General features: G+C 43.8%; 3 protein-coding genes across 6 annotated transcripts; 1 reads left to right on the forward strand and 2 right to left on the reverse strand.

Annotated features, from left to right (window-relative positions):
• Window positions 1–572: 572 nt before the first annotated feature.
• On the reverse strand, window positions 573–13,710 carry LOC121492749 (translation initiation factor IF-2-like). The gene is made up of 4 exons (XM_041757902.1): window positions 12,825–13,710; window positions 5,217–5,331; window positions 4,478–4,648; window positions 573–2,830 (listed from the first exon to the last, which is right to left on the reverse strand). The coding sequence occupies exons 1-4, from the start codon at window positions 13,708–13,710 to the stop codon at window positions 2,821–2,823; spliced, it is 1,182 nt and encodes a 393-aa protein (XP_041613836.1). The 3' UTR covers window positions 573–2,820.
• On the forward strand, window positions 13,026–39,063 carry ELMOD2 (ELMO domain containing 2). 4 transcript variants are annotated; one of them, XM_041759391.1, is made up of 11 exons: window positions 13,026–13,136; window positions 13,895–14,059; window positions 16,582–16,610; window positions 24,666–24,763; window positions 25,016–25,145; window positions 27,532–27,665; window positions 31,548–31,616; window positions 32,431–32,564; window positions 35,468–35,584; window positions 37,298–37,354; window positions 38,414–39,063. In XM_041759391.1, the coding sequence occupies exons 2-10, from the start codon at window positions 13,918–13,920 to the stop codon at window positions 37,333–37,335; spliced, it is 891 nt and encodes a 296-aa protein (XP_041615325.1). In that variant the 5' UTR covers window positions 13,026–13,136; window positions 13,895–13,917; the 3' UTR covers window positions 37,336–37,354; window positions 38,414–39,063. The 4 variants fall into 4 exon arrangements, with proteins under 4 accessions (XP_041615325.1, XP_041615324.1, XP_041615327.1 ...); XM_041759390.1 differs by lacking the exon at window positions 37,298–37,354; XM_041759393.1 differs by lacking the exons at window positions 35,468–35,584; window positions 37,298–37,354.
• A 3,213-nt stretch (window positions 39,064–42,276) lies between these two features.
• Window positions 42,277–50,487, reverse strand: UCP1 (uncoupling protein 1). Its single transcript, XM_041757918.1, has 6 exons — window positions 50,321–50,487; window positions 49,878–50,082; window positions 46,093–46,293; window positions 45,892–45,993; window positions 44,743–44,923; window positions 42,277–42,919 (listed from the first exon to the last, which is right to left on the reverse strand). Exons 1-6 carry the CDS (start codon window positions 50,444–50,446, stop codon window positions 42,805–42,807), a joined length of 930 nt encoding a protein of 309 aa, XP_041613852.1. The 5' UTR covers window positions 50,447–50,487; the 3' UTR covers window positions 42,277–42,804.
• Window positions 50,488–70,715: the final 20,228 nt, after the last annotated feature.

Below are 70,715 nucleotides of genomic sequence, written 5' to 3' on the forward strand. Positions count from 1 at the left end.
GACCCCGCCCCCTGCGCCCCTCCACGCGCGCCCGGAGCCCGCCCCCTGCGCCCCCGCACGCGCGCCCCGGACCCCGCCACCTGCTCCCCTGCACGTCCCGTCCCCTGCGCCCCCGCACGCGCGCTCCCGACCCCGCCACCTGCTCCCCTGCACGTCCCGCCCCCTGCGCCCCTGCACGCGCGCCCCCGACCCCGCCCCCTGAGCCCCCTGCACGCGCGCCCCCGATCCCCGGCTCCCACGCCCCGGCCCCCCCGTGGCCCCGTCTCTTGGGGCCCGCAGCTCCCCGGGCCTTCGGGAGTCCCCTTCCGGGGCTCCGCACCGAGCATCTCCCAACCGCGGAGTCGGGCGCTGGTAGTTAAATGCCATAAACTACGGGCGAGCTCTGCCGTGTCCAGCATGTGGCGGGGCTCAGGATCTCCGTTTCATCTTCCTGCAGCTGTGACCTCTGTGCCAGACCCTGGGCTAAGTAGTTTGCATATATTACCCCAGTAAATCCTCACAACATCCCAATTTTTTTTTTAAGATTTTATTTATTTATCCATGAGAGACAGCGAGAGGGAGAGGGAGAGACCCAGGCAGAGGGAGAAGCAGGCTCCATGCAGGGAGCCCGACGCGGGACTCGATCCCGGGTCTCCAGGATCACACCCTGGGCTGAAGGCAGGCGCTAAACCCCTGGCCACCGGGGCTGCCCACATCCCAAATTTTTAAAGGCAAGGTAACAATAGTTCTAACAGGCTTTCGTTTTATCTTTAAAAAAAAAAAAAATGAAAAAGAGCCATTGTGAGATGGAGCGATTTGCTACAGGACACACAGGTGCAAGCGGTTCCTTACAAAGATAACAAGTCCATGATAACCTAGATAACAAGCTTATGAATAAAATGTGTTAAGTTCCTAGGTAAAATATGCATCTTTAGCTTTAAACGAAAGCCATCAAATGCCCAAATAACTTAGCGGGCTTAGATGTTTGTGCGAGAAAGGGCCAAGGCCAGAGACTCAGCTCCATCCCTCTATCTTTTATCTTTTGGCACCTCCCGCCGCAGGGAAGGGCAGGGAAGGAGCCAGGATTCAATTTCTGTGAAAGGAAGAAGTTACCTGGACGTTGAGCAACGCAAGGGAGACCTGCTAAGCTCTGCCAGGTTCAAGGCATCATCAGTTTCTCAGCCCCTTAAAAACAAAGACCGGGAAACACGGGAGAAACCCAGGGGGGAGAGACTGTGGGCTCCTCGAGCTGTGGTTTGATTCGTGGGTTCTCCACGCTGATCAATCTCCCTGGCGGCGCCTGCCAAGAAGGGTCCTGCTTCAGAGCAGCGCGTCGCCACTGGCCGGGCCAGCTCCAGGCAGCTTGAAAGAGATGCGAACACCTGCCAGCCTGAGGATGCGCTGCAAGCTGTATTTTCTCAAGTGCTCTTGGCCCGGAGTTGTCACTGGGGAGTGGGGCCTGACCCAGCCAGATCCCAGGATTGGGAGCCAGCAGGACACCTCAGCTCCATTCTTCTTCATCCCTTTGGTCTCTCGCCAGTGCCTCCCGTTGGCCAAGCTCTCCTGGAAGCCAGAAGGCAAGGAAGTTCCGTGGGGTGCACTAGATCCCGAGCACCGCCTCCTGGGCTCTGCGGCTGGGCCCGGGAAGGGCCCACTGGCCTGGGGGAAGGAGCTACGCAGACAGGATCTCCCCGAGCCGAACATCTCACAGTCCTCTTGCTTGGTCTCCAGCTTCACACTTTTCAGCTTTTCACTGAATAGCACACGATGTTACAATCCACTAGCAGCATGTTGGGAAAGTTTCTAATCCTCTCTAGGCGAGGGTTCCTCCACCAAAAGGTGGCATGAATGAGGTCTGCTCAAGGTTGCTGGGTTAAATAACGGGCAAAACCAATTAGCATATCCCTTGTCATCGTGGAATGCTCCATGCATTCTGGTTCTCTGGTTGCTCATCAGAAGCACTATTAATTTTCTCACTAATTCTTAATATATTTTTTTTAATATTTATTTCAGAGAGAGTGTGTGCACAAGGTGGGAGGGGCAGGGGGAGACAAGCAAGCAGACACCTTGCTGAGCAGGGAGCCCAATGCAGGGCTCGATCCCAGGACCGCCCATCATGACCTGAGCGGAAGGCAGACACTTAACCAACTGAGCCACTCAGGTGCCCCTAACTATTCTTTTCCCCACACGCAGATTACCTGCTCAAAGATCCTTCGGCAGCTCTGTTAAAAGTGTTGTTAGCCTGGAATCCAGGGCCGTACCCAATCTGGTTGTATCTACCTTTCCAGCTATGTAAATACCTCTAATGTAGCCCTCAAAAGTTCTACTCCACTCAAATTCACCAAATACCGTGTTTTCAAGACTCAAAAAAGCACTTTGCTCTCACATCTTAATGCTTTTGAAATCAGCATGTGTCTTCTGATTCTTACATTTTATATAGTTATTTCTTTTTCCTTGGTCTTTTTCCCAAAGGAAAAAAAACCGCAAAACTTGACACATCACTTAACGGTTTGTCTATGGGTCGGAATACATGATATTTCCTGAACATCTACTGTGTGCCAGTCACTGGTCTAGGTACTAGGGACATAAATGGTCCCCTGCTGGTTCTTGGCGCCACCTTCTTCATGCTCAAACATGGATTGCAGTGTGCACACACTCACATCCCTACCTTTCAAAAATATTCAAGACTCAGCTGAAATGCCACTTCACGAAGCCTTCATTGATCACCCACGTATGAAGAAATCTCGATCTTCTTTGAAATCCTGTGGCACTGGGGTCCTCTCTCAGGACAATGTGCATCATATTTATTTGCTATGCACATATTTCATTTCCTTTACCATGTTACAAATTCCTATGAGAGAAAGATGATGCCTTACATATTTCCATACCATATTCCCCACTGTGCATTCCAGGGTGTTTTACAGATCAAAGTGTTGATTGAAACACAAGCCTGTAGCACGACTGAGCTATATTTTCAACTAGCCACCTGCACTTACTACCTGCTATCACTTAAGCCAACAATAAGCATCACTCCAGGAAATCCAGTGGATAAAGAATGCCAAAAATAAGTTTGTATGTAGCACTTTCTTTTCTTTTTTAAAAAAAGATTTTATTTATTTGAAAGAGTAAGAGAGAGAGAGAGAGAGAGAGAGAACAGGGGTAGGGTTAGAGAGAGAGGGAGAAGCAGGCTCGCTGCTGAGCAGAGAGACTGACTTGGGGGCTCCATCTCAGGACCCCGTGATCACGACCTGAGCTGAAGGCAGATGCTACACTGACTGAGCCACCTCGGCACGCACCCCTGCAGCAGCCTTTTCAAAGACCTTCAGACTTCCCTTTTGTGATTTGTTTTCTAAAATTAGTGCACAGACCATGGGAAATAGAGAATTGCCAGACCAAATAATTGCTAACTATGTATAGGAATATTTGTAGGAATGATAAAAGGGATGGGAAGAGTATCCTCTAGGCATATTACCAGCAGGATAGTCATCCGGGCTTCTTGAGTTAACTTCAGTCTCAATGGTGGTCTCAAGACCGTTAGTAGCACAGAAAAAATAAACTTAATAGGAACAGATTTTTCTAGTCTCACATATATGTAGGATCTTGAAGGTGAAAACAATCTGAAAGATAATAACTTAATAAAATGCCAGTTGTCCTGGCCCTATTTTCTGTTTCAAGTTATTTAGAAAGAAGTCATCTGTACCCAGTGTGAGTGCCATCTGTTCAGTGCAATTCAGCGCAAAATGACAGTACCGAAAGGAACTTTTACAGATCATCTATGACAGTTGTTCTTAAATAAGAATGACCTGGAAACCTTGTTAGACAGATCTCTGGGCCCATTTTCAGTTTCTGACTCAGTAGGGTAAGGCTGGGACTCCAAAATTTGCATTTCTAACAAGTCCCAGATGATACGCATGCTACTGGTCCAAGGGATGACACTCTGAGAATCACTGCACAATCACTGCACTTCATAGGATCACAGGTTGGACTTAGAAAAAGGTACAGATTACCGAGTTTATATTCTCTTTGCTCAAACCATACCAAAATACACATTTAATAAAGACATCACATTCTCTGCCACCAGTGAGGGGGATTCCATTATGTATCCTGGTCTTTATATTCTAGAAGTTAACGATGTCTATAAAAATTCGTCTCTGGTCACCCGGATGGCTCAGTGGTTGAGCATCTGCCTTTGTCTCAGGTCGTGACCCCAGGGTCCTGGGATCGAGTCCCACATCGGGCTCCCTGCAGGGAGCCTGCTTCTCTCTCTGCCCGTGTCTCTGCTTCTCTCTGTGTGTCTCTCATGAATAAATAAATAAGATCTTAAAAATAAATAAAAATAAAAATTTGTCTTATATCCCTGAATATACCAAGACAGGCCTGATTTGGGGAGGGGGGAGCTTAAAAAAAAAAAAGTTTCAAGTTTCTAGAATTATCTCCTGAATTGAAAGGCTGTAATCCTACCAAAGAGGCCTGCCTAGGTGAAGGCTGAAATCAGTACCTGTTCCACCTGTACTCTGGTGCAGGATTGTGTTTGTTCAGAGCAAGGAATGCATCTTCTATTAATTCACATGAAAGCATCAAGTAGGCTGAATGAAGCCTTAGCATCCTCGGAAAGGGTTGGAACAAGGACGAGGCATTGTGTTGGTCCCAACAAAAACTAGGAAGCCACCTAGATTACCACATAAGATACCAGAATAGCAGCTGAAAAACAAATCTTATAAATCACAACCCAAGTGACAGTGCCAGTCTGCTCCCATTGAGGCAGGGGCTCAGGGGTCCTGTGTCCTGGTTTTCTCCAGATTATCCTGGCAAAGTTTTCAAGCCAAACACGTAAATCAACTTCAATCTAGTTTTCAGAGAGAACAGACAGACCTGAGGGCTTATCCCATCATCAATCATTACGTGGCTTTACATCTGAGAGAGATCACAGTCATAAGTGGTATTGTCTTACTATCATTCTTTTTTTTTAAAGATTTTATTTATTAGAGAGAGAGAGAGCACAAGGCGGGGGAGAGGGAGAAGTAAACTCCCCGTTGAGCAGGGAGCCTGACATGGGGCTCAGTTCCAGGACCCTGGGGTCATGACCTGAGCTGAAGACAGACGCTTAACCAACTGAGCCACCCAGGGGCCCCTACTATCAGACACCCTTGAGGACTGAGAATAACAGTCTCCTTCCCCAGCATCATCATTTACTTATTTTCCTTTGTTTAAAATTTCATCTTTTTCCCATTTATCACCTGTCAGAATAGACCTGGTCTCCGCAGGCCAGGGCCTCTGGTTCAGCCACACTCTCAATCCACAAAGACAGCAGCGGTGGTTGGAAACTTGCCAGGGCCTCCCCTTTGTCCATTCCTAGGAAGAAGTCATAGAGTTGCCTTGGTCAAGTGCCACATAGCTATATTCCCACCCTCGGGGGTGACTGGGAAAAGTAGAATGAAACACATAGCCAGTCTTTGTTTGGCCACGTGATATGAAGTCACTACCCAACAAGGGGCAGGGGGTTCCCTAAAAATACATGACGTCAAAAATATGTCAAAAGGAATGGAAATTGTGTCTCGGGCAGCAATCCCCTCTTCCACTGGGTCTTCCAAGCGTAATATTATTGATCCCCTAAACATAGGATCCAATAAAATAAGTTTGTATGGTGGGAAAAAGAGAGTTCTACCAGAACACCATCCTCCACCTCTTTATTCTCATTGCCATATTGTCACTTATAATAAGAAATATATATTATGTATTCAGCGGGTCCTGGCATGGAGCTCCTAAAACCCTAGGAATTTCCTGAGAGGGAGTGGTAAACGTGGTATTTGTTATATTAATGAAGCCACTTTTGGAAAGCATCTAAGCAGGGGTGAGGGGGGTGAGTGTCGGAACATTCAATCCCATCCCCCAACCTCTGGGGATGGGAGAGGGGTAGGAGATTGAGTAAAATCCCCAAGGGGGCCAAAGATTTAATCCATCGTGCCTATGTGATAAAGCCTCCATAAAAACCAAAATGGACGGAATTTGGAGAGCTTCTGGGTTGAGGAACACGTGGCGATCAGGGGGGAAGTGGAGCGCGCACACACTGTCCAATGCATCTCTTCCATTTGACTCTTCCTGAGTTATATTCCCTTATCATAAACCAGTCATCTAGTAAGTAAAATGTTTCTCTGAGTGCTGTGAGCTGCTCTAGCCAATTAATCCAACCCAATGACGGGGTCTTTGGAACCTTTGATCCATGAGGGTGGGTCAGAAGCAGTTGACAACCTGCAGTTGGTGTCTGAAGTAGTGGGGTGGAGGAGCCCCTACCCTGTAGGATCTGACACTATCTCCTGGTAGATTGTGTCCGAACTGGATGGAACTGGAAGTCACCCAGCTGGTGTCTGAGCCTGGCTCCGTGGTGTGGGAAAAACCCTTACGCTGGACTTGGCGGCCAGAACTGGACCCATCGCCAGCACCCAGAAACCTGGGTAAAGCCTCCTTGACTACCCCTATATTCGGACAAAACGCACATTCACCTAACTGATCCAGCCAGCCCTCCGCGTCTTCATGTTGTATTTTCAATAATGTTTCAATTACTGGCTGTGGGATCAACTTAACAACTACTTTACAGATGCCAAAGAGCTTGATGTGTCCATATCGTGTTAGGATTTGGGGGCCTATTTCTGCACCTTGGAATACAGGATGCATTTTTGGTCCAGAACGTAGAGTGAGGTAAAAGGGCCCACAGCAACCATCTACCAGTGAGCCAACTGTAAACAGGCTATGCAAACAGCATACCCACCCCAAAAACAGCCATCGGCCCTACATGGCCAATTAAACAAGGAGGCACAGTGCCTAAGATTACCAGAAAAGGGAAAATTCTACACTCAGCCCTACCTGTAGCTGTGGCCCCTCACCACCGCCTCGTCCCCTCCTCCTTTGCTGTCCTGCCTGCTGCTCCCTTGCTGTGCATTCATAAATTTTTCTCTCTTCTGTTCTGCCTCGGGTGAACCCTTTCGCTGGCCCTGCCGCCGGCCTCCACCCTATCAGAGCACCCCACATTTGGGCCCCCCCATACGATCGGGACACCTCACACTAAGAGATGTATGACGGGAACCAAATAGCACTCGACAGTGTTTAGGCTTTAATCCAGGACAGAATAAATGTCAAACTCATGTGGATCCTGTAGACACTGCTAATAGTAACCCTGTATAGCTCCCTGGCTTTTATGCTCGGATTCTTTAACACAGGAGATTTTTCTGAATGCCATCTTTATTTTTTTTAAAGATTTTATTTATTTATTCATGAGAGACACAGAGAGAGAGAAAGAGAGAGAGAGAGAGAGAGAGGCAGAGACACAGGCCCCACGCAGGGAGTCTGACATGGGACTTGATCCCGGGTCTCCAGGATCACACCCCGGGCCGAAGGCAGCACTAAACCGCTGGGCCACCGGGGCTGCCCTGAATGCCATCTTTAAATGGCTAATTTTGTCGTTGTTATTAGCATTCAGCAGTCTCTTACCACATTAGTGGCACAGCTAAGAGACAAGTGGAATATATCATTATTCCACCCACTACCACATGGCTTTGGCACCACTGTACCCATATACAGTACCCACATGGCTACTTCTAGAAGGTGGCAGGGTACCGCCTTGGCATTCCATTCCCCTCTTGAACCAGCTCAATTCTTGTTGTGGGCATTTCTATGATCCACTATAATCCTCCTTGGGAAGCCCCATTGCATCTTCCACAATTTTATCACCTACACTGTAAGAATTCTTATGTTCATTCTCATTTGATTATTGGCCCATGACTGTCTAAACATGCAAACATTGCCCTGACATAAGTAAAAATGAAGTTCTTCCTCCACTGTCAAGCACTGCCTTCAGCTTGGCCCCTTGCATGAACTTACCTTGGCATTGTTTCAGTTTTTACTGTCCCTACAGCAAATGGTAGCTGACTTTTCTTTTTTCTTTTTTTTGGTAGCTGACTTTTCTATTGGAGTTTTTACTATGCAGGACCTCTCCTGGAGAAAGCAAGAAACTTGTTTTATTTTGGTGAAAGGAAAGCCATGAGGTTTAGACTGTCCGGCAAGAGAAGTGGACTGTCCTTTAGTCCTCACGCAGAGATGCTACTTGGTCACAGGTGTGTTACAGCTCCTCGGAGAGCCCTCTCATGACATAAAATCCATTTCACTCGAAAATTTGTGCAGCTTCCTCTTTCTCACAACTTCTTTCTGGTGTCACCCACATCATATCATAGGTAGTTCAGATCTTAATATAATTTGCTCCTCTTAAGTTATGGGGGCTGCTGTTTCCTTCGCAAACCTGCTCTCTAGCTCCATCATCGGAAACTTCTGGAATTAAAAAAAAAAAAACAAACCCAGTGGTCACCACAAGGCGTCAGTATTATACCTTAGTCAAAGCCTCCAATCTGCTTGTGTTCTGGTGTCAGAGACTTCTAAAATTACGTGTGAATGTATTAGAATCAGAGGGTCTCGGAGCACACTTAGGCCACTGCCCATTATGTATTCTTCATAGCTTTCCAAATAGTTCATAAAGGTATTGTTCCTTCTTTTTATTGGCAGCGTCCTGGAGGGAGAGTTATTTACTATTTTACTGTTCATAGAATACCTCTGGTAGCCCAAAGTTATATCTAGAAATTTCAAGGATTACAAAAGAAAAAAAAAAAAGAAAAAGAAAGGAAGAAAAGAAAAAAAGAAGAAAAAGAAATTTCAAGGATTGCAATAAGTTCTAAATCATATCTGGATTGACGAACCATTTGGCTAGTCATATTTGCCACTACATATCTCAAATCTTTTGAGTTTCTTCCTTCAAGGGCAAAATGATCACAATGTCATCAATAAAATGAATTAATAGGGCACCTGGGTGGCTCAGGGGTTGACCATCTTCCTTCGGCCCAGGGCTTGACCCCGGGGTCCCGGAATTGAGTCCCGCATCGGGCTCCCTACAGGGAGCCTGCTTCTCTCTCTGTGTCTCTGCCTCTCTCTCTGTGTCTCTCGTGGACAAATAAAATCTTTTTTAAAAAGTGAATTAATAATTTTGATGGTCATCATCTCCAAACCCAATCTCACCAATCGTGGCAGTCAGTTGGAGAGGTCAGGTATCTTGGGGATGGACCATAAACATATATTACATTCCTTCTCATATACAAGAAAATTGTGCTTGACTTCTGAGAGTGGATCAAGAAGACAGCATTCGCTGAAATGATCACCAAAAAATCCCAGTCCCAGTCAGCATATGGAACCTCTTATAGTTTTTACAATGCCTAGCACAACAGACACTTGTTTAAAATCATGGAAAGTACCTTGGTTAAATCATAATACTTAACACGTGACTTTCAAGAGCCTTTTTTTAGTCCTGGGCCACAGAGGATTCATACAAAGCATTAATGGAGATTAGCTCTTCTGCTCCCATCGTTTCCTTAATGAAAGGTGAGATTTTCTGTGTCCTTCCAGAATCTGACACTGCCTGATATTTACTACAAAGGAAGCCTTGGGAAGTTCTCAGGACTTCCATTTTGTGAGTCCAATTAAAACGACACGAAGGGCAGACTTCTCTGTCTCTTAAAAACATTTGGCCTTAATCTGGTAGTAACAAGGACCATCATCACATCCATTCTAATTATATATTCAGGTAAAGTCGAGAACTGGATAGTTCTTTCCTATTTCTTCATCTTCAGCTTCATGGTGACTTCGGTGCTACCCACCCTACATTTTCATATGCTCCAAACTTTAATTTTCATACCTTAATATTGTCTTTCCAGTCCCCTGCTGGTATTATGCTACATTTTATATCAGTAATCCCCAAAAGGTGTTCCACTACCCTCTGTCACTCAACCTTAACTCTATTAAACCATCTTGGACCTCCTACCAGGGGTGAAATGAAGACTCTTTGACCCTCAAGTTAAATGTCCTTTTCTCCCACAACCTTAATGGATGAATTAAAATCACTATTCTGTGCTAAACACTCTTTACTTCCCTATTTCCCTTTAGCATCATTGGCTTTAAACTCTCCCAGGTTGGGATCATTGGAACAGATCATTGGTTCAGCTTAGGTGAGGTGGATGTAGGAGCCAGAGTAGGTTTCCCTCCTCTCAGCCACCGTTACCAAATGTGCTACCAAAACCCTTGTAGGCAGTCCAATTTCCAGCCTCTCTGTACTCTCTCACCACCCCCTTCTTTTTTTAAACAATCATATAAATCATTTAACCTGACTCAACGTTTATTTCCTTTGTTCTGGTTACCATTTTCACCCTAGTCCAATAACTTAATTATGAATAGTCTAAACTTTCTTTTCATCAGTGAAGCTCAGTACTGGTAACTTTGAGAAACAGTCTGCTTTGGTATTCTCTGTATTTCCTATTCTTCCACTAAAGGAATCATACGGGGAACCATATACGTATGAGGTAGTCCCCCTAATTACAGTGTCTAATAGAGCATTTAAAATAGTTTTAGGGAAGTACAACCCAAATCATCATAAAAATAATCAGGGTTGCCACTCTCCTTAATATTTTTTTCATCCTTAATATTTTTAATGCTTCCACAGAGATAATCCACTTTGCTGTTAGTGAAAGTATGCAATTTTCCTTCTCACTATAAATTTGCTGCATTCCAGACCTTACACACTCCAAAAGGGGGCACTGATATTTAATTTGTGTCCTCTATGGGTCACGTGCTGAACGCTGCAACAAGCTGTTGATTAACGTCATGGCAAACAACCTTTCTATTAGCCAATTTCTAAAATCAACAGTGCTGGATTGTTTAGTGTGAGAATCTAAGAAAACAGGGATTCTTGAGTACTACTCAAAAATATAAGCAAACACCATTACACTGTAGCCTTTGTTTTCCACATAGGTGATCTGATAGGGCCAGGTAAAAATTCACAGATTAGTTCAGAGACCTAAGTAGGTTCCACGTTCTCCCTGAAGTCAGAATTCTAATCCAAACTTAGCCACCATTGAGCCAGCCATATGGAAGAAGAAAACCAGAGTGGATAAGAGAGAAAGAGAAAAGGCCAATCTTCCCCAGCAGACAAGAAGGGCTTAATATACCTGCCCGTTACATGCAAATGAGTTAGTGGAAAACAGAAGCAATCATATGCACGTGACATTTTAATGTAAAGTGATCTTGCTTCCAATGAATGCAGTTCGATCAACTTTTCAGGATCTGACCAGTTACCATTATTTTTCTCTTGGAGAAAAACATGGATACAAGTGGGCCAACAGGCAGCATGGAGACAAGGAGACAGTTCCTCTTTATCCTCCCTACGCTCAGCATAGCAAATTTAAAAGGTAAAAGGATTATATAATTGTACCACAGGATCATCTCATTTTCAATTATATAAAGATCTTGTGTCATAATTGAGAGACCTTTGAAATAGAAGTTTGTTTCTACTTCTTAACTTGCCAAATTGGTTGTGTACTTTGCCTTTCTGAGTCTTTTTGTGTACAATAAAAAAGTATTCAAGGAGATGATCTTTAAGTTCCCTTCAAGGTCTAAGATTCTATGATTTTATTATTATAGTACATGTCTAGGTTTTATTACCAAGTTGAGGGATTGGTTGCTTCTATGGGGCTTCCCCTGCCTGTTTTACAATTAGCACTTTAAAAATAAAAAAAAAAAAAAAAAAAAAAGGAGGGGCAGCCCTGGTGGTGCAGCAGTTTAGTGCCGCCTGCAGCCTGGGGTGTGATCCTGGAAACCTGGGATCGAGTCCTACGTCGGGTTCCCTGCATGGAGCCTGCTTCTCCCTCTGCCTCTGTCTGCCTCTGTGTGTGTGTGTCTCTCATTAATAAATAAATAAAATCTTAAAAAAAATAAATAAATTTTTTAAAAAAGGATTTTCTTTATTCATGAGAGACACACAGAGAGAGGCAGAGACAGAAGCAGAGTCCTTATGGGGAGCCAGATGTGTTTCTTGAACCCAGGACCCCAGGGTTCAAGACCTGAGCAAAAGGCAGCAGCTCAACCACTGAGCCATCCAGGTGCTCCACAATTAGCATCTTTTTAAAAAAAATGTTGGGCAGCCGGGGTGGCTCAGCGGTTTAGCGCCCGCCTTCAGCGCAAGGCATGATCCTGGAGTACTGGGATCGAGTCCCATGTTGGGCTCCCTGCATGGAGCCTGCTTCTCCCTCTGCCTGGGTCTCTCCTTCTGTGTCTCTCATGAATAAATAAATTAAATCTTAAAAAAGAAAAATGCTTAAGTGTGGAAAAGTGTGTATTGCTGCTTCGATGTGTGTTAGCAAAGCGATGCAGGGAATATACAGATACACACTTGCATAAAACATTCCTGGAGGTATAAACAAGAAGCTAATACTGGTTGCTTTTGAAAAAAGGGGTTGAGGGATCTGGAGCTGTGGGGTGGCTAGCAGTAAGTTGTTTCTCAATGGAGGTTGTCCTTTGGACTTACATTGCACTCTCCGCTTGTTCTTTCTCCTCCAGTCACACTGGCCTCGCTATTTCTCCCACTGATGAAATATGCTCTTGATTCAAGGCCTTTGCACTCGCAGGTCTGGAATACTCTCCCTCCAGATACTCTTAAATTTAAGACAAAGCCCAAACTTCTTTACTCAACATTACTCAACATATAGAGCTCTCCCCCCGCCCTTTTTTTTTGGGGGGGGGGGGCAGGGATAGCATGGGTAAATCATTAAACCTAAATCCCGATTCTTCATCCTTAAGGTAGGACTATTAGAATCACTTTGCAGGATTAAGATTAATTGCAGGTCAAAGTGCTTTTGCACAATCGGTGCTACGAAAGTTCCCGAAAGCACGCTGTTTCTCCCGAGCGGGGAGCGTAGGAGGAGCTCACAGCTCCCATCAGCGCACACCCCCGGGGTTCAAGGGGACTAAGGTGTCGGTACCTGGAGAGGCCGACGGGGTGGCCGTTGCCAGGCAACCGCCGGGCGTCCCAGGACGCCGAGCACGCGCGCCCGCGTCTCCGCGCGCCCTCCTCCGGGCGCCGGCGATTGGCGGAGCTCCGGCCAATCGGCGTGGCGGGAGCGGCGCGGGGGCGTGGCCTCGGGGCCGGCCCTCCCTCCCCGACTTCCGGGTCGCGGTGCTTGCAGGGAGCGCCCCGCGAGCGGCGTCGTTTCCGCGGCCGGCCGTCTGCAGTTGGGGAAACCGAGGCAGCTCCAGCTCCCCCCGTTCCCCCGTAGCTCTTCCGCTGCTGTGAGGTGGCTGCTGTTTCTCTTCCTCTCGCGCCGCGCTGCTGCGGTGCGGCCGCGCCCGGCGGCGTCCCGAGGAAGCCCGCGGGGCCGCCCGGGGCCGGCGAGGCTTTGTGCGAGTCCGCGCGTCCCCCGCCCCGCCCCCCGCCGGCAGCGCGCCTGCGCGCCCTGGGCTCGGCCGGGGCCCCGGAAGGGGGGGCTCCGCGCCGCGGCTCCCCGGGGCCCCCGCTGCCTTTGTCCCGGTGCCTTCGCGCTGGAGCCGCCGGGAGCGGGGAGGGCGGGGGGGGGGGGACGAGCCGCCGCGCTCTCCTGCGCGGGACGGAGGCGATGGAAGGAGCCCCGGGCTCCCAGGAGCTGCGGCGGGGCGGGCCCCTCGCAGGTGTCGGCGCGCTCGCTGGGGCCCCTCCGCCCCGCTCTTCTGCGAGATGCGCTCGTAGGGGACGGAGCGGAGCGGCCGCGTCGTGGGGTTTCTGCAGCCAGTTCCTGGATGCGGCGACGCGTCGGGGCCTGCACTGCCTAACGCCTCGCAGCGCTGCTTGCTGCCCCGACGCCCGACCTCTTTCCCGCCTCCCGCCTCCTGCATCCCGCATCCCGCATCCCGCATCCTGCATCCCGCCTCCTGCATCCCGCTGCGCGGCCAGCCCAGCGCCGCGACCTGAGATGCGCAGTCCGGGAGTTGAGCAGTCGGATCACCTGCATCTCTCTCTTTTTTGTCTTTTAAGATCTAATTTAAGGTCATTAAATCTGTCGTATATTTCCTTCTCCAGGAAAACAAACAAACAAACACACCATGTTTATTTCTTTGTGGGAGTTCTTCTATGGGCACTTTTTTCGGTTTTGGATGAAATGGCTCTTACGACACATGACTGGCAAGTGTGAACTGCAACGGATTTTTGACACCTATGTAGGTGCACAAAGGACGCACAGGATAGGTAATGTCATCTGAAAAAGAATACATCGATTTTAACTCTGAATGAATCTTTTTTTTCTCCCCTCCCCCCTCCACCTCCATATTCACAGTGACAGACGTACTCGTTTGTGTATCCTGATCAAGAAACAGTGATTTTATTTTATTTATTTTTATATTTTATATTTTATTTATTTTATTTTATTTCATTTTTTATTTTATTTTTTATTTTTATTTAATTTTATTTTTGTACCTTTTAATTTTTATTTTTTAATTTTATTTTTAATTTTAATTTAATTTTATTTTATTTTTTTATTTTATTTTATTTTTTTATTTTATGTTATTTTTTATTTTATTTTTGTACCTTTTATTTAATTTTTATTTTTTAATTTTATTTTTTATTTTTATTTTATTTTATTTTTTTATTTTATGTTATTTTTTATTTTATTTTTATTTTTTATTTTATTTTTATTCTATTTTATTTTTATTTTTTATTTATTTTATTTTTATTTTATTTCGTTGTTTATTTTATTTTTTATTTTTATTTTATTTTTTAATTTTATTTTATTTTTTATTTCTTTATTTTATTTTATTTTTTATTTTTTACTTTATTTTGTTTTTATTTTATTTTTATTTATTTTATTTACTTTTTATTTTATTTATTTTATTTTTATTATTTTATTTTATTTTTTTATATTTTATTTCATTTTGTTTTATTTTTAGACCTTTGAAATCTAGCTTCGAATGATTCCAGTTCTAAAACGATGATTTTGTAGAGAGAGAAACATGACTCCATTCCACTTCTGTGCAAAGAATGATCTTCTCTGGCACCCCCAAAATTCGTCAGTCGTACCTTACATTATGGCTTCGACCTATTTCCCAGAAGAAAAACCTCTCCCATTTCTAGGCCCTTGGAAATCTTCCTTTGAAATGATGGGGGAAGAGGGAGTATCTGAAATCTAGATCCATTTTTATATTCAGCACCTTTCATCAGTCTCTTAGTCTTTAATGTAATTCGTGGACGAAAAGTAACAGGTATCCAGTGATCCCTGGTGGAGACTTACACTCAAAGTCTGCACTGACCAGTGTCATGGCCGGTTACCCACATGAGGCTGATGGGCCCTGGAGATGGGATTGATGTGGATTGAGATGTGTGGAAATATAAAATGCACCCTGGGTTTCAAAGACTAGATTTAAAAAGGAATGTAGAAATACCTCATTAGTAATTGTTTATATTCATTCTATGTTGAAATGGTAATATTTGGGATATACTGGGTTAAAATCTATAAAACTTCTGTGTTTCTTTTATTCCAATGGGGCTACTAGAAAGTTTTAAAAGTTACACACGTGGCTCACATCTTGGGTCGCGTCATATTTCTGCGGAAGAGTAGCATTCTCTTACCTTTCAAATTCATCAGCTCCCAATGCTTCGTTGAAAATATATCGCTTAAAATTAGAACACAGAGGAGTGAGAAATCTGGTAGAGGAGAGAGAGGACTCTTGGACCAGAGTAAGGAAGACCAGGGATTGGCCGCAGTTCACGTTCACGGTGTCACAGGGAAGATCATGACTTAACTAAATCTTTACTCTTTTGTGTCCAACAAGTGTACTTCAATTAAGAACTCCACCCCGGTGAGATCTGGGGAGTGGGTGTCTGTATCCAAGGCAACGTGGGAGGAATAAGAGAGAGAAGGAGGGAGTAAGCCTCAGGGCAGCTGGATGATTGAAGTTTAATTACTTCCCTAGTTTTTTCACAACTTTGTGGCCGACTTCATTTCCTGCCTGCTCTTTTGATTTGCCCTTTTGGCTGCCCTCAGAACAAAGTACCTCTTGATAAGAAATCTCTGCAGTAATGGTTTACCTTTTATACTATGGGGGAAGAACATAGGCATTGATTGGTGGTAAAACCATTTTTCTTGAATTTTTCAAATTGCTGAGAATAAAGAGACTTGGTAAATGTGCCAGAAAAAAAAAGTTTAAATAGTCTAAGAAAAAGCTCTAGTCCTTCTTGAAACAGAAGACAGGAGTGGAGAAGCTCTTTGTCTGGTTAGAAGATAGTTGGCCAATATAATCTAAGTCTCAACATTTTTGCCCCTTTGTTGTTGTATGATTCGGTCTCTGGCTCCTCAAATCTAAATGCTTACTCCAGAAGAGCTACAAGTGAAGAAAATGTTGTAGAGAGCACTTTCCTTATAAGGTCTTTAGATGAGTTTCTGGGGCCTAAGCTACCGGGAGGCACCCAGTGAATGAATTTGCAGTGATTAGTAGACCCTTGGGGATTCGCACAGAAACATGATCCTAGGAAAATTAGGAGGGTCTCACCTCTTTGGCTGTGGTGTGTTGAATTGAGTTGAGGGTCTTGGAATCATACCTAGCTCCCTATACTATGAGGATAACATTTAAAAATGTTTGGTATGTTACACATGAAGAAATTTTATCTTCTAGTGCTATTGATTTATTACTGGCTTGATATTTATACTCTTTGTATATCGAGTAATTTACAAACAATATTTAAGTGGTAACATTCTTTTTTTTTCTTTATTTCAGAAAATTCCTTGACATACTCCAAGAATAAGGTAGGATTATACCAAAGTGGTAATTCTAGAGAAACTTAACCTGGAGATATTTTTAAGAGAATGCCTCCATAGAATGAATTTATTATTATTATTATTATTATTTTATTTATTTATTCATGAGAGACAGAGAGAAAGGCAGAGACACAGGCAGAGGGAGAAGCAGGCTCCATGCAGGGAGCCTGATGTGGGATTCGATCCCGGGTCTGCAGGATCGCGCCCTGGGCCAAAGGCAGGCACCAAACTGCTGCGCCACCCAGGGATCCCCGAACGAATTATTTTTAATGTTCTACTAGAAGAGTCTTTGCTGTAAAGAGAATTACATGAAATTTCCCACTTTAAAGGTATTTTTTTTATTTTTGAAACATTTCCTGTGTGCGTGTTAGTGTGTCACTCATGCACAAAGACAGTATTTGAGTAATTTGTCCTTATCTGACATTTTGTTTGTTAAGTTTGCCTCAAAACTTGATAGCCTTTGGGAAATAGGTTCTTAGAAGGAAAACCTCAAAAACTTTGTGTCCTTTGGATAAATTCTTAGGTGAGAAAAAAGCATTTTGTTTAGTTATTAAAAAAAAAACAAAAAACCCTGAATCATGTGCCTTTGATCCAAAATATGTCATAACCTCATACTACTTATTAGTAGCTTTTGCAGTGTAACAAACAAAATCTCAGAGGCATATATAACAGTACATTGTTTATTTCTTGCTCATGATCTGTGGGCCAGCTAGACAGATTCTTCTTCAAGTAATTCAGGTCTGTTCTAGTTGTGTCATTATGGGACCCAGGTTGCAAATGTAGTGGGTACCTGGAGAATGTTCTTTTCACAGCAAATCATTGAATGTCCAATCACACAAACATGTCTGAAGTTTCCTTCTGTCATGTCCATTAACATTCTATTGGTTAAAGTAAGTTACGTGGCCAGCCTAAGTTAAGGAGTAGAGAAATACACTGTGCCCGCTATAAAGCCGTGGTAAACCTGTGAATATATAATTTAATTATAGGGAAGTTAAATATTGGGACCAATGATTCAATCTACTACATGCTGTACTTCTCTATAGTAGTTCACAATTTTACCTATATATGTATGGATTATTTGGCATGGCCAAGGTAGAGTATGGTAAACAATCATCTAGATCATTGTTTAAGATCCTATGGTAGATCACAGCCAGCATTAAACAACACAAAAGGAATAGAATAGAAAATAATCAGGGATGCCTGGGTGGTTCAGCGTTTGAGCATCTGCCTTCGGCTCAAGTCATGACCCCAGGGTCCCAGGATCGAGTCCCGCATTGGGCTCCCTGCATGGAGCCTGCTTCTCCCTCTGCCTGTGTCTCTGCCTCTCTCTGTGTGTCTCTCATGAATAAATAAATAAAATAAAATCTTAAAAATAATCAGAAAACACTGGTTATAAGGTTAAATATTGTTTTATAAAATTTTAATTTTAGTTATCTGTGTGTGTGAATCTATTTATATTTTAGATATCCATAGATATGTTTGTACTTGGTCAAGATGTACAATGTGGATAAAAAACAATCAAAAACTGTTGACTTGCCATTGTCTAGTGATAGTGATATGAGTTACTAATTCATGCCAGAAAGAAAATGGACATCGTTGAATGTTGCAAGCATATCAGTTATGTTCTGGGGAGTGGTCCATAAAATAAGTGCCTTATTGATTTAGTTAACAGTCTTCTTTTATGAATAGTCAAGGTAAGAATAACTCATATACTTGGATATATATCAGAGAACAGGAGTCTGGAGTCCTTTTGTTCAGAATCCTAGAGAATGATTAATATTTTTGTTTTGTTTTTTTTTTTAATAAGAATGTAGGGATCTAAAAAGTTAAATTTCTGGTTCTAAAGATTTATTCACCCATATTGTTCCTTTCATTAATTGAAACTCAGGATGTACTTTTGCAAAGTAACTATCATAAATTGTGGAAGAACTTCTAGAGAAGTTCTGAAGCTAGCAACTCAGAGTCACAGCTGTCTGTGTAACTGTTGTCACCACAACCGATTGTAACAACGGTTTTGGTCACAGATTTTACGAATAAGATTTTATGTGTGGCATAATTATGCCAAACTTAAGTGGGACCATACATAACATGTTGCTTCTTAAGAACTCTAGTGCCTTGGTCAAAACCCTTGACCAAAGATTTGAGTGGTGCCATATGTTCAGCATTTCACAGGGTCTTTGGGATCTACAAAAGAAATAAAGAACATTGTTGAAGGTAATTATGCATAGGCATTTAGAGAAGGTACAGGTAAACTTCATTGGGACCTTTAAGGTCATGGTAATGAGTTAAAGAAAAATAGAATGTTTATTCTTTTTTATCTGATTTACTGACTGAAAAACCCACTTGAAAAGTAAACATTAAAATTATATTGTTAAACAATTTTATTACTAAAAAGTATAGGTTGCTGATAATGTTATGTAGGGCATACTAAAAAAAGAGATGGTCAGCAGATGGGTAGTTACTTAATTAAATCACAGAAGCTTTGTTTTCATGAAGTTTTAGCTCTGAGGTGAACTTATCAATAAATAAATGGAGGGGTCCTCATCAATTTAAACATATCATTTCTGGTATGTATTGTATCTCACTTGTATATTTCCATTTGCTTTGTAGAGTAAAATCAAATTCTAATTTTGTGGTATTTCTGTTAATCCTGATCTTCTTTTTTATCTGTCTGAGAAAAGTCAGGGTTCAAATCCTGATTTTATCACTTGCTAGTAGTTTGACTTTTGTGCAGGTTACTTATTTTCTCATCATAAAAAGAAGCTTTAATACCCATGTATTTGTCAGGATCACAGATACTAATATGAAAGCAGTCTAAGAGAATGCCTAGTACATGACAGGTATCCAACAAATAGTTATTAGTAATATTGATGATAATGGGATTGAACCAATATATACTACAAGATTTTTAGAAGTTTAAAATATTCACAAAAACTTCTACGATATTTAAACACTTAACATTATTGATGATTGCTGTGAATAAAAGTGATTTTAATCTATCAAGGCCAGTTCTCTAAAGCAGTGATAGTATGGTCCTATTGGGTTGTGAACTATTTTATGGTGGAAATTCTTTGATTATTAAAAATTGAGTCTCATTTGCTTGTATTCTAGGCTAAGGACTACTTATTAATCGTATATTAAGGGTTACTGAACTTTAGGACTTATAAATGAAAATGAAAACCTTAATGGAATTTGAGCAATCTAATTCAGTATTGTGCTAACAAGTCTGGCTGCTGTGTAATATTTGGTAATGTTGCAAAGTTCCACTGTACTAATGCATATACAAGTGTTTGAAAATTTGAAATTTAGGGCAAGAACACTTTGTCAGTATAATAGTGTTTCTGACTGGCTGTGCTTTTCAATTGCAGCTGCTCTCTTAGCTTTTAAATAATAATATTCTAGCTGTTGAATAATAAATTAGTTTTATGGCATCAGTTTAGTTGTCTCTGAGTCGATGATATAGTGATGTACATTTTCATATTTCTTTGTCTTTAATTTTGCAAAAGCTAGACTTTAAGTACCTAACTTTAAGTATACAACCACATAGGTATTGTGGTTTACAAATGAAATGTTCATACTCTGTATGTATAATCTCCCCAAATTTGCTTGCATAGTGAAACCCACTGTTGATATTTGCTGCCCATGAATATGTGTCATCAAGTAACTTGTAACCTACTCTCAAAGTAGGTGTTATTTTACTTTTATGTTCATCAAATGTTGTTTTACATAAAAATCACATGCATAAGCATATATAAAATATATATTTTGAATATAAAATATGTACAATATAAAATTCAAACTATATGATAAATGATTCATATTTATTCTCTTATTCTTTATTATTACCTACTTTTTCTTTAGTGCTGACTTTGGCAGCACATATACCTCCTTTTGCTTTAGTATAAAGTAAATGATGCTGGGAAAACAGTTTTTGGGTGCATACGTGGTTTGAGGTTAAAAAGGAAAGTTTAAGAATTATTGACTTCAGAAATTCTTTAAGTACGATATATTCCAGTATTGAATATGCCTTCAAAATGAACTTAGAAAATGTTGTGATGGTTTATATGTTATCCTCCATCCAGGCTGCTATTTTATTTTTGTTGAGGAAGCAAAGACCTACCAAAAAGTTAGAGCATAAGCCAGAGATTGACAGATGGATAAAAAAGTAAGACCCAATGAACTGAATGTTGTTTCAAGACATATACTCTAAACATAAAGACACAAAGAAATAAAAAGCAAAAGGATACACCATGTAAACAAACATAAAAAAGCCTTTTTGACTCTGTTTCAGAAAACATAAACTTGGAATATGACCAGTGACTAAATCTTTTTTGTAATGATACAAGGATTTATTTATCAAGAAAATATAACAATATTAAAAGTATATGCACTTATTAACAATGCTGCCAAATAATTGAAGCAAAAATTGACTTAAGTAAAGGGAGTAATATATGAATCCACAATCGTAGTTAGAAATTTTGACATACTTCTGTCAATAATTGACAGTACAAAAAGACAAAAAAAAAAAATCAGAAGGAACATACACTATTTGAACAATACTTTAAACTGTCTTAAGCTAAATAACATTTATAGAATGCTACACCGAACTGACAGTGAAACACACATTCTCAAGTACATGTGGAACATTCATCTACATCATCAATATATGGGTCTTTAAATTAGTCTCAATACATTTCAAAGGCTTGAACTTATACGGAGTATATTTTCTGTCTCCATTGTACTTACTTAGAAATAAGAAAAGTGTGAGACCTCGAAAATCCCCAAATATATGGAAATTTAAAAATTTAACTCATGGATCAGAAAAGAACTCACAAGGGACATTTAAAAAAAAAAAATTGAACTAAGTTTTCAGGCCTCAAATCAATGATCTGTGCTTACACCTTAAACCAGAAGAGGGCAAATTATACCCAAAGTAAATAGAAGAAAGAATATAATAAAAACACAAAAGTTTAACAAAATGGTAAACAGACAAAAAATAGGAAATAACAAACTCAAAACTTGATTCTTTGGAAAGATTTGATTCTTAGTGATATTAATAACCCTCTAGCAACACTGATCAAGAAAGAGAAAACCCAAATTACCAATCTCAGGAATGATAGAGTAGGTATCAGACTACAATCATTAAAAGTATAAGGGGATTCTGTGAATAGTATTATGCCAATAAATTCTGTAGCTTAGATGAAAGAGGCAAAGTCTTTGAAAAAGACCATTTATCAAAACACAAAAAGAAATTTAAAAATATAAATAGCTATATACCTAACAAATGGAATTTGTAATTAAAAATTTTTGCACCAAAACCCTTCTTTTACTAGTGAATTCCTTTCAAACATTTAAGAAGAAATAATACCACTATTACCTAAACTCCTAGGAAAAAACACATTTTGCAAAGCCAGTATGACCCTCTTACTAAACCAGACAAGGACAGTCTGATAAATGAAAATTATAAAGCAGTATCCTTCATGAACGCAGATGCAAAAATTCTTCATTAACAAATTGATCTCAGTTATCTACAAAAAAGCTAATACATCACAATTGAGTTTTCAGAGTCAATGAATGTAACTCACCACATTAACAAAGTAAATGAGAAAAATAAGATCATTTCAGTAGACACTGAAGAACTATTTGGACAGAACTCAATACCTATTCATGATTAAAAACTCAGCTAGGAATAGAAAGAACTTCTTCATCCTAATAAAGACCACCTGTGAAAACTATGCAGCTGATGTGATGTATAATACCGAAATATTGAATGCTCCCACCATGAATTGGAAACAAGGCAAAGATGGTTCTTTGATTTTTTTTCAGCCTTAAGAAATCTAAAACATAATGGTTGGAAAAGAAAGAAAACTTTATTAACAGATGACATAGTTTGTGAGTACAGAGAACCCTGAGAAATCTACAAAAATGATTAGCATTATTAATATATGAATTTAGCAGTATCTCAGGACACAATCTGTTTCTGTAAGTTAACAACAAACTTTTGGAAAACAAAAGAATACTACTTATAGTAGCATTCAAAAACATAAAATATTCAGTGATTAGTGAAAGCTACACAAGACTTCTGTACTAGAACTCCTTTTCCTTAGGTTCAAGGGGGAAAAATACATGGTAGCCATCAATTGGAAGACAGTATTGCTAAGATGTTCATTCCCAAATTGATCTATGGATTCAGTGTAATTCCAGTCAGAATCCCAGCAGGCTATTTTTGAAGTGATAAGATCATTTTAAAGCTTATATAGAAATGTAAGGTATCTATTATAACCCAAGTAATCTACTAAAAGAACAAAGTTGGGGCACCTACCTGTCCGTTAAGTGTCTGCCTTTGGCTTGGGTCATGATTCAGGGTCCTGGGATGAGCCCTGCATTGGGCTCCCTGCTCAGGGAGGGGTCTCCTTCTTCCTCTGCCCCCCACTACCCTGCCCTGCTCATGTTCTCTCTTGTATGCTCTCTCTCTCTCTCAAATAAATAAAATCTTAAATAAAAAAAATTGAAAGTCACAGAATAGTGTCTTTAGGAAAAAAGTATTTGCCGAGAGACTAGACATTCCTAATCTGAATTCTGTCTCTAAGTTTATGTAGACTTGAGCAAGTTCATTCAATCGGTTATTTATTCATCCATAATGTAAGAGTAAATAAGACAAAGCCTGGTGGCGAATATGTAAAAGTAAGTAAATATAGTGTAGTAAGTGCTCGTTCACTGAGTATGAGCATAAAAGAGAGTAGCTAACTGCAGGGCCGAGGAAGGCTTCACAAAAGGAGGTGATATTTGACCAGGTTTTTCATGTTTTAGGAGACAAAAGGTTTCTATCCACAGTAAAGGTTACCTTTACCTCAGGATTTGACCAACTGGACCTTGTTGACCGTATGTGTATCCTTACTGACTGTTAGTCTTTGATGATTTTCCTTCTCACTTTTTAATTTACTTTGAGGAATCTTCTTTTTCTTTCCTTCCTTTTCTTCCTTCTTTTAAATCATCGTATGCATTACTGTACATGTCTTTTACTGAAACAGTTGCCTTAAGGTTTTTATCTATTAAATATCTCCGTTTAACAGTTGTCGATTATCTTTTACATGCAGGATATGAAAAGATGAATTAGATGCAATCTCTGTCCTCAAAAAATTTTCCACTTAATATATAACAGTAACTATAATACAGAAAGTAGAAAGGATCATCAAAAGGTTATAGATAAATTATTATGGGAATTCTAAGAGAGGAGAGGTTAATTCTATTTAAATAGAATCGGGGGGGGGGGGAATAGAATCAGAGAAAGCTTCTTGGACCTGGTATGTGAGCTAGCTTAAAAATGGGCAGCATTGATATGTTTAGTGATTGGGAGAGAACATTCCAGAAGAAAGACCCAGGATATGCAGAGGCATAACCCCAGGTATGATGAGATTATTTTGCCAGGAGTTATAAGAGATACCCGAGAGGATTTCAGTGGTAGTTTACAGAAGATGAAGAGTCAAAGAAATTTCTTAAGGGTAAGAAAAGCCTGAACTTGCTTTTTTGTTGGAAAAAAAAAAGGATCCAGGGGACATTTATAGGACATACGATATAAGAAATCTGTTTTATGTGCATAGAAAAAAGACTAAGGATATTGGTTACCAGTGGCTGTCCCTGGTGGTGGTAAATAATTACAATAATATTTGAGTTTTCTTCCTTTTGCTCTTCTGACTTTAAAAGTTTTTTGACTTCTGCATTAATATTTTTGTACACGTATATGTAATTTAAAAATTTTAGAGAAAGTATCTGCTCCATACACCCACTATGGTGATTTGTTAAGAACTTATCAGTTGAGAACCTGTTGCTTCTCAGTTGAGGAAGCCTTCATCTTGATACATCATGCTGTTTCTCTTGTATGGATGGATGGATGGGTGTATGATTTTAGCCCTAGTGAAACAAATTTGGTTTCATTTTGCATTTTAATATATGCATTGTAAAGTTGACTAAACACCCCCAAACTCATTGTTCTGTTTCAGCTATAAGAGATTTTTCTCATTCAGCTTTCTTTCACATAAATAGATTTTGCAGAAAGCGACACTTGTTGTCCAGACTGAAGTGGACAAATGCGTAGAAGATATAATGAAGGAAAAGAATATTAACCCTGAGAAGGATGCCAGGTATGCTCTTTTTATGGTGTTCTCTCTTATTGTACCCTTTTACTGTGAGGTGTGGGGATCGCACATCGTTGTAAAACATTGAAGCCGTGAAACAGTTATAGAGATCATCCAGTTCAACCCTTTCACTTCTACTGGATGAGGAATTGAGGAAATGCTTTCTAGATAGACATATGAACCACAAGCTATGGATGGCACTATTTTATTGTGATAAGAAGGTATGATTTTTAAAAATAATAACTTTCTCATTTTCAGCTTTAAAATTTGTATGAAGGCATGCTTGCTGCAGATATCCGGTTATAAACAGCTCTATTTGGATGTAGAAAGTGTCAGGAAAAGACCATATGATTCTGAAAACCTCCAACATGAAAAGCTGCTTCTTAAGGTAAATTTTTGTTTTCTGTATTTGGAGTTAGTAGACACTGGAAAAATAAATCAGACTTGAGCTAGTAAAGTCAGTGTGCCAATTCTAGAGGCTCTTCTACAGTCATCCAGTTTCTTTGCCCCTTACTATGTTGGTGAAAGATTTTGAGTTAACTATTTTTATGATTTTCTGATAAGCCTCATTGAAATATATACTCGTAGATTTTCTCTTAATGCTTTTACTTCTGAAATAAATTATAAACTTATTAACAGAGATCTTTTCAACTGATGAGTCCGCAAGCTTCAGAGATTCCCTTACTTTTTATGTAAACTGCTCGTATACGTCAGGCATTTTTTTTTCAGCTTACTTTCAAATTGTAAACATGGCTGTCGCTTTCCATATTATTAGATCAAGTATTTTGGGATTTACAGAGTATGAATTGCCAAGTAATGTCATGATAGATTTAAAGCTTAAGAAGGTACTAAAATTAAATTTGAATTTTCCTGTTTTTTATTTCTAAAGTATAAATACATAAGTTCAGTGAGAGGCCAAAACTAGAGATTATTGTAAGCTTTCTAGATCATCTAGTCTATCACCTTCATTTTAATTTAAGGGATGAGGATTCTGAGGCCAAGGGGAAATGAAATAATTTGCTTTTGAGCCAATTTTATTTTTAAATGGTTAAAATCAAAGAACATAGCACATTGGACTTGGAGTTAAGAGTTTGTTATATCTAAAAATGTTGTGGAAAGACATTGGTAATATCTAACAGTAAGAGACAGATAAGTTTTTTTTAAAAAAAAAAAACACCTTTTTTCTGAAAAAGTATAGATATACACCTCACCTAATTTTAAAATTAAAAATAAAACTTGATTTTGTAAAATGAGAATGAAAATACCTCAGGGGGCTGTTGGTGTGGACCGACCCTTTATATTTAAAGTTTTAGAATGGTGTCTGGCCCTCACTGGGGGTTGACCACCATTTATATCCTCATTGTTAACCATTATTCCCTTAACTTCTGACCCTTTCTGCACGATACCTTCCCTTTAGAAGGGGTAAGATATAAATCCTAACATTTCAGTCCAGGGAATTTTTATCTTGTTGATTCATTACGGGACTCAGTTTTAAAGGTAAAGAGTCATTTGCTGGGCGTGAATCACGCAGCCACTGCACATACTCCGCAGTCTCTGTGGGTAAAGCCTTAAGTAGGTCCGTGTTTCTCAAAGTGTAGTTTCTTAAATCCATAGGTAGTTTCTTAAAGCGTAACGACCTTCACTAAGTTAACCAGTGTCTTAATATTTAGAATTTAAGGTTCCACCTTTGCCTCATCAGAATCCCCAGGGGCGCAGAACCCAGAAATTCGATATGTATGTGTGTTAACCTTGACTATAGCTGGTCTTATTGTGTCTCTCCCCACATCACTGAGGCACTATCACTGGTATGATCCAACCTCTTGCCGAGAACTTAGGGAGAGACGCTAATGTGTTAGTAAAAAGAGAAGGGACCAGATAAAAACCCAGTCTAATGATTGGATTAGCTTCAGGGCCAGAATCCTGACCCTGTCTTAAAGTAAGGTCACAAGTCTTCACATTTTATTTTAGGTGACAGGATACTCCTTTCATTAGGAGTCCTTTACTCAACAATGCCTGAAATGGTAGTGAAATGGAAAAAAAAATGCAAGTATTTCTGTTCTGCAGATATTCACAAACTTTTTAATCAACTTTTGTAAGTCTGTTTTGTTCGATGACTTGTGGTGTTGAATTTAGAAAATGATTAAATTTTTTAAACTTTGTTTTGTATTGGTTAGTTTGTTGCTAATATTCAATTGCTGTTCTTAAACCCTCAGTCTTAAGGAACATACTTAAAACCAAGCCATATTATTTTCTTATTTTAAAATTATGAAAATTTGTAAAATAATCATATGGATTGAAATACTATCAGTCTTATTTCTTAATGATTCTTTCCATTTCCCTTCTTCTCTTTAGGGACTAATGACCCACCACTAGAGTGGAGCCTACTTATGTATGTAGTGTTTGAGCCAAGGGCCAAGTGCCTAACACTGTTTTTTGTTGTTCGTTTTTTTCCTTAAGGAGGCAGTTTACCACTCCTGGTATATATTACTTAGTAAACAAAGATTTCTCATTGTTTTAGATTTCTGTATACTTGTCACTTTTTCCAAATCCACTATTCTTTATATTAGCCTTTTAAATTGGAATAAGTGTGCTGCATTTTTTAGGGTAATTGAAAAAGTTCTCTACATATAGTCTGTGTTGAACCTCTGTTTTGTCTACTAAAGCTGTTTAATTGAAAGCATTCAACTTAGTTGTATGTTAGCTATGAGAAGAAAAATGTCTTAGGAAATTAAGAATACTACTATTATTTGTAATATGGAAGTATGTTTGTACAGCTTTGGAATCTTCTAATGCCTACGAAAAAGTTGAAGGCTAGAATCTCCAAGCAGTGGGCTGACATTGGTTTCCAGGGTGATGATCCCAAAACAGACTTCAGAGGCATGGGCATACTTGGATTAATCAATCTTGTGTAAGTGAAATAAACTTTTTCTTCTTCTCTAAATGAGATTACATGTAACCTCCAATATTAAATTCTAATAAGAATTGATTTAGGTGTTTCCTGCTATCTCTGAATTTTAGCAGTGCTTAAATGTGCTGGCACTAATGTGCTGGCAACAATATGAAGACATTGGAAACATAGTGTGTGTGTGTGTGTGTGTGTGTGTGTGATTTCTTTACTTACTGATATCTTTCTTCTTTCTGACCCCCTTTCTGATACCTCTTAAGGAATTATGTATACTCTTTTCTTAATTATTTTATCATCTTGCCTCTTCTCTCTAGGCTCTCTAATTCTGTTTTGGGAAATATAACTTGATACTAATAAAGTCTCTTCACACTTATTCTTCACCATCTGTGATAAATTATCTAAAGCCCTGAATTTTCAGAGCCTATATGAACTTCCTTTTTTTTTTTTCTCCTTCAATACTCATGCTTGGGCACATAAGTCATCCCAAAATATGTAATTAAAATCAGAATTGATGACCAAAACTATTCTAGAAAATAAACTGGAAGATTAGTAGGATGTGGATATGAAAATGAAAAGATTTCAGTTAGAGTCTGTCCATAAATTGATTTATAGACTATAAAATGCCTAGAATGGGAAACCTAACCATTAGCAAAGTTTGCATAATTGCTACTGTGAAAAAATTAGTCTTAAAACTGTTAAATTGTTATATTGAGAAAAAAAATGACTAGATCTGTATGGATAAAGCTATTTTGGGGGAAAATAGAAGACATAATAGGGTTTCAGTATCTACAGTTTTTTCCATTTACAAAAGTATTTAATTTTCTGTAATACCTAAATTTTATAAGTATAAAGATTCCTTGTAAGTATCGCCTAGGTGACTCAGTTGGTTAAGCATCCAGCTTTGGCTCAGGTCATGATCTCAGAACCTGGGATCAAGCTGTGCATTGGGCTCCCCACTCAGGGGAGTCTGATTCTCCCTCTCCCCTCCCCCTCATGTTCTCTCTCTTTCTCTCTCTCTCTGTCTGTCTCAAATAAATCTTAAAAAAAAATTAAAAATAATTACAAAAACTGAGATTCTACTTTGATAAACTTCCAGTTGGAATTGAATTAGAATATGGAATTGAAGTAGAATAAATGCAGTTTGTTTCCACTTGGAAAAATTATAAAATATTTTAAAACTCATTGTTTTTCAGAACACATAGATTCTTTGTTCTTAGCCTTTAAAGACCGTCTTTATTCTGGTACTTGCAATCACAGATATTGAACCTCAGTTTACTCTACACTATTCTGATGTTTCCTTTTTTTATTTTTTATTATTTTTTATTTTTTAAGAGAGAACGTGTGAGGGGTTGGACAGAGGGAGAGGGAGAGAGAATTGTAAGTAGGCTCCATGTGGAGCCCAGTCGTGGGGCTCAATCTCACAACCCTGATATCATGACCTGAGCTGAAATGAAGTGTTGGACCCTTAACTGACTGAGCCACCCAGTCACCCCATATTGTATCTTTTCTTTTATGAATAACCTTGCTTCTTACTCTTTTCTTAAGAAATTAAGATTTTTCAGCATTTGCCAGAGGAGAATTTAATGTAGCTTAAAATTTAAATAAGTTAGTAGGATTTGATTCAAGACTATGGTAAAGGATTCTAATAGACATTAAAATGATTTACAGATATTTTATTTAGCGTTAGTATCTACTAATTTGAAAAATGACCAAGACTCATATGTATTAGTAGTTACATTTTATTGCTGGTGATATACTAGAGATGGTTGAAAACATGAAAAACTGGCTCGGATTCCTCTATAATTATGTTTGTTGTCCTGTGTAGGGAGCTATGCATCTTCAGGGTCAAAGTAAAGATACAGTCGAGAAGCGGACAAGCTCTTCAGATTCCCTATGTGATTTATTTTTTAACTTTCGTGGCCTTTGTCATCTAATCTCTTGAGATATTTTGTTGCTTTGAAGAATAGCTGGTAGTTTGATAACGGTGCCCTAGGCACTGAATGTTGAGGCAGGTGTAGAAAAAAAAGGATATTGTACAGAAAATGAAATCAGGAGAGACAGAAGAAAGCTCAATAGATGAGGAAATAGAAGAGGTGAGTAGAAGAATATGCTAATTAAGCCCAAAAATGTATGTAGGAAGGGAAAAGGGATGGGAAGGAAGGAGAAAGATGGAAGGCAAGCAGGCGGTAAGGAAGGAGGGAACCCAGTATGGATTATTGTAAAGAATAGTTTGCCGTATTGCAAAGATGTTCGTTTTTCATAGGTGCTGTTAAGATAGGGTTTGATTAAGTTCATCAAGGAAATTAAAAATTGTTCGGTGTTACAGACAATATTTTAAGAGTAGCTTGATTATTGAAATATTAATGTAATACTAAATTGTATTAGGAGTATCATATATAAAAAAAGAAATACAAATAGTTTAGTAAGGATATCCTTAGAGCCAAACTAGGGATAAAGTAGAAAAATTAGTGTATGTAAGGAAAGCATTGTGCTAAAACAGGACTTTTTCTTGTTTAGGGAGTTACAGATCCCTTTGACAATCTAGTGAGAATTTTGTATGTTCTCTCCCCAGAAAATGTACACGCAGAAAAATTTATGTGTAATTTCAGGTAGTTCATGGATACCCCCTCATTCATGAATGAGTCTTCATTCATGGACTTCTAAATTAACAGCCCTTGTTTTAATGGTCTGAAAATCAGCCAGTAAAGAAAAATGGAAGCCTGTTGTGTTAATCTAGGGAAGGAAATCTGTAGGAAAATTTGGTTAGAAATTTCTATGCTTTATGAAAATTTCAACAATTGTGCCCTCTAAAATTTAAATGAGCCATGGAAATCCACTTTTTATTCTACTTATCTTCATATAAACATCCAGTCAGTCATCGTGTATGTATATGTGCATGAGTACGGTGTACTGAGGTGAAGAAGATTTAATCTCTATCTTTAAGAACTCAAAGAAGTTGCATTAGTATAAGCCAACGGGATGTATGAGCCTACAAATAGATTTATATATTCTTCTGTTGTACCTGCTAATCCTTCTGTTTTATGGCCAGCGTTTTAATTATACCACTGATCAAGTGAAAAAGAAAAGTTAGTGCAAAAGTTTAGTGTAAAAGAAAGGTTATGGAGTTTCCTCTCTGTGCACAGAAAATGGTGTTAAATAATATATATTTAAATTACAAAAGAAGGAATATACCAAGGGGAAAGGATGAATGTCCTAACAGGTACACATGGACTATTTTATAGAAAATTTAAAATAACAGCAAATTTGGTATCACTCATGTGGAGTTTAGGAAACAAAAACAGAGGATTATAAGGGAAGGGAGGGAAAAATAAAATAAGATGACATCAGAGAGGGAGAGAAACCATGAGAGGCTGTTAACTATGTAGGAAACAACCTGAGGGTTGCTGGACAGGAGGGAAGGGAGGTGGGGGGAGGGGGTAATTGGGTGATGGGCACTAAGGAGGGCACATGATGTGATGAGCACTGGGTGTTATATGCAACTGATGAATCACTGAACTCTACATCTGAAACTAATGATATGCTGCTATATGTTAACTGAATTTAAATAAAATAAGAAAAAGTAAGATAACAAAAAACTAGATTTTGTTTTAAAGGTAAGCAGAAAGTTTCTTGTTAAATCATTTATTTTTAAAATATTTTAAAGCATTGCCAAGGGCCCATGTCCTGTACTAACTAGATAGACCTGATCTCTCAGAATTAAATTTTGGTTCACAGCATTTCCAAGTCACTCAAGTGATTAGAGATGGAGATTGAGATGATTGTGTCAGTAGTGGGACTATCATCTTAATAGTAGCTTTTTAAATTTCTTCTGGATATCTTCAATTTGAATAACATATATTAATTTTATTATTAAACTTTTTCAAGGTATTTCAGTGAAAATTATACCAGTGAAGCTCACCAGATTCTTTCCCGTTCAAATCATCCAAAATTAGGGTAAGCTGGGTATATCAAAGAAACTTTAACTTCTTGAATTTTAAAAAATGTTGATTGGATTATCTAAATTTGAAAGTATTTCAAGGTATTTTTTAAATGAGATTATTTTTACTAATGACTTTGTAAAAGATATTACATGATACATTATTTTTAAAGCAAAATCTTATAAACCAATTTTGTATTATTTTAATATATATATATATATTTTTTTTAATATATTTTTGTCGCAAGATATAGTTTGTCTATAAAATGGAGGTAAGGAACTTTCATAAAGTTTCTTGAATAGATTTCAGAATAGGAAATAGCTTTGTGACATAGAAATAGGAAAATGAGAAATAGTTTTGAAAATTGTAAAATGAAATGCAATTGAAGGTCTATCGGCTTTATCATTATTATTCTATTTTTATATTCTAATGATACCTTCCTTTGAAAAAACATTATAACAATATTATCTCATAAAAATAAATACCCTGATAATGGAGGAGAAAATGTCAGATTACCAACTGTGTTTTAAAAACCAATGAGAGTGTACTCTTTTTCTTTTTTTTTTTTAAGGATTTTGGTTTTTGGTATTTGAACGACCAAAGCTTCATTATTCCCTCGTATATATATCCAGAAAATCAACAGCATCTAAAAGAACAAAAATCTTCTATCTATTCTGGTTTATTTTTTTTTAATAGGTAGAGATTATTGTTAAACGAATACTGTATTAGAAATGGATCAAAGTAGTTTTTCACTAATTTCTTGCAGGATTTTAAAGTTATTTTATGAGCTATTTGGCTAGCTGGTATAACTGGTAATGTTTCTGACATAGGTATTCTTATGCAATAGTTGGAATCAACCTTACCGAGATGGCTTATAGCTTGCTGAAGAGTGAAGCTCTGAAGTTTCATCTCTACAACTTTGTTCCTGGTATACCAACGATGGAACACTTTCATCAGTTTTATTGTGAGTATTAAAATGAGTTAAAACTAGATATTTCTAGATATAATGTCTCTATTAAATATATAATTTATGCTTGTCATTTTATTATTTAGAATCTTTGTAAAACAGGGAAATAATAATGGAGGTGCCTGGGTGGTTCAGTTGGTTAAGCATCTGACTCTTGGTTTCAGCTCAGGTCATGATCTCAGGGTTGTGAGATCAAGCCCCATATGTGGCTCCATGCTGGGCAGAGTCCACTTGAGGATTTTCTGTCCCCTTCTCTGCTCGTGCACTCTGTCTCTAATAAATAAATCGTAAAAAAAAAAAAAAAAAAAGGAAAAGAAAGAAAGAAAGAAACAGGGAAATAATGGAAGATGAGTCCCTAAGGGTGTTTTTATAAGCAGTTTATATATTTGTCCTTAAAAAATTTCAGCAAGACGGTTTTTTCACATATATGTAAATTTAGGATGTACGCAGTTTTTCCAGTCAATTGTAAAATGAATTTTACCTCTTGAATACTGGTTAGTGAATGCTACTGAGTCAAGGACAGACCATTCACAGGTTATTTTGTTAGTCTTGTAAGGAAATTTAATTTAAAGGAGCATCCCCACCCTACAACCACCTCCCCTTTTCAAGATGAGGTTTCCTTGTGTTAGGTCAGAGGTACTTAATAACTGTTCCTAATGCAGTCATTATTACCATTGTTCCATTAACTTCTCTTGTGGTGATATTTGTACACTGAAGGTTTAATTAAATGAACTTGTGAAGTTATTGCTCAGAAGCAAAAAATGTAAACCTAGCTTAGTTTCACATTCTTCTTTTCTTGATCTTTTTGTGTGTTCCGAATGCCATTTTGCATGTTGGCAGGATGCAGGAAACTAGCTAGGTAATAAATGGGCAAATCATAACTTCTTCATCTCCATCATTGAAGGTGTCGTCCAGGTCTCCCCTTCCTGCAACCTTCCCTGTCTTCACTTAACTCCTTGTTCCGGGTTGGTCACTTGCTGACTTGCTCTTGCCTTTGTCTACTCCCCCTCCCCCCCATTGTAATTGTGCAGGAGGAGACCTTTGATACTAGGTTACAGTAATAACTTTTTCATGAGTCTGTCTGTGATGACCTTCTTCCAGTTTCTTCTCCACATTGCAGATAGAAGGATTTAAAATGGAAATCGAATCATTTTGCTCCACTGCCTGCAGTTCTTCAAAAAGTTCCATTACAAGGCCTTTCGCATTCCCTACCTTGGTAACCTCTCCAGGTTCATTTTTCTGCCAAACACCAACTGCCCCTAGCCTGAAATGTGGGCACACTGGCCTTTTAGTTGTACAGATGTATTATGCTCCCTCTTGACTGGACCTTTCACTCTGCCTGGAACCCCCATCTGCTTCCTTCTTTCTGTCCAGGTCATAACTACTTGTCTTTCCAATCTCAATTTAGACATGACCTTCTTTGGGAAGTCTTACCAGAGATTTTGTTTCTTCAGTTGTCCATTTCATTATTCTTTCCTTCTCTTTTGGAGTATCCCTATCAGACTAGAGACCTGCTATTGGACCTCCCATTCATTCATTCATTCAGTCAGTCAGTCAGTTGTTGTTCTGGGCACTAGGGATAATAATAATCTGGGTAGTATGAAAAATAAGACATCTATCCAAACTTTATGGTACTTTTATATCAGTATTTTTGGCTATTCTGTTTTAGCTATTTACCATTCACGTAAGTCCTTTAAATTGCCCCTTTTTAAAAAAAAGTGGTTTCCATGGCTAGGCGTGGAGCCCAATGCAGGGCTTGAACTCATGACCATATCAAGACCTGAGCTGAGATCAAGAGTTGGACGCTTAACCAACTGAGCCACGTAAGCCCAAAACTGCTTTTCATTACTGCCTAAGCAAAGAATTAGATTTATAAATCAAGTAGAAAACAGCTTTCATGTACTTTATCCTTGTCTAATGTTTTCTCGTTACTTTCATATTTGTGTTTCAGAGGTCTCTGGGGATAGCTTTTTTTCCTATTCCCAAGGTATCTTTTGACAGTACTATACATACACCTCTTAACATTTGAGGGATTTTATTGATATTTGAGGCAAATAGTAAATATACTAAATATTTTATTGAAATTTCTTCTTATTTTGAACATACAAAAATATTTCTTATGAGGTTTTCCAGGTTTCTAGTAGTTTATTAATATAATTTGTGATTATTGTATCTCTTTTTAAATTTTTTTAATTTAAATTCAATTTAGTGAACATATAGTGTATTAATAGTTTCAGGGGTAGAATTTAGTGACTCATCAGTTGCATATAACCCCCAGTGCTCATCACATCACCTGCCCTCCTTAATGCCCATCACCCAGTTACCCTGTCCCCCCGCCCAAGTCCTGTCTAGCAGCCCTTCAGTTTTTTCCTGTGGTTAAGAGTCTCTTATGGTTTGTCTCCCTGTCTATTTTCATCTCACTTTATTTTTCCTTCCTTTCTCCTGTGTTCATCTGTTTTATTTCTTAAATTCCACATATGAGTGAAATCATATGGTATTTGTTTTTTTTCTCTGATTTATTTTGCTTAGCGTAACACCCTCTAGTTCCATCCATGTCATTGCAAAGGGCAAGATTTCATTCTTTTTGATGGCTGGGTAATATCCATTGTATATATGTACCACATCTTTATCCATTTGTCTGTCGATGGACATCTGAGCTCTTTCCATAGTTTGGCTATTGTGGACTTTGCTGCTGTAAATGTTGGGGTGCATGTGCCCCTTCAGATCACTATTTTTTTATCCTTTGGATAAATATCTAGTAGTGCAATTGCTGGGTCCTAGGGTCTGACTATTATAACTTAATGTGGAATTTAAAGGATGGTTCTGCACTATAAAATGAGATGTTTTCGTTGTGATTTCCTTGAGCACTGTATTTATGTTTTATTTTTCTTTAACTGCAGGTTACCTTGTCTATGAATTTGACAAGTTTTGGTTTGAAGAAAAGCCAGAAAGCATTATGTATTTCAACATGTATAGAGAGAAGTTTCATGAAAAGATTAAAGGACTCTTACTGGATTGTAATGTATCACTTACTTTAAAAATATGAATCATCCATAGTATCTTCTATTTCTACCACATTTTGCACACACAACAGAATTTATATGTTGTAATAGAAATTATCTGATCAATTACACTCCTTATATATAATTTCCTACAAAAATATTTCAGAAATTCTATTTAAGAAAGCTAGTGGACAATCAGTGTATGTTTACAGTCGTTTATACACTGTTCTCCAAAGGTACCTTATCCTTCCAAAGATCCTTCTGTAGAGGCCTGTGAACTACAGTTTGGAACTTGGGACTTAGCCCATTTAGTGTAAAAGTATAAATCAGGTATTTGTATTAAATTGGTCGATTAAAATGTGTAAAAATCGGTTTTCATTTTTATGTGTTGTAGCTATCAAGTCAGTCTCTTTACAGAACTCTGAAGTTTTCTTGTGTTTTAGTTTGGAAGTGATTGTCTATTTCCTTCGTCTTGTTTTCTTCCTCGGTTAATTAACAGGGAGAGTAGTTCTTCATGGCTTTCTTTGTTTGCATCTCAATCACATGTCCTAATGTTGCTTCATTAGTAGCAAAAAGCATAGATATGTCAGACAGGATAAAGAATCATGACCTCTTCCCCTTTGTTTTCTCTGATTATTTAGCATTATAGATAATGAAAGAATGACAGTATTGGTGACTACCTTTCTGTTGTTAAATACCACACTTGAAAATATCACAGTGGTATTTTAAAACTTAAAGGCATTTTGTCATCTTCAGTATTTGCTTTTCAATCAGTTGTACGAGGAAAAGGACTGTAGTTAGTGCTTGGTGTGGGGCCTTTTATGAGGCTTCTCTACCTGTGAGTGTTTATGAAAAAGAGGTGTGTTTGCTAAGAAAATCTTGACTGTATTCAAAGGACAGTGGCTATTCCAATAAAGCTGTCTTTGAACTTAAACAAAAGGAAAACTTAAAGCTTTTTAAAAAAACCCGTTAAACACTGTTGGTTTGTTTTACTTACTGTTAACTGATGCTTCTTTTTGCTTTGCCTCCATAGTGTTTCTAGATAATGGTGTGCGATTTTATGGGTATTCTTTGCGTTAATGGTCTGTGGGATTCTAAAGTAGCCTGAGGATGATGACTGTGCATTTCGTATAGCTTTATTCTCAAATCTCAGGAGGGCATCAAGTGCTATCAAGGATTATATAATGATGAGATTTTATTGGGAATAATTTCTTCCTTTTGTGTTTTAGAGATTTGTACTCTTAGCAAAACTAGAAAGGTTTAAAGATAATTTGTCTGATAACTAAGTTCTTCTTAAATCCTACAGAAACCAGCCTGTTAAAGACATTATTTAAACATAAGAGCACATCTTTTAACATGGTATATATATCAAGTGTTTAAGGACTGACTCACATGGTATAACACAGCCCGAGACTTGCAGTATTTGTTCATGTCTATTGACAGACTTCTCTCTGCAAACTTGCCAAAGAGAAGAGTGATAAAAAAGATATCCGAGTGGAAAAATACAGAAGCAGTGCTGTTTAGCACGTACATTGAAAGCCCAGCATTAAAACTGTTATTTTCTCAACAGGATAAAACTTTTAAAAATTGGGTTCATTTCATTATAAACATGGTGGTTTAGTGTCTGAGTATCACAGGAATTTAAAAATTGGTTTCTTATAGGAGACCTCTCAATCTTGGGATTATCTTTTTTTTTTTTTTTTTTTTTTTTTTTTTTTTTTTTTTTAGTGTTTTCAATGCTTTATTATCCAGCTCTAGAGTTATAGGAAATGTAGCAAAATCCTGGTAAGGATCAGGTGCTAACCATTAAAGTTCGTTTTCTATAGAAGTGTTTACTCTTACATGGAAAGCAATTCTGTTAGTTTTTTAATTTTCATGCTGAAAATACTCATATTTTAATTTTTCAAAGCTGAGGTCTTGAACTGATGTAAACCTTTATCAGTATGCCTCATAAAGAATGATCCAACTGTGGAAGGGGACATTTTTTAAGTAAATTTTTCCCCTTCTAGGGAGGAAAAAAAACTTTAAGAATGTCATTAGACAGTTTGGTCAATAATATGTTCTTTAAATCATCTCTGTTTGTACAATATAGATATTGTCCTGTTTTTGCTTAAAATAATCAGTAACCATTTCAGAAGTCCTGTAGTGAATTGGTCTAAAAGCTACCAATAAATTCTAATGTTTGATAGTCTGGAAGCCAAGCTAAGTGTCCCCACTTGTAGATTAGAATGTAACATAGTGACATACATGAAAAGAAAAACATAATTGTGTGTACCTTCCTACTTTTCCTTGCTTTCAACTTATGTATGTTAGAATTTTATGTAGTCTTAAAAATCCATATTTAGAATCTTACCTGTTTCTATAATAATGAATAAAATACCAAAGTAGTGATAGGTTTGAAGTAGCAGGAAAATTATGTTTGCTTTAGCATCAGAAAAGTGAATCGATACCGAAAAGAATTTTTGTATGTGCCAGGTCGAAGAGAGTGTGCCAGTGACAAGAATAGTGTAAGAAAATAATTACACTGGTTGTGGTTCAAATATGTTCTGAAAGACAATCTTTAAGGAAATAAGAGAAATCAGGGGATACCGGGATACCAGTGACCCTAGACCAGCCTCTCTTTGTATATAAATATGGTGGGATAGTTAGATATAAAATCAGTGTCTTACTGGCACCAGTTGAGAAAACAAGATCTTTTCCTTCAAAATGCCCATCCTGCTTTTTTTCTACTTTAACAACTACTTGGATTTGTATGTATTTTTCTATGTGAAAAACATATGTAGTCTCCATTTTTATTCCAGTATTAATAACTGTTTATGTACTGTTTCTCCCCTTTGTATTCAGTGAAATTGAACTTGGTCAAAGATTTGCTCAAAGGAGCAGGATTACATGAGTGAAAAGCGGAATGCTCATTGCCAGAGCAGGAAAGATCACACACTGTGATGGCTCAGAACAGAAGAGGTTTGGCTTGGAGAGCAATAATGTTTATTATCCTCCTTGAATTAACGATTGGGGTCCAGCAGCTATTTTCTCAGGATAAATGGTCCACCCAGCTTCTCTGTGAACAAGTCTGGAGAGGCTTACTTTCCTTTTTCACATTTATGAACCTCTCCACACAAGCAGATTATTAACAAAGATTAATGGACTTAAACATCTGAGAGAAATCATGAATGAGCTTGTTTTGTTTTGTTTTGTCTTTTTCTGGCTTCAGCTTTTGACAAGAAAAAAATTTAAATGTAGTTCAGGTAAGACCCAACTATTATAGGGCGATTTTTTTTTTTTTAATTATAGGGCAAATCTATGTTTCTGTTAATGTATTCAAAAAATAAGCAGTGGCTTTCCCTGGGGGAAAAAGTGCTGGTTGGCAACTTAAAGAAATAGATTTTTGTCTACTTTGGATAAAACAATTAACTTCTTATGTAAAAGCAATAGTCGAAATGTGATGTCATTTTGTTCGGAATGTTGTGAACAAATAAAAAATGTGTCAAAATTGTTATAAGCCTTTCTGTTAATCTTTCTGTGTTTCCCCACCATCCTCATCCCTTAAGTCCTTTGTATTCATGAAATAGTGCCTTTATTTAATCCTTTAATCATGCTCCTATAGAGTAAATGAGAATACACAGAAAATTTTTATTTTTGTGATTTTAACTCATCCACTAATTACCTATTTAAGATGTTACTGGGTAACAACAATAGGTTATAAGACCAGAAAAGAAGCTACCACTCCCACCCTCCATTCTTACAAAGGATAGGAATAATTCATACTGCACTGCAGTATGCTGTACTTAGCAATGTATCTTAGGTACATTTTTATATTAATACAAAGCTTCCTTATTCTGTTTATTTACAGCTGCAGAGCATTCCTCTGGGTATGTGTGTGTGTGTCTTATTTTGAACTAAAAAATACATATGTCACTGGTTGGATACAGCAAAAGCAGTACTTATTAAAGTTAGTACTAATTATAGTTTTAAATGTATGTATAAGAAAGAATGGCTGAAAATTAAAGACAAAGTAATCATGTCACGGAGTTTGGCAAAGGACAAAATAAACCTAAAAATAAGGAAGGAAATACTAAAGGCCAGAGCCCAGATGCATGGAATAGAAATGGACAATAGAATCATCAGAAGTAAAAAGTTGTTCCTTGAAAAGACTAGTAATACTGATAAACCTTGGTGAGATAAATTAAGAATAAGGAAGAAAGCAAACAATGATATCAAGCCACAGATCCTGCAAATACTGAAAAGAAAATGTATTAAGGATAACCTCAAAATTTGAAAATTTAGATGAAATATAAATATTTCTAGAAAGATATACTTAGCAAAACAAAATTGTACAAGAAGAAATAGGTAAGCAAAAAGTTCTAGCACTATTCAAGTGGATTCTGCAATTAAAATTTTCCATGAAAAAACCTACAGTTCTGGGTGGCTTGCACTGGTGAGTTAACACATTTAAGAATAAAACAATGACAGTTCACAATCTCTTCTAAATAATGAAGTGTGGTCACCCTATAATTCACAAAACTATCATAATCTTAATAAATCCAACCAGAACAGAATGAGAAAGAATGATTGTATGCCAGTGTCACTTTAGATGCAGTAATCCTGAATAAAATAGCACACTGAAATCCAGCGATAAATGTAATAAATCAGTAATAACTACATATAGATACGCTGTTTTTTTAAAAAAATATTTTATTTATTTATTCATGAGAGACAGAGAGAGGCAGAGACCCAGGCAGAGGGAGAAGCAGGCTCCATGCAGGGAGCCCGACGTGGGACTCGATCCCTTGTCTCCAGGATCACACCCCGGGGTGAAGGCGGCACTAAACCGCTGAGCACCCCCACCCTCTCCCCGGGCTGCCCATTAGCAAATGTATTTAATGGTGAAACATCGGGATCACCACTTATATCAGTTTTTGCCACAATAACAATGTATAACAATCACACTAAAGTCTTAATGGCATACAAAAAAAGCATTTCCTCCTCACACATGGGCAGGCTAACCAGGCAGCCTGCTGATCTCAGCTGGCCTTAAATCCGGGTCCTGGGTGGAGTTCCTTCCAGCTCCACGTGGCTTACTCCTCTGGGACCAGTGGGCGACCTGAGGCATGCTCTTGGTGCAGCAGAAGCACAAGAAGAAGCCAAATGGCTCACAGGTATTTCAGGCCTTTGCTCGCATCATGTCCACATTCCCTCGGTCATATAGCAAGTCTCGTGGTCAAGCCCAACACCAACGGAACAAGGAAATGTACTCTATCCGGAAGGCCTAAGGGGTGAACATTTGATGAATAATCCAAGTTGTCACAGCATGTCTGTTCAAAATTGTGTTAGAGGTCCTAGCCAGAGCAGTAAAGCAAGTGGGTGGAAAGAAAAGTTATTATTCATAAATGCTATAAATGTGTATATAGGAAACCCAAGAGAATTAACCTGATATCGAGCGTAGATGAGGAACTTTTGACCAATTATCAAGGGTGATCATTTATCAAGGATGAGGGATTCTGGATAAGTCTATTTAGCCCGATTCTTGCTAAAATTGGGCTCTTGACATGCCTAAGAAGCATTTAGTAGAAAAAGGCAGCTCAGAGGAGCCTGACTACAGTTTGATCAAGGGGAAGCACCTTGTCACTATTGCCTGTTGCCTGACAGCCAAGAAACGATCTTTAATGTTTTCTTCCCTATTCTTGACAGAAGCGTGCTCCTCTGAGGTTGTGGTTAGCTTTCGTTTGGATTCCCCCAGAATCAGACCTTGCAACAGGGGATCCCAGGAAACACTGCGAAGGGAGTGGGGAACCGAGAGAGGGAAGTCATCCCATAGAGGGTTTTTGTGTTAAGTCAACTGGACTTTGAGTCCTTGGGTGAGGGTGAGGGGACTGAAGTATTCACAGACAAACTCCCATCAGTTACTGGGTAAGGGCCGCTCCCGGGGTGTGTTATTTCCCTGGTCCTCTAGCACGGCACGCACAGGCACACAGATGGCTCCGGGGCCAGAAGAAGACCCTATGGAGATGCCGATGGGACAACAGGAGGTCAGGCCCCCCGGCGCTAGAGGGGTGAGATCAAGGTGAGAGACGAGATGCTGCAGCCATCTGCTACGAGATGCTTCTACAGGTGAAAATAGGGGAAATAAGCACCAGGAAAACCTCATAATGTCAAGGAGAAAAAACACAGCAGTAGACACAGTGTGGGGCTGATTAAAGCAGAGCTGCCTGACAACCCGGGGCCTCCGGGCCCTTTTGGCTTGTTCTTCCTTTCTAGTCTCTTGTTTATTCTTTCCCTGTCTCTCCTTTCCCCAGTTTGTGGGCCCCGAGAAAAAAGATTACGGCACGTGTTAATGATAAATTTAGCTTTGCTGGGAAGATGCCATGAAGATTCGTTTTTATCTCACTAGAAATCTCAGACTGTTCTTCTATCTAACCAAAGGTGCCTTCTGGCTCAAAAATTCTGTAATTCTGGGGCAGGTATTACGATTCTAATAATGATATGCCCAAGTGATTACAGCGTCTTGGAAGTTGCTGTAGATGCCATAAAATATAGACTCCAAAAATTAAAAATCTGTACCAATTACATGTAAAGTCAGTTTATGCTTATTGATTCTAAAGACCTTTCCACTTGCTATGGGGCGGTTTCGTCATCTAGGGGAACCGCACATTTTATATATATAGATATATAGATAGATATAGATATAGATCCACAATGGCAAACGTTCAAAGGTATTAGCAGTACTTTATTGAATATATTAATGGACAACTGGGTTAATAAGTTAAAAGGAAACAGCAGCATTTTCCTTGATAACCGTTCATCTTTAAGTATTTATCAACATAAAAGGCACCACTCCGTTTTCCAGTTCTGTCAACCTGAATTAGAGTTAACATATGTAACATCTCTTCATATTCAATCGTAAGACACCCCCCCTCTCAAAACAGCCAATCAAATGCAGTCATCTGTTTGCACACTGCATGTGTCGGGGTGCACGCTGAGCCTTTTGCTTTCTCCCTCCTAAAACACTGAGAATAAAAGGCACGAGAAACAAATACTGAGTTTTGTTTCAAAAGCCCAAAACTCTCTATCAGAATTCCTTTATCTTCTTAGGGAGAAGTAAAGGGAAGAGGTATTTTTGTTTTGTTTTGTTGTTTTTTTTTTGTTGGGTGTTTTTGTTTGTTTTTGGTTTTTTTTGGTTTTCAGTTGTCTGGTCTGCAGATTGTCACTGGTGTGGTACAGCCTTTTCCTGAAGATGATTATGTGGCACAGTCCACGGTCCGCCCTGACTTCATCAGTTCTCGCTTCAGCTGTTCAAAGCACACAAACATAATGACGTTCCAGGATCCGAGTCGCAAGAAGGAAGGTACAAATCTAGAAAAGTGCATGTCGTCATTGTCTGTTAGAATTCTTAAAGTTATTATTGCACCGACAGCTTTTGCTTCCCGTTGCACCACTCTTCTCAAATAAAGGCACTTAGAGCCTATTCTTATGATATATGAACCTATTCTTATGCCTGTGATAATGTCTCATCTGGCTGTCTAATACTGCTTCAAAAACAAAATCCGGTGGCACCTGGGGGACTCAGTGGTTGTCGGCTCAGGGCCTGACCCCGGGGTCCTGGGATCGAGTCCCACGTCGGGTTCCCTGCATGGAGCCTGCTTCTGCCTCTGCCTGTGTCTCTGCCTCTTTCTGTGTGTCTCTCATGAATAAATAAATCAAATCTTAAAAAAAAAAAAAAACCCCAGATGATCACATCTACCCAAATACATAAACAGCCTGCTTTTCCAACATACCAAAGCACATGTCCCTTTTGAAGGGGCATTTCCCAATACCTTTTCTGAGGAGCGGGGAAATTTTTGCTTTCTTTTGCTCTGCTTTCTGAATGAGAGGTAGGAGACCATTGAAAGAAGAAGAGGAGAAAGTGGACCAAATGGTTAACGGTTAATAACTGAGATGCCCATTCTAAATTAATTTTATAATGTATTTCATTTGTATTAATGTCTCATTAGTGCTGATTATGATGAATTGAGAACCTTGTGTATAATATGTATGGTGCATTTATGCTTATTTTGTAAAGTTTGAGGCATTGCCTTACAATTTTAAAGGGATATAGAGGTTGCTATGTTATCCTAGTTTAATCCTTATAGAGTTTATATGTAAATTAATTCATTCTGCATTTTCTTAGGAAGGTAGTATCCAATAAATGACTGCTTAATGGAAAATGTGGTCTACTACGCAATACTACAATATTCATGAGAGAGAATAAATAAATAAAATCTTAAAAAAAGGATACATGAATAAATAAAATCTTTAAAAAAAGGATACATGCACCCCTATGTTTATAGCAGCATTATTTGCAATAGCCAAAATATGGAAGCAGCGCAAGTGTCCACTGATTGATGAAGATACACACTCACACACACACACACATTCACACACACACACACACACACGCAAGAATGTATTATTCAGCCATTAAAAAAAAATGAAACCTTGCCAGTTGCAATGATGCAGATAGAGCTAGAGAGTATTATGCTAAATGAAGTAAGTCAAAGAAGACAAATACCATATGATTTGACTCATATGTGGAATTTAAGAAACAAACAAGCAAAGAAGAATAATAAGAGAGAAACAGACAAATCAAGAAACAGACAACTACAGAGAATAAACTGATGGTTAGCAGAGGGGAGGGGAGTGGAAGGATGGGAGAAATGGGCGATGGGGATTAAGGAGGGCACTTGTTGTGATGAGCACTGGGTGATATACGGAAGTGTGGAATCACTGTAGTGCACACCTGAAACTAATATAACACTGAAATCAACTAACTGGAATTAAAATAAAAACTTTAAGAAATTTTAATAGTGAAAAATCACATCTTGTTTTCTTGTAGCCCCCTATTATGCTTTCCCTTCCTTTTAGAGTTCCCTAGCCCTGAGAAGGCAAAATGCTGTCCACATTCCCAATAGGTTGGGACCAAGCGAAAGGTCACTGAATTTAAGTGAGTCTCTGATCAAGGTTGAGAAAATTTTAATATTATAGTTTCTAATTTTCTGGCCCAGTGGAATTGGTGAATTGGAGACGGTTATGGCAAAAAATAGTAAGTATACAGCATAGACTAAGGCTGGTCAACTACTCAGACAAGGCACACAGATACCCCAAAGACGGCATCATAGAGAGAGAAGACCATATCCTACCCTTTGAAAAAAGCCAGTGGTCCTTCCTTGGTGAGCATTGTCATTGCACAGTTGGGTACACTTGTGTACTGTTCTGGTACAGAATTAACAAATCTGGTTTTTACCACATCCACCGGAGAGGAGAGAACGGTTGTGCAAAATCCAGCAACAAGAGCTGATAGGAAGTGGCAGGGTAGGTCGTCTAAAACGGATCAATGAAACAGGTTAGCATCAGACTTTTAGAAGAAGCTTCTAGCTTTTATTTATCTATTAGATCTTTGTAAACGTGATGATATCGGGAGACCAGTGTGGATGTCTTCTAAGCAAATAAAATACGGGGCACCCGGGAGGCTCAGTGGTTGAGCGCCTGCCTTGGGCTCAGGGCGTCATCCCGTGGTCCCGGGATCGAGTTCCACATCGGGCTCTCTGCAGGGAGTCTGCTTCTCCCTCTGCCTGTGTCTCTGCCTCTCTCTCTGTGTCTCTCATGGATAAATAAATAAAAACTTTTAAAATTAATTAATTAATTAATTACAATAAGGAAGGTTCTACTTATTGTTACCAAAAAAGATGACAAACAGTACATGGCACAGTGGATTATGTTTTAAGAAAATCATCTGTCAGTCTTCTCTGTGCCCTTTGGGAATGGCATAATGCCTGATACATAGGCATCACAAATACTTTTTTATGGAATTAAAGTCATTGTCCAAGGAGCATTTCAATGTCTCGAGAACCTGTTAGAATATCTCAGGGACCTAACCAATGCTACTACTTTTTGGATGAAAACACTGCTGAGCTCCTTACACAACCAGCCCATTTGGATACAGTGTGGGATGGACTCACCCCCTGAGTCACGCTGTATAAAGAATAACATGCTCATGAAAGTCCCATATATTAGTATTAAATGAGAATTATGCTGACGTAAGAATTACAGTTAAACTTTTTGTCGCAAAAAAAATTTTTTGTTGTTGCAGCAAAACTCCTAACACTTAGTGTTGTGGGTTTGTTTGGTTGGTTTTTTTTTGCTTCCAAGTTGTATCTAGCACTCAAAATCACTTAATCTTTTAACTGTTACAATTCAGGGATTCAGTACAATGTGGCCAGAGAAGCTCCAAGATGAAATTGTAAACGTGCAGACCAACGGGTTTTCCATACATAATAATGGGACGTTACCTGCTAGTAGGTGGTTTCTCACAAGGGCCTCCTTCATTAGGTCATACGTGACTAGCTCCGTACAATTGATGATGACATTTCTCATCAGGTTGGGAGTCGTCCCTGGAAAAAAGAGAATGTTTAATAGCTCCGTTATGTGATAAGCTGCTCCCAGGACGTACGTGTTTTAATAACGACGAACCTCCCCCTGAAGCCGCGTACCTTTCCACAGGCCCGTCAGGCCCTCGGTGGTGGCGATGACTCTGTAGGCGTTGTAGGTGCCGGTGTACCGCGGCCTGCGGCCGTGCAGGTGGCTCTGTGCTTGAAGCCGCACCTTCACGACCTCAGTGGGTTGCCCTATGATCACTGCTGCTCCTCCCGTCATTACACCAGCGGAGATCCTGCTTCCTAAACTAGCTGTCGCTACCCAGAGAGAAAAGATTTTTACCAAGCAAAAGTGAAAAAAATATATCTATGACAAGACCCAGGATACAATTCTAGGCCTTTTTAATTCTGGTGGTTCTATTTTTGTACGTTTATATCTTGTCTATTTCCCTAATGCTCGCGCGTGTGATGATCACGTGCCAGGTATGCACGAAATCACTTTAGGGCTGGAAACTTCAAAGTTGATTAGAATGTTTTAAACAGTAAAAACTTGCAAGGACAAAGAAAACACAATGCCGGTCTAAACAGTGCTTAGTTCTTTCCTATGTTTAGCTCTTTTTTTCAGTATTTTCCAATTGGGACGAGGGACTCGTGGTCGCCAATGATGCTTAGCCTTCCTCTCACCGATGGTAATGTTAATTATCAGACTTAGGGGTTTTAGGAGAATCCCAAGTGGACAAACTGCCTTCGTATGGGATGTCAAGCGGTATGAGGCTACAACAGGTTACAAAAGGAAGAAAAATTCAAAAAAAGAGTGAAGAAAGTGGTTTTCGATTTGAAAATTTGAAAAATGAGTTTAGGGTACTCAAGACAGATGATATTTAATAAACTATAAATAGTCTTGGAGCCTCCGTCCCCCATGTTCATTCCTATCATTAAAGTAGGGATCAAGAACATCTACCCATCAAGGACTTTCTCAGTCTGTCTGTTTCCTAATCTGTAAAATAGAGATAATATCTATCTCATAGAGTCATTGTGTGAGTTAATATCAATAACGCACTTAACGTACTGTCCTGCATCTGGAAAGTACAGAAATCCTTTTCCTAACCTTATGATCGTACGCTTTTCTCATCATGCTTGTCCAGGAGCTGAGCATACACCAGATCATCATCTTTTACTTGGCAAGGTCATGATGACCACGCCCTTCACTCTGGGCCCACATTTATGATCTTACTCCGATGCACTCCTCCTGGCCCCAGTCCCCTTCTCATTTCCCCCCATCCAGCCCCTTGAGAGAGAGGCCATACTTCCTGTCTTCACTTCTGATGCCCATTTCCTCCTCCATCCTCCACAATCCAGCTTCATCTCGGCTACCGCCCCTTGGATGTTCTTGCGGAGGAGACCCCCGGGCTCCTACTGTCAGGCACTTCAGCCACATTTCAGTCCTTTCCACCCTGGATCTCTCTGCTCTGTTGGGACCATCTCTGGATGGTTCCTCCTGTAGCTCCCTGCAGTCCAGCCCAGACATTTCTCCCAAGCTCATGTGTTGCCTGGACATTACTTGTTGACACATGTTCAAGTGAATTTCTTACCTTCCCCCCAAGCCGGTGTCCATATTCCTTCCCCCCACGACTGGTACCTTTAGAACCTCAGAGGCCATCTTCCCTTTCAGCCCCTCCCTTACACCTGCCAGTTGCCTCCTAGCAAGTTCAGCCAGGTGCCCTTCCTACACCTGATTTCTCTTCTCCTCCTCTACTGCCATTGCCTTAGCCTACCCTGATCGTTTTGCACTTTCTAACTTACCTCCCTCTTGCCTTTTTTCTACGTATCCTCTAGATACTGCCACCAAAGTAATCTTTCAAATATATGAAATGGTTCGTGCCACTTTCCTGCTTAACATTTTTCAATGACTTCCCATCACTGTGAGGACAAAATCTACACTTCTAAGCATTGTCTGCAAGGGACCTTGTGCTCTGGCTCCTTCCTGCCTGAAAGACCCAGAGTCTTTGTACGTGACCTTCGCTCTGCTTGGAAGTGCTTCCCTCACTAGTCCACCTTATTACGCCTCCTGGTCCTTCAAGGTTCAAGTCAGACACCAACTGCCCCCAAGACTAGATAAAACAGTCCTCTTTCATGTCCCAACATCCTGTAATTCTAACAGAGCATGAGTCATAGTCCGTGGCGATCTATTAACCCATTCTCAGCCCATAGCTCTTGCCGGGGCAGACACCCCTGATCTATGCGTCTAACAGAGTCTCTGGCACACGGCAGCTCAAAAAAGCTGACGAAATGCACGGAATAGGCATAACGAAGAATATTGCCAAGATATGTCCTATTGATTTAGTACCTGAAGTGCCCACTCAACAACTGGTTAGAACAATCAGTTGTGAGGAAAACGACCAGAATGGGCAGCTGTACATCCTTTGGGAGTCTTCTCATGCTACATCTACAAATAGGACACTTCGATCGGTACTGAGCGGTATTGATCTCAAAACATCTAGACTTTACTTTGAAACTATTTGTGTAGAGTGAAAACTCAAGGTAATGTTTGTATGACTAATACTTATACCTTGCCCCATGAAGTCATGTTATCCTAAGGTTACTTAAAGAAATAATAATAAGGGCAGACTGCCACAGACAGCACCTCATTTGGATGTGTCTGGAGCCCCGGAAGGTTGGCTCCCTACATTCTCCTACAAGTGGGCCTCAGGAGCTTGTCTGCAGCTTCTAGCAGGGGGTGCAGCTACTCTCTACCCTCGGCCAGAGAATGGTCCTCCTCTCTCGGGGAAGGCCGCCGCCCCTGACAGAGCGTGCAGCTTTGGGATGGACACACACGGAGCGGTGCGGGAGGAAGGGGACACCCATCTAGGCGGCCACATCAGTCAGAGCAACCCTGGCAACCAATGGGGTGACCCATGTCGCAGCCAGATCACCTTCACATCCACCCTAAGGTCACTTCAAGCAGGAATGATGGAATATGCCCGGGTAGTCACTTAACATAGTCGTTTTGTCATCGCCTGTCTTCTCTCTGGATTGTCTGCTCTTTACTGGGTGGGTGGTCTTGATGCTACTTGACTTTTCTCATTGTTTCCCTACCTGCCTCTGGGGCTAACACTTTGTATCTCACAAAGTGACTGACCGACGCATGGAATCGCACGCACACTGCGGGGCCCAGGCCACGGCTCTGGTTAGGAGGCCGAGCTTAGCTGCCAGACTGCCTGGGTTTGAGCTGGTGCTCTGCCCCTTTCCAACTGTGTGAGCTTGGGCAAGTCCTAAAAAATTAAAAAAAAAAAAAGCTGTGCCTCGGTTTCCCCATTTGTTAAAAGATACAGGATAATGGCATCTTTCCAGGGGGTGATGGATCTGAAGCTCTTGGAATAGCGTCCAGGACATAGGAGGCCCTCGAGTGCCCACTAAACGGGCAGGAATTCTGGGCACACCGTGCACCCAAGAACTAGTAACTTTCTTTTCTTGGGTTTGTGACATGCTGGGCAGATGCTCCTGGGAGACTGTGCTGCTGGGGAGCTCGGGGTCAAACACTGTTTTGTTCTTAGAATAGCGTCCAGGACATAGGAGGCCCTCGAGTGCCCACTAAACGGGCAGGAATTCTGGGCACACCGTGCACCCAAGAACTAGTAACTTTCTTTTCTTGGGTTTGTGACATGCTGGGCAGATGCTCCTGGGAGACTGTGCTGCTGGGGAGCTCGGGGTCAAACACTGTTTTGCAGCCCCCCCCCTTCTCCAGGTGTCCAACTGGGCCTCAAACTTTCCACGACTCCCCGGGGGATGGCTGCACCTACAGATCTGCCCCAGAAGTGGATGTCGCGGCTCCCTTCCCCCCGGGAGCAGTGGGTGCCGCTGGGGTGGGCAGCCCTCTGGCCGCGCCCCAAGGCCCCGCTCACCTCCCTGGCCCGGGCTGAGCCACTCCAGGACGCTGTCGTACAGGCCGATGCGGAGGGACGCGAAGCCCACCTGCCTCTGGAGGCCCGCGGGCAGCCCGCTGTACAGCTTCCGCAGCCCCTCGGTCCTGGCCAGGGCGGCCACCGTGCCCAGGGCGCCGCGGTACCTGGGGGCGCGGGGGGGCTGGCCCTGGCCCTCCCCTTGGATCTGGAGAGGAGAGGAGAGGAGAGGAGAGGCGCGGGTCAGAGGCCTGGGGATGGGGGGGCGCTGCCCCGCGGAGCCCCAGGCCAGGGCTTCTGCCCCGGAGCCCCCCCCCCGCGTCCCGGAGCCCCCCCGCGTCCCCGGCCCCCGCGTCCTGCTGCTGCGGGCCCTGCCCCGGGGCGCCCCCGCCGAGCCGAGCCGAGCCGAGCCGAGCCGAGCCGAGCCGGGGCCGCGGGGCCGCTACCTGCAGCCGCACTTTGGCGGTGTCGAGCGGGAAGGTGAGCAGGTCCGCCAGGCAGGCCGCCCCCGCCGCCGCGGCGATCCGGACGCTCAGGGTCGGGGCCGCGTCGCAGCCCGGGGCCCGCAGCATCTCCGCCCGCCGCGCGGCGCCAGAGCACCCGGACGGGACGGGGCGGCCGCGCTTAAGAGGGGCGGGTCGGGGCGGGTCGGGGCGGCCCCGCGGGAGGGGCCCGGGGGGGCTGGAGGGGGAGGGGGAGGGAGGGAGCCGGCGGGGGGGGCCCTGGGGGGCTGGAGGGGGAGGGGAGGGAGCCGGCGGGGGGGGGGCCCTGGGGGGCTGGAGGGGGAGGGGGAGGGGGAGGGGAGGGAGCCGGCGGGGCGGGGGCCCTGGGGGGGCTGGAGGGGGAGGGGGGGGAGGGGAGGGAGCCAGCGGGGCGGGGACCTAGGGGGGCTGGAGGGGGAGGGGGAGGGGAGGGAGCCGGCGGGGCGGGGACCTAGGGGGGCTGGAGGGGGAGGGGGAGGGGAGGGAGCCGGCGGGGGGGGGGACCTAGGGGGGCTGGAGGGGGAGGGGAGGGAGCCGGCGGGGGGGACCTAGGGGGGCTGGAGGGGGAGGGGGAGGGGAGGGGCCCGGGGGGGGGCTGGAGGGGGAGGGGGAGGGGAGGGGCCCGGGGGGCGGGCTGGAGGGGGAGGGGGAGGGGAGGGAGCCGGCGGGGCGGGGACCTAGGGGGGCTGGAGGGGGAGGGGGAGGGGGAGGGGAGGGAGCCGGCGCGGGGGGGCCGGGGGGGGGCTGGAGGGGGAGGGGGGGGAGGGGTCGGGAGCCTGGGGGGGACCTGGCGGGGTGGGTGGGGGAGGGGGAGGGGAGGGAGCCGGCGGGGGGCCCTGGGGGGCTGGAGGGGGAGGGGGAGGGGAGGGAGCCGGCGGAGGGGGGGCCCTGGGGGGGCTGGAGGGGGGAGGGGGGAGGGGTCGGGAGCCTGGGGGGGACCTGGCGGGGTGGGTGGGGGTCGCCCTGGCGCCGGGAGCTGCTCCCCGCGGACCTGCCCTGGCCGCGCCCCGGCCCCCGCCGCACAGGGAGCCCCCCCCAGCCCCCCCCATCCCGGACCGCGGCGAGCTCGGCCGCTGCAAGGTCCCTCCCGGTGCGGCCCGTCCCGTCGGGGGCTGATGGCGGCGGGAGGCCCGGCGAGCCCCAGCGGCCGGTGACCAAGCCCCCCCCCCCCCCCCCCCCCCCCCCCCCCCCCCCGCCGTCGTCCCTCCCCTGCCTGCCTCCTCCGGGGACAAGGTGGGCCCGGGACCCCCAGGTGTGAAACCTGCGCCGCCTTGGGGGATGATGCCGCCGCCGCGGACGGGGGCCTGGTCTCCCCTTTGGCTTCAAGAGCAGGGGGCAGGGGATACAAAACCCTTTGACAACAGTCCCCAAGGCCTGCGAGACCGGGGAGGCGGCGCCCGGCCACCAGGGCCACAGACCAAGGGCCCCGGGTAAGCAGGAGAAGGAGGGGACAGCAGGTTCCCTCCCCTGCAAACACCTGCTGACTCAAGGAGCACTTGAGCCGGGAGTGGCCCCCACGAAGGCAGAGATTGGGGGCAGCGGGGCGAGCGTATGGGGGTGCGCTCGTGGGCCTGCCCGGGAAACTGGGTGCCAGGAGAGGACCGAGTCGGGTAACAAGTCGGTGACGGATGCAACTCGGAGCCAAATGAGGCCATTGGACGGGCTGAGCCTGAAGGTCCCACCAGGATGTGGGTTCAGTCGTGTTACCGCTGCCCGCGCACAGTCCCCCTCCCCGGGCTGTAAATGTGACACAGACGTGTCGTGGTTAACGGGTGGACAGCACAGCCTTGGTGGACACGGAGCGTTCTCAGGGACAGCACGAAGTCTGAGAACCGGGGCAGTAGGCTCAGGGGGCAGAGGTGACTCCGCGGCCCCAAGGCCAGACCAGCTCTCAGAGCTTGAAATTCTTTGAGGAAAAGGGGATCCTAAGTGGGAGCCACCACTCCCCAGTAGCTGGTAGGGTACCAGCTACCCTTTCAGATGGGACGAAAGAGGGTAGCGGGAACCAGGGGGCCAGGACGTAGGGGACCCAGGTCATGGTCTGCGAGGAGCGGCCTGGTCAGAGGTGGACCCAGGGGGTGTGCCGTCCCCGAGCCGCGGCGTTGGACACTATGCCTTAAGGAAGCGTGGGGTCTTGACTCACACAAAGCTTAGAGGAAATGGCAAGAGAGGGCAGGGATAGGGGAAAGCCTGTAGGGTCTGGCTCCAGCGCCCTCCCTCCTCCCGGGGAGCACGCTGTGTGGGGGCATTAGGTTGTGCCGATGGCTAAGCAGAGATTGAGAACGTCTGGCATAGTGCGACCCAGCATCAAAGATAGGGCCACCTGTGGTCCCCAAGCACAACCTGGCCCTAATCGGACTCGGTGGCAGGGCTCCATCCGTGCTGGTGTCCATCGCGACAGCCTCTGTCCCCTCCCCCTGCACCTGGGCGGCCTTGGGCACATGTTGGCCCGCAGAGCAGGGCCACACAGCGCTCTGTGGCTTCCCGGGCCACACCTCAACTGTCCTTCCCGCTCCGGTCTCGGTCACTCAGGCCTCATGGGCCACCAGGTAGGTGCAGCCCCTCCGAGGCTGCCAACCTGGAGATGCCCCACGGAAGGCGCCAGACCCGATTCTGCAGACAAGCCCCCCTGCCCTCTCTGTCCCCGTGGGTCGCTCGGGAGAGTCGAGCAGCCAGGAGCACTGCCCGCACTTCTGACCCGCGAAATAGCGAGATTCAAGGCAACGGCGGCTGCTTTAAGTGGGAACAGCTCCTGCACTTTTTTTGAGAACTCTGGGGTGCATGCACGCTCTGCACCCTTTCTCCCAAGACCAGCTCCCTGAGGAAGAGTTGGGGGCAGCGAGTGGGTACAGACTTTCTAGATGGGGGCCGCACACTTCGGATTTGGACTGTGACAGCAGGTTCCTGGAGGAGGCGCCGGGTGAGCCGAAGTCGTTTTGCCTCTCAGAGGCGCACGTTTCCATGTGTCCAAGGGGGACGTGACCAGCTGGAGCAGCGGGTGAAACGAAAGCCACTAGGAGGGCAGAATGGACAAGGAAGGGATCCATTAGAAACAGGAAAGATTGGGGCACCCGGGGGCTCGGGGCTTGGGCGTCTGCCTTGGCTCAGGCCAGGCTGTGACCCCGAGGTCCCGGGATCGAGTCCCGCGTCGGGCTCCCTGCGTGGAGCCTGCTTCTCCCTCTGCCTGGGTCTTGGCCTCTCTCTCTCTCTGTGGCTCTCATGGATAAATAAAATCTTTAAAAAAATAAAAAAGAAATAGGAGAGACTCCCATAGGTGAGAACAGGTAGAGAGAGGGGGCCCGTGGCGGGATGAAGAGGCTGACTTATCTGAGACCACATGGAAGGATGACAGCCGAGCCCTTGGGGTATCAGCAGACGTGGCCAGGGAGTGACCCCTGCAAGACACAGCGTCGGGTTAGTTCGACGGCGACTGGGTACCCGAGACGTCCAGGCGTGAGGCCAATCCTGCGGGTCAAAGAAGCAGCAGACGTGAACAGCCTCCCGTGCGGAGACCCCCTCCCCCCAGAGGAGGGTCACGGGAGCTCAAGATGCTGAAAACGGTTCTGGATTCCAAGAAGCCGACGACCTCAGCCCTTGTGAGAGGCCCGAGGAAGTAGGAGAAAGGTTGTGCCAGGTTGGCGGGAGCAGTAGGGTAGAGGGTGGCGGCCCCAGAGGGTCGGACGCTCTTCTGGCCCAGGGAAGCCAAGGTAAAGGAGAGGTCATAGGAGCAGGGGTAACAGACCTTCCATGACGTAGGTAAGGAGTGGCCACAGGTCCCCCCTTGCACTAAAGTCCTGTTTCCTCTTTGAAAATGTAGACATTTACGGCTGTACTTGCCCAAACCGTGGTCAGGGGTCACTGAACCAGATGTCTCCATCTTAAAGGAAAAAGGATAATGTCGTGCATTTGAATAGTGTCCTGCCCTTTCCCCTAATGCTCTCCTTCGCCCCCAGCAGGAAATACCGCCGTGTAGTTGTGTAGGTGACCGTGCAAATGACAGAGAAGACCATTTATTTTTTTTTTTTTTTTTTTTTTTTAAATTTTATTTTTTATTTATGATAGTCACAGAGAGAGAGAGAGAGGCAGAGACACAGGCGGAGGGAGAAGCAGGCTCCATGCACCGGGAGCCTGATATGGGATTCGATCCCGGGTCTCCAGGATCGCGCCCTGGGCCAAAGGCAGGCGCCAAACCGCTGCGCCACCCAGGGATCCCCGAGAAGACCATTTATAAAAGGAGAAAGACGAATGTTAAAAATAGAGGGCGTATATTCAACACCATTAATAAAGTAATGTGCGGTTTTCACCTAATTAATACCTCATCTCCACCAAAATTATAACATTTACATACACATTTTAATATTATAAACTTAATCTACAAATATACATCAATAATGACTTTCATTTTTTTATTTTGAATTTTTAAAAGATTTTATTTATTTATTCATGAGAGACACAGAGTGAGGCGCAGAGACACAGGTAGAGGGAGAAGCAGGCTCCTTGCAGGGAGCCCGATGCAGGACTCGAACCCGGGACTCAGGGGTCACGCCCTGGGCTGAAGGCAGATGCTCAACCGCTGAGCCACCCGGGTGCCCTAATGACAGTTTTAATGGCAGCCTGAGCTGTGCTCGCTTTGCACGGAGTCTGCCGGGTGACGTGCAAGGGCCGGTGGCGGAGGGTGCCCGACGTCCCCCACGGCCCAGTGCCCGGGGTGCTGGCCCGGGGAGCAACATGAGGTCAAACGCCTGGGGCGCATGCACTGGGTAGTGGGTGCAAATCCGGCCGTGTGCGTGGCATCCCCAGCACTTTGCTCTCCTGCACCCGACCCCTGGGATCCCGAACGGGATGGATTTTAAAGGGTCTGAATTGCACAGATCAGAAAGTACAGCTTCCCCCGCGTCAGTGCCCGCGCCCCCTGGATCGGCCCCTGCAGGCTCTCCGGGCAGCGGCCCTCGGCCAGAGTCCATGTGCGGCCCCCCTCTTGGCGTCCAGCCCCCTCAGGGGCCTCCTGGGCGGCTCCCTGTCCGCTGGCTCTCCTGGTCAGCGTCACCTGGTGCACCAGGAGGGGGTTGGCAATGGGGCATCTGGTCATTGGGTGGAGCCGCTCCACCTCTGCCTGTCTCACCATTCTACTTGTTCACGCAACGCATGCGATGCTACGTGCACTTATTGAGCACCCACTGCATGCACCGTGCATGTGCCTGAGGGGACGGACACATTGGCACACGATCACCATATCATACGCCCAGTGCAGTGTTAGAGGTGCACCCACGTGCTTGGAGAGTAGAGGAGGGCATCTGACCCCCACTGGGGCATCTGGGAGGCTTCCCGAAGAGGCTGCAGACGGGCTCCAAGTCTTGAAGAGTGAGTGGAAATTCCCCGGGCAGGACGCTCAGACAGCAAGGTCAGGCCAGGCAGACGAGACAGCACAGCCACGCGCGGAGCCAAGGAACAGCATCGTAGGGTCGGATAAATACAAGCTTATTGGTCTTTCTGGACCATTAAAAGGCAAGTTGGGGCAAAGCAAGGGACGGCCGAGCCCGGGGGGCGGGGCACACCTGGAGCCTTTGATCTCCTCCCCTCCCAATTAACGGGGCGGTTTTAAACATGCAAGTGACAAAGTTAGTTTTATGTTTCAGACAGATTTATGTGGCTTTGGGGTGAAAGCCTTGAGGACTGTGAGGAAGACTCTGCTCCACGCCCCTCCCCTACCTCCTGGGGGTTTGCTGCCGATTGTTGGACGTAGAAGCACCATCCTGATCTCCGCCTTCACCTCTACGTGATGTTCTGCTTGCGTGTGTGTGTGTGTGTGTGTGTCTGGGTCTGCGTCCAAATTTCCCCTTGTTATAAAGATACCAGCCCCGCTGGATAAGGCTCCCCCCAAGGACCTCATCTATTTTTTCATCTATTAAAAATTGTACATATTTAAGGCATACGACACGACAATTCATATATGGGCACACCTCAGAGATGCTTCGGGTTGGGTCTGGAGCACTGCAATAAAGCGAATGTCCCAATGAAGCCAAATTAATTTCTTTAATTTCCCAGTGCGTATATAAAAGTTAACATTCACACTGTAGCCTATGAAGTCTGTGATAGTATAAGGTCTAAAAAATTCATGTGCACGCCTTAATTTAAAAATATTTTATTTATCTATCTATTTATTTATTTTAAAAGATTTTATTTATTTATTCATGAGAGAGAGAGAGAGGCAGAGACTCAGGCAGAGGGAGAAGCAGGCTCCATGCAGGGAGCCCCATGCGGGACTCAATCCCAGGTCTCCAGGATCACACCCCGAGCAGAAGGCAGGCGCTAAACCACTCAGCCGCCCAAGATCCCCAATTTTAAAATATTTTATTGCTAAAACATGTTAAACATCTGAGCGCTCAGCAAGTTGTAGTCAGTGATCACCGATCACCATCACAAATACAATAATAATCAAAAAGTTTGAAATATTGCAAGAATTACCAGAGACGTGATGCAGAGACACAAAGTGAGCAAATGCCACTGGGAAACTGGTGACGCAGAGTTGCCACAAACCTTCAATTTGTAAAAAGTGCAGCATCTGTGAAGCAGTAAAAGACAGCCCAGTGCCACGGGCTACGCCTGTGCATATACAGAGTGAAATACTACACCCAAGCTAATACCATATACCTCTCTTCACATAGTTCCCATTTTTTTCTCTTGTCGTGGGGAGAGCACCTGACATCTACTATTGGCAAATTTCCAGTATTTATTTATTTATTTATTTATTTATTTATTTATTTATTTAAATATTTTATTTATTTATTCATGAGAAACAGAGAGAGAGAGGCAGAGACCCAGGCTGAGGGAGAAGCAGGCTCCATGCAAGGAGCCCGACATGGGACTCGATCCTGGGACCCCAGGATCACACCCTGGGCCGAAGGTGGCACTAAACTGCTGAGCTACCCGGGCTGCCCAAATTTCCAGTATTTAATACAATATCATCAGCTGTGTCACATTGGATGTCTAGACTTGTTCCTCCTGCAGAACTACGGCTTTGTACCCTTTGACCAACATGTCCCCCACCTCCTTGCCCCTGGTGACCACTGTTCTAACCTCAGCTTCTACCCATTTGACTTTTTATATGTCCTCCTCTAAGGGAGCTCCTGCAGTTTTTCCTTTCCGGGTGTGGCTTATCCCACAGAGGATCACGTCCTCCAGGTTCATCTCTGTTGCTTAATGACCCCACCTTAATTTAACTAATTACATCTGCAGCAACCCTATTCCCAAATAAAGTCATACTCTGAGGTGCTGGGAGTTGCATCTTTAACATCAGAGTTTGGTGGGGAGAGGGACAAAAATTCAACCGGTAGCAGGTGCCAGTGACAAGCTGCAGAGACCTCGTTTGGCAAATCTGAGTCTTAGAAGTCACCCTTGGGTTAAAGAGGGATAAATAGAAAAAACAAAAAAACAAAGAGGACATGTGATGGCAAAGAAAGCTTCTCTCTTCAGGAGCCAGAAGAAAATGTAAGACAAATATTGTAGCCTATTAAAAAAGATGTAGAGAAGACATGAATTTGGGGGGGGAGGGGGGAAGTAAAAAGGAGGAGAAAGCCCAAAGAGAAATCATGCTGAGATGCAGATTGAAAGGATGAGAGGCAGACAAGTGGAGAAGAAAAGGGACCCACAGGAGATAAGATAGGAAGGCAGAGAAATCAAAATTTCAATAGTCAGATGGAAATCTGATCTGGTGGAAGGAATACACAGTTTCCATGGGGCTACTTAATTGTTCCAAATATTATTTTAGGGATTTTTTTTCTTCCCTGTATTTCCCCCCTTGCCTTCATCCCATTCAAGTAGGTCTCTGACTTTACGCTTCGTGCTCTAGGAGGCAGATCTAAGGTAGGATGGAATGGACAGGTTGCCCTGAAAATTTCTCCCCAGCTTTTGTCTTCAAGAACCCAAGTCCCAGAAAGGGAGAGGGTGTTTGCTTAGAGGCAGAATGGCCTCCAGGAACTGCGGGACCAGAGCGGACTGGCCTCCCTCCTTCATACCTACTCCCCACCAAACCCCAGGAGAGAAAAGCAGCTCCAGAGCAGTGCTCCCTGCTGCAGGTGTGGGGCACGAAGGCCACAGACACGGGCTGCTTGTCTTCTCCCACCCTTGACCCTGTAAGATCCACAGCATGACCCCAGGCTGCAGAAGGCCCAGAATAATCCAGAATAAATCTCCCAGCCCTTCAGGAAGGAACGGGAATCAGAAATGAAGTTGCATCCGTGAATCCGCCAATGACTTACGGGCACTCCCTGACAGCATGTAATCGGTGATTAGAGAACAAACCAAGGGCAAACTGAACCTCAAATTTCTACATAACTTCCTGAACATAGAGAACGTTGGGCAGGAAAATAAAGGTGATTAGAGATACGATAAACATGAACAAGAGAATATGATTCATTATAAGATATGCAAGGCTGGGAAATATCCAGATACTCTGGTAAGAATTACTTGAACAGGTAGGCCAGCTCCTGGAGAGATGGACCAAAATGTAGAGCCCAAGAGGGAAGGCAGAGGAGGCTCCCTGCAGCCTGGGCCTCCCTGGGCGGTTGCAGCAGCAGCAGCCATGAGAGGGCTCTGGGGCAGTGCAGCCTTCCTGGCCCCCGGCCCTATGCTGCAGGACCTGGGGGTGGGGGTGAGGTGCTTGTTCCCTGCCTGCACTACCTGTGGGCAGGTAAGTGAGCCATCCCTGGGCTCAGCTCCCGCGATGCGCGGTGCCCGGTGCAGAGGTCCTGGGCCTCGTGAGGGACCCCCCCAGCCAACTCCGCTCAAGGAGGAGCCCACAGATTTGGCGTCTTCCCTGTCCACAGCTCTCAAACGCGGCAACCTTGACCTGTACAGAGACAAGTAAGTGAATCAACGGAAGAAGAACATAAATCGAGTCATCGTGGACCAAGAAATGCCGCGCTGGGGGGTGAGAAACCCCTGCCGGAGAAGTCGGGACATGAAAAATAAAGCCATATAGAGCTAGAGACCTAGATTTCAGCAGGACTTCCAAAGCTCAGCAAGTGGGATGTGCCTGTTTCTGGAGCACCAGCCATCCAGCACCGGAGCCATCCAACACACCATCCCTTCGACGATAGCTGCCTGGTGTTCTTGAGGTCACATTTGGGACCCAAAAGGGAATGAAAACTTTCTGATAGGAATGTGAAAAAATGCCCACACGTTAGGGAGCATTTTGCATTTCAGTAGCGTTCATCAACCTTTCACTTTGGGTGGCTTATCCATCACATCCTGTTTCAAGATTTTGTATCTTTGTGCTTGAGTTATTAAATGACTGTCTGCTTGGATTACTACCTTTACCTGTGGCTTTTTTTTATTAGCAAATTGTTTGGTTTGTTGTGCAGATTTATCCCCAAACCACCAGCCATCCGTATATTCATCATACAGACTTTATTTTCTTACAGTAAAATAATTTTACTTTAATTATTTAATGAAATAATTCGCTGTGCAATTCCCTATATTTCTTTTAGAAGATCCGGTTACCTATCAGAGCCTAAATTCATACAAGCTCTACTTTCATCCATCTCTTTTCTATCGTGGGATGATTTTCATTAATATGGCTCCGTAATCTCCTGGGCAGAGGTTGTTACTCTGGTACACAGGATGAAGATAGTTTCCCACATGGATGAGCCTAGCCATAGTTTTATTTCTGATGTGATCCTATATTGTAATCCACCCTCGTTTATTACCTGTTTCTTGGAAACTGGGCGTTCTATTTACTGTTTGAGATAATAATATTTTTTTTCTAGTAGTATGGACTTTATCTTGAGATGAGCATTGATTGTGTTTTATATTAATTATATATTTTATATATTTTTATATATAAATATTTTAAGATATTTTATATATTGTATATATATTTTTATATATATTATTTTATATTAATTATATAATCAATAATTTTCTCATTTTCACAGTTTACTAGTGTAGGTTTCATAAGGTAAATTAACCAGGCATTATACGTGGACATATATATATAAATTATGCAAATATAATATATAATATATATATATCCATATACCAGCTCTAAATGTAGTTTGTCTTATTTAAAGTCCATAATCTTGTAATCTTGAATAAATGGGAAACCAGATAAAAAATGATCATTAATAGGTTGCAACAGTTTGCTGTTATCTAAATAGGCGGAGGACAAGCGTAAATATTTTGCATTCAAAAGACAGAAAAAATTGTAAAATATCCAGAAAAGGATAATTCAAACCATATAAAAGTGCTTACTTAGACGAGTCAGTTGGCATTCACAGTACAGGGGTACTTGGGGGTGCATAATCAAGGTTTAAGAAGGAAGCCTGGGCCACCTGGGAGGCTCGGTCAGTTAAGTGTCCGACTCTTGGACTCTTGATTCAGCGCAGGTCATGATCTCAGGGTTGTGAGATGGAGCCAGCGTCAGGCTTAAGATTCTCTCTCTCCCTCCCCCGTCTGCCCCTCTCTCCTTCTTCTCTTAAAAAAAAAAATTACAGTGTGTGTTTCAAATGAACTCATTTCTGTAGATAAATAACTTGACTGGGACTAGTAGGCGCTAACTAATAACTGGCGGTGACTATTTCAGAGATTCTTGGCTCTGATCCTCTTCAGTGGATTGGATTCTCTTGGTTTCTAAGTTGTTTCAGGATCCAGATCTGTTGCTCATAGACTTTGTCATATATGCTCTTAATTTTAATCGACTGAAAGATTTAGTTCTTTAAGCTGCAACCAAAATTTTCAACTAATATAAATCATAATTTTTCATAATTTAGGAGCTGCTGGCCTGGAAAGGAATACTTAGAGCTGCTATTCTGTAGAAATTGACTAACTATAGAGTGTCCTATTAACACGGCTTATAATGAAAAGAAAGAGAAAACCCTAGGCTCAGGAAGGTAAGAGGAATCCTTTTTTTCTAGCACATTTTCTTAAACTCCAAATGTCTGAGTTCCACTTGTCCTTCCTCAGAGGAATTCTCTGCCCTGTAAATTATATGTTCTGTTTTACAAGAGTTAAATACTGTGATTTTTAGAATTTAAGCTTGCCTTCTCTAGTGAAAATCAACTCATGAAAAAAAAAAAATCAAGCGATGCATTTGCCACCTGAAGCATCGTCGCTGACCACGAGTAGAGTGGCCCAGAGGAGCTGAAAATGTGTGGGAGAAGACCCTTGGGAGATTTACCTCTCCTGGGCCTGCAGGTACGCCTTACCTTCCACCTGGAAGGTACTCCTGGGATGGGAATTTAGGATAACGCCTTCCCTGGCCTGCCCTGGCCCTGACCTGGCTGAGGCCCCACTGGATCTTGGTCATTGTCTGGGGCTGGATCCTAAAACTACATAAATAAATATGATGCCTTGGAGTCACCTGCTGTTTTTATTCCCTTGTGTGATTTAAAAATGTATCTGACCCATCCATCTTTTTTAACATTTATGGTTAGACTATAAATTCAATTAGTACAGGACTTTGTCATATCTATTTCATATTTCCTTCAGCATAGCGCTTTATCTAAGCAGGGCTCGATGTGCATTTCATTTATTAAACACTTTTCTTTTTTTCTTTTTCTTTTATTTTTTTTAAACAAATACATTTCAACATTTGTATGTTTCAAGAACTATCCTGAGCCCTGTGGAGCAGCATACTAGAGATAATGGGCAAATAAAGGCAATGATGATATGATAATATCACAGGGACAAGAAGTGCTGTGAAGAAAAATGAGCCAGAATAAGAGGACACAGAGTTGGGGACTGCTGTTTATGATACAGGGCGTGATCGGCTCAGGGCGTGATCCCGGGTCCGGGATCGAGGCCTGCATGGGGCTCAAGAGAGGCATTATTAGTAAGGTAGCATTTGAACAGACCAGAATGAAAATTACTATCTGAGAGAAGTGTGTTCTATGCAGAGGGGGCAAGAAGTGCAAAGGCCCTGTGGTAAGAATTTGATGACGTGTTCAAGCAATAGCAAAGAGAGATCAATGTGCCTGGAGCAGAGGGGACAAGGTGGATGATGTAGACAGTTAGTAATGAGTTAGAGCAGCTGTCAGGACTGATCCTTTGGGCCATGATGACGACCCTGGAATTTTTAGTGCGATGGGAAGCCACTGAACGTTTGAGAATACAAGTGATGTAGTTTACATTTTATCTTGTTTTTTAAAGATTGTATTTATTTATTCATGGGAGACACAGAGAGAGAGGCAGAGACACAGGCAGAGGGAGAAGCAGACTCCCTGCAGAGAGCCCGATGTGGGACTTGATCCCGGGACCACGGGATGACGCCCTGAGCCCAAGGCAGGCGCTCAACCACTGAGCCCCCCAGGTGTCCCATAGCTTACATTTTATTTTATTTTATTTTATTTTATTTTATTTTATTTTATTTTATTTTATTATTTTATTTTATTTTATATTTTATATTTTATTTATTTACTTATTTACTTATTTATTGATTTATCTAGTAGCTTACATTTTAAAAAGAATAACTGTAGGGGATCCCTGGGTGGCGCAGCGGTTTGGCGCCTGCCTTTGGCCCAGGGCACGATCCTGGAGACCCGGGATCGAATCCCACGTCAGGCTCCCAGTGCATGGAGCCTGCTTCTCCCTCCGCCTGTGTCTCTGCCTCTCTCTCTCTCTGTGACTATCATAAATTAAAAAAAAAAAAAAAAAAAAAAAAATTAAAAAAAAAAAAAAGAATAACTGTATGGGAACAATAATTATAGCACAAAGACCAGTTAGGAGGCTTTTGCAAAATGCAGGTAAGTTGTGATCGTGGCCTGGACTAGGGTAGTGGGGGCAGGGGTGGTGAGACTCGGGCACGTCTGATAGGACTCTGTGACGAATTTGATGTGGCGCATAGGGGCGAGAGAGGACTCAGTAATGAACCCAAGAGATTATGGCTTGAGCTGTTGGAAGAATGGGGGTCACGTGGAAGGAGCAGATCTGAGGGATGAGTGATGAACTCAGCTTCGGGCTTGTCGAGTTTCATCGATTCGGGATCCAAGTTATTTCAATCAAGCAGCTGCATAGGTGGTTCTGGGCTCAGGGCGAGTCATCAGCATGGAGATGGTATTGAAAACACAGGACTTAGGGGCGCTGGGGGGCCTCATCTGGTAAGTGGCTGCCTTCGGCCCGGGTCATGATCCTAAGGCCCTGGGATGGAGCCCTTGCTGCCCCTGCTCGTGCTCGCTCTCTGGGACCACGTGGAGTGGGTGCACACGGGGAAGAGAAGAGGACCCAAACCCGAGTCCTGGGGCACATCGGCATGTGGGCATCTAGAGGAGAGGACCCAGCAGAGGGGACTGAGCAGGAGAGGCCAGCGAGGCCGGAGAGCACAGTGGCTCCGTTGCCAACTGCAGGAAATGTTTCAAGGAGTTTGATTGAAATGGCTGTGCATAAAGGCCTGAGTTAGTCCCTGTGATTTGGGGGCGACCACAGGTGTAGACCTGACCCAAGGAAAGTGGTTGGGAGAAGGAACAACAGGTACCCAGGTCTGTTGACAGAGCTCCCTGGGTGCCTTGCATCCCTGCAGGTGGCCTGCCTGTGAGGGCCCCTCTCCTGGGGCGTAGGGGGCCCAGAGGGGCACCAAGGGTGCAGAGTGAAGGGCCCTCTGAGTGGCCAGCACCGCTCCGCCCCCAGGCTGGGCCTGGCCTGGCTTCTAGGGCACACGGCCAGCGTCCCTGCAGGGCCGTGACCTCCACCCGCGAGGCCCCGGTTGCAGCTGGAGGGTCTGAGCCAGAAGGGCCCGACTCCGAAGCTTGGCCTCACTCAGTCGCCTACTACACGGGACGGGCAACACGCCTTACCTTTGCCTTTCGTCACGTGGGACTGATAAACACCCACCTGGCCAGGTGGCTGCAAGGTCAGGAATGACTCGCATGTCAGGCTACGGCCCATGCTGCGCGGAGGCCCTTACTATTGTCGCCACAGGTGGAGGTGGGCGGGCGGCTGCTGGCGAAGACCCTCCTGTGCAACTACGCAGGGAAGGCTGCGTAGACAGCCAGGTGGGAGCAGGCCGCGGGCCTGGGCCATGCAGACAGCTGGGAGGGGTGGGCCGCGGGCCTGGGCTGCGGAGGGGGCTGTGGGAGTGGGCGGCAGGCCTGGGCTGTGCAGACAGGAGGGAGCGGGCCACAGGCCTGGGCTGCAGAGGGGGCTGCAGGAGCAGGCCGTGGGCCTGGGCAGGGCAGACAGGAGGGAGCAGGCCGCGGGCCTGGGCCGCGGAGGGGGCTGCGAGAGCACCAGGCACCCTGCCTGTCTTCCCAGGACCCTGCAGAAGGCTCCCCTCCAGGGCTGTGACCGCCTCCGGCCGCAGGGAGCCACCACTGGCCCGACCGAGAGCAGGAGGCCCCCAAGGCCCCCGCAGCCCCCGCAGCTGTCCGCCTGTTTCTGAATCTCATCGGGGAGGATGGCGAGCGGGAGGCCGTGATGCCCATGCTACCAACGGTGCGGCAACGGGGTCGAGGTTTGAAGATCCTTCTGGAGGGGCACCTGGCTGGCTCAGCTGGTTGGGTCCGATTCTGGATGTCAGCTCCAGACATGATCTTGGTGTCCTGGAATCCGGCCAGCATCAGGGTGGGGTGGGGTGCAGGGTCCGCTTGGGGGTCTCTCCCCCTGCCCACTTGAATACTCAATAAATAAATAAATAAATAAATAAATAATAAAATCTAAAAAAAAAAATCCTTCGGGGATGTCCCCTCGAGCTTCCTGGTTTTCGTGGCCCTGCTCCATGAGCATGCCTGATGTTCTGCTCAGCTTCCTAACCTCTTGGTCCTGGGCTGCTTAGCAGTGAGCAGCACACAACGTAGACTTTACTTGTCTTTGCTAATATTGTCTCCAGAATTTGGGGTCCTCATGTCCTTGCTGCCGTGTCATGCCTGCACCCCATTTTGTCTCTCCAGCCTCAGGAGACTACTGAGTGCTTCATTCAGCACCTTTCCTCTTTGCCACCTCGTTTTGCTTGGCCTCTCGGCCTCTTGACCCTCCACTGATAAGTGATGGATAGATTCCTTAAGGGGAAAAACGGAGCAGTGGTGGGATTTTCCTTCCTTTTTTTTTCTTTTAAGATTTTATTTACTTATTTGAGAGAGAGAGGGAGAGCGTGAGCAGTGGGGAGGGGCAAGCAGACTCCCCGATGTGGGGCTCCATCCAGGACCCTTGGGTTCATGACGTGAGCAGAAGGCAGTTGCTCGACCCTCTGAGCCCCCCGGGTGCCCTGCGCATATTCCTTTTCCCACGACTCTGGTCCCTGCAGTCCTAGTTGCCTCCATTGCTGTCTTCTTTTATTTGTTTTTCTTTTGTTTTTTGGTTTTTGGTATTTCACCCAGCTTCTCCACCTGTTCTTGCAATAGAGTTGGTCTGACCCAAGCTAGCCCATCTTACCAAGGAGCAGGTGTCCTCAATGACGTTCTTTTTTTTTTTTTAATATTTATTTATTTATGATAGACATAGAGAGAGAGAGGCAGAGACACAGGAGGAGGGAGAAGCAGGCTCCATGCCGGGAGCCTGACGCGGGACTCGATCCCGGGACTCCAGGATCGCGCTCTGGGCCAAAGGCAGGCGCCAAACCGCTGGGCCACCCAGGGATCCCCTCAATGACGTTCTTTAAGCAGAGTACAGAAGGGTGGGCAGCTGCTTTACCTTTCAGGTGTTAGAAAGTCGTTATTAAACTACAAAAATGAGAATAGACTGATACCTTTGAACCTAAAATAGTTTATCTGAATTCAAACAAATGATTTCTACTGGAAACCCCGAAGGACATCAACTGATCTGAATCAATAAAGCTTGTCCTTTTACATGCATTCGTTGAATTTTTTGTTTGAATCTATGAAGCGTCCTAAATCAAAATCCGTATGAAAGCAATTTGACCATACTATATTCTGCGGTCATAACTTGATGTCATTTGTACAAATGGGAAAATTTTTGCTGCCAGTTAAAAACAGGGATTTTTTTACTGTAAATAGTAAAAAGCAGCAGAGAGGTTTAAATTTCCATTATAGGGGCACCTGGGGAGCTCAGTGGTGGAACATCTGCCTTGGGCTCAGGGCGTGACCCCGGAGTCCTGGGTTCGAGTCCCACATCGGGCTCCTATCACCCCCCCCACCCCGTATCTCACCAGCAGTGGCCTTGTGCACACGCTGTGGCGCCCCAACTCATACGTACAAGCTCCATTAACAACCCCCCCAACAGGAAGCTCATAGATGCTCTTCTGCTCCACGACGCCCACGACTAGGATCCCTGGACCTACCTGCTCCCAGGAGGATGGACCGAAGGACCGCAGGGCGCCGTCCGGGGCTCAGGGCTGTGTGGGCTGGGAATGAGGGGCCTCGGCCTGGACTGTGGGCCAGACGCGGAGCGTACGCTGCAGCCCCGCTGGCCGGTGTCCGTGCTCCTCCTGGGGCGCTAGTGGGGGCTGCGCAGCCTGAGAGGGCGGGCCAGGCAGGCCCCACGAAGCGTGAGGCCCAGGCCAGGTCAGCAGGTGCCCACGTCTGAGGCCGGTACTGGACGCAAATGGCCCTCTGAGTCATGGCATTTCAGGCAGCATTATACTCAATAACGTATTTTTTTAAAAGATTTTATTTATTTATTCATGAGCGACACAGAGAGAAGCAGAGACCCAGGCAGGGGGAGAAGCAGGCTCCATACCAGGAGCCTGACGCGGGACTCGATCCCAGGACCCCAAGATCGTGCCCTGGGCCGAAGGCGGATGCTCCACCGCCGAGCCACCTGGGGGCCCCAATAATACGTATTTTTAAATACAGGCAGAGGAAGGACGAGTGTCAGGGGAAGAGGCTGCGCACACGGTAGCTCCTCTAGTGGTTTTCCTGAACCTTCTCCCCCCTTCCTCTCAGACACCGGGGGTCACCGAAGGGCCCTTAGGTCTCTCCTCACAGGAATCTGAATGGCAGTGGCAGTAGGGGGCAGTTGGGGGCCGGGAGGACGCGACAAGGGCTCAGCCTGGAAGGGGCAGAGGCCGGGAGGACGTCTTCTCCCGTGGGACGTGGCTCCCCATCTGCCCCCGCCTCAGCCACTCCTGCCCCGACAGTCCCTGGGGCGCAGACCCCGCACTGGGGTCCCCCGGCCCTTCCCTTTGCCCAGGGCCCCGGCTGTGCGGGGCACGCGGTGGCCTCCCTGCGGCTGCCCGGCTCCCGTGGGGGCCTCGGAATGGGGAGGGGACCCTCGTGGGCCGCGCCTCCGCCCACTGCTCTCGGGCCGTCCCCATGCGGTCCCCTCCCTGTCGCCCGGCCCGCGCCCGGGGAGCAGCCGGCCCGCTCCTGCTGGTGCTGCCCCCCCGGCCCCCCGGCCCCCGGCGCTCTGGCAACTTCCATCGCGGGCCCAGCGGGCTTGGCTCGGCTCACCAGCTCCCAGCCTGGGCCAGCGGCCCGAGGCTTCAGCACTTTAACAGGAGCACGTCGCACTCCTTAACGCTGTCGCACGCCCCGCTCCTCCTGACCTTTGTCTCAGTTTCTTCAGATTTTTCATCTTGACCTTTGTTTCAGTTTCTCCAGATTGTTCCTGTTTGGAAGGAGCTTCCATAAGAGCAGCTGGGGTTGTCTCCTTTGCAGAGAAGGGAAAACGTGTGCGACGGAAGGCAGTGACCTGGGACACACCGAAGGTCGAAGCATCGCCCGTGCTAGCTCGTGCTGGGTACGCGACTGCAGTACATGGTTTGGTTTTTGTTTTTGTTTTTGTTTTTTTAAAGATTTTATTTATTTATTCATGGGAGACACACACAGAGGGAGAGAGAGAGAGGCCCAGGCAGAGGGAGAAGCAGGCTCCACGCAGGGAGCCCGACGCGGGGCTCGATCCCGGCCCCCCGAGGTCACGGCCTGGGCCGGAGGGAGATGCTCAACCGCTGAGCCCCCCGGGCCGCCCGGAGTCATGGTTTGGGGCGGCAGACGGGCTCCCACCCACCGTGTCCTGAGCTTATGACTCTCGGGGGAGGCCGGCTGCGTGGCAGGCCAGCTCCTGGTGGCTGCGGGGTGGCCCGGGTGGCCCGTGGGACCGGCTGGCATTGGCAGGGCTGAAAGGGAAACTCAGCCAGTTTAAGGCCGTGAACCCAAGAGGACATGACATGTTAAGCACGAATAAATCGCCGCCGACTGTTCCGTGCTGGGTGACGCTGGCGTCCTGGAGGGCCCGCTGTCTTCTCCAGGCCGTCCTCCTCCCCCCGCCCCCGGCTCCCGTGGAGCCCGAAACCGAGTCCGGTCACTGTCTGCAGGTGTGGCCCGAGCGGGCGCCCCTGTCAAGCTCTTCGTGGTGATACTCTCGGGTCACTCACACTTGGGTTCAAGGCTCTGCCCTCCTTTTCTGCCCTAAATGTTTTGAGCGTTGATGGGAAATGTATCCTTCCTTTTAGTTTTGACTGGAGAAGTGAGACTTTAACCAGAATTTATTTATTTTTTTATTTTTTTTATTTTTTAAAGATTTTATTTATTTGTTCATGAGAGTTAGAGAGAGAGAGAGAGAGAGAGAGAGAGAGAGAGGCAGAGACCCAGGCAGAGGGAGAAGCAGGCTCCATGCAGGGAGCCCCATGTGGGACTTAATCCCGGGCTCCAGGGTCACGCCCTGGGCTGAAGGCGGCCCTAAACCGCTGAGCCACCCGGGCTGCCCTAACCAGAATTTATTAAATGTGGGTCTCGAGGCCCGGCACAGGGAACGGTCTTTAGCCTGACACTACTCTTCAGTGGGAAGCGACACAGCAGATACCACTAGCCCACGCGGGATGCAAACGCGCAGGTGTCACTGGAGGCCACGAGTCCAATGTGCTCTGCGGCAAGGACAGCGGCTCTCACAGACGGACGCCAATTAAAACTACCTCTGGCTCCTTCCCAGGAGGTGGAGCCGCTCATTATGCTTCCCACCCTGCTCCCCGCTCGCTGTCTTTCATTTCAGCCTCCTGTTGTTGCATAATGAACGGCACGTGAGAAGCAGAGAAACAAAACCAGAAACCGTATTGCAGATCAAACAGATCTGACCTCATGGAAATTACACACCGTGTAGAACACAAGCCACCAAAAGTGGGATGACAAATCCAGAAGACATCTAAAGGGCCAGTGAACGTTTCAGGAAATATTCAAGAGCCCCATTCTGAGAATAATTAAACTTGAAATATCTTTCACTGATCAGATTAATACAAGCTACAAGGTTGTTAGCTTCAAATGTTGGTGAAGACACGTGAGAAGAGAGCCCTGGCTGTCGATGGGAGTGTGAGCAAGTAGATTGTTAGTATTATTTTTTAAAGACTCCATTTATTCATTCATGAAAGACACACAGAGGGGGAGAGGCAGAGACCCAGGCAGAGGGAGAAGCAGGCTCCATGCAGGGAGCCCGACGCGGGACCTGATCCCGGGACTCCAGGTTCAGGCCTTGGGCTGAAGGCAGGCACCAAACCGCTGAGCCACCCAGGGATCCCACAAGTAGATTATTTTGAAAGGTGTTTTGGCGATATTTGTTACAATTTTCAATGGGCAGCTTACTCCTTCAATTTTGTCCCGAAGAAATATTTTTATATATGACCCAGATGTCTTTACAATGATATTCGCTCCCACAGGGTTTATAACAAGAAGACTCTACTATAGTGAAAGTCTGTCAACTAGGAGGGGAAAGGTAGGCGTGTGGTATGGGACGTTCCTTTTCTATGAAACATTGTGCTGCCATGAAAATAAAGGAGGTAGATCTACACATTCCCACATGAAAAGCTCTTTCTGATACTTAGTGAAAAAAAAAAGGAATCACAGAATAACTTTTAATTTGATCTCATTTTCCTTTTTTTAAAAAAAATGCACAAGCATAGATATGTATGTAAATTCATAGAACAAATAAGCTTTAACCTATCAATAGCGCTTACCTCCTTGTAGGAAGTAGAAGTTGAGGTGCTAATAAAGGAAAACTTTCTTTCCACATGACTTTCTGTCGTTCAGGTTGGGTATTCGTGTTCAATTGTTGCATCTGAGTGTGACTTGTGTGTAAGAAGCAAACAAAATAATTGAGTATTATGTGATGTTCGTGCAGATGTACTAATGTTCATCGGAGGCTTATTATAGGGTAGGGAGAGTTTATTTATTTTTAATTTTTTTAAAAGATTTTATTTACTTATTCATGAGAGACACAGAGAGAGAGAGAGGTGGAGACACAGGCAGAAGGAGAAGCAGGCTCCATGCAGGGAGCCCGACGTGGGACTCGATCCCGGGGTCACACCCTGGGCCAAAGGCAGGCGCTAAACCGCTGAGCCACCCAGGCCGCCCAAGAGTTTATTTATTTATTTGTTTGTTTGTTTATTTATTTATTTATTTCGAGAGTCTAAATTTAACAAAGTAGAAGGCTGTGCAGTGACAAGTCTTTCCACCAAGTGTCATTTTTCAAGAAATCTCAGCACATG

Source organism: Vulpes lagopus, chromosome 6, assembly GCF_018345385.1.
Source record: "Vulpes lagopus strain Blue_001 chromosome 6, ASM1834538v1, whole genome shotgun sequence".
Lineage (NCBI taxonomy): Eukaryota > Metazoa > Chordata > Mammalia > Carnivora > Canidae > Vulpes > Vulpes lagopus.

What these genes read in the sequence shown, in the direction of transcription:
- LOC121492749 (XM_041757902.1), bottom strand. Translation starts at nt 13,710, where the DNA reads ATGCAGGAGGCGGGAGGCGGGAAAGAGGTCGGGCGTCGGGGCAGCAAG. An exon ending in CACCCCGTCGGCCTCTCCAG is followed by an intron (nt 5,332 to 12,824) that starts GTACCGACACCT and finishes ACTTCTTCCTAG; the next exon opens with GAATGGACAAAGGGGAGGCC. An exon ending in GACCAGGTCTATTCTGACAG is followed by an intron (nt 4,649 to 5,216) that starts GTGATAAATGGG and finishes GTGGTAATCTAG; the next exon opens with GTGGCTTCCTAGTTTTTGTT.
- ELMOD2 (XM_041759390.1), top strand. Translation starts at nt 13,918, where the DNA reads ATGTTTATTTCTTTGTGGGAGTTCTTCTATGGGCACTTTTTTCGGTTT. An exon ending in ATGAAAAGCTGCTTCTTAAG is followed by an intron (nt 25,146 to 27,531) that starts GTAAATTTTTGT and finishes ATGTTTGTACAG; the next exon opens with CTTTGGAATCTTCTAATGCC. An exon ending in TCAAATCATCCAAAATTAGG is followed by an intron (nt 31,617 to 32,430) that starts GTAAGCTGGGTA and finishes TTTCTGACATAG; the next exon opens with GTATTCTTATGCAATAGTTG.
- UCP1 (XM_041757918.1), bottom strand. Translation starts at nt 50,446, where the DNA reads ATGCTGCGGGCCCCGGGCTGCGACGCGGCCCCGACCCTGAGCGTCCGG. An exon ending in CCGCCAAAGTGCGGCTGCAG is followed by an intron (nt 50,083 to 50,320) that starts GTAGCGGCCCCG and finishes TCTCCTCTCCAG; the next exon opens with ATCCAAGGGGAGGGCCAGGG. An exon ending in CCACTGGCTTTTTTCAAAGG is followed by an intron (nt 42,920 to 44,742) that starts GTAGGATATGGT and finishes GCACTTTTCTAG; the next exon opens with ATTTGTACCTTCCTTCTTGC.